Source organism: Bubalus bubalis, chromosome 18 (genome assembly GCF_019923935.1).
Source record: "Bubalus bubalis isolate 160015118507 breed Murrah chromosome 18, NDDB_SH_1, whole genome shotgun sequence".
NCBI lineage: Eukaryota > Metazoa > Chordata > Mammalia > Artiodactyla > Bovidae > Bubalus > Bubalus bubalis.
In genome coordinates, this window is record NC_059174.1 from 6,189,142 (window position 1) to 6,260,324 (window position 71,183).

The 71,183-nt window shown below is 47.9% G+C and overlaps 1 protein-coding gene and 2 long non-coding RNA genes across 5 annotated transcripts; 1 reads left to right on the forward strand and 2 right to left on the reverse strand.

Annotated features, from left to right (window-relative positions):
• The first annotated feature begins 16,654 nt into the window (after window positions 1–16,654).
• On the forward strand, window positions 16,655–18,881 carry LOC123330218. The gene is made up of 3 exons (XR_006545949.1): window positions 16,655–16,787; window positions 18,185–18,334; window positions 18,745–18,881. It is a non-coding gene; the product is annotated as an uncharacterized LOC123330218 (long non-coding RNA).
• Window positions 18,882–21,775: 2,894 nt separating this feature from the next.
• MAF (MAF bZIP transcription factor) lies at window positions 21,776–34,975 on the reverse strand. 2 transcript variants are annotated; one of them, XM_025269789.2, is made up of 2 exons: window positions 33,837–34,975; window positions 21,776–21,836 (listed from the first exon to the last, which is right to left on the reverse strand). In XM_025269789.2, the coding sequence occupies exons 1-2, from the start codon at window positions 34,964–34,966 to the stop codon at window positions 21,803–21,805; spliced, it is 1,164 nt and encodes a 387-aa protein (XP_025125574.1). In that variant the 5' UTR covers window positions 34,967–34,975; the 3' UTR covers window positions 21,776–21,802. The 2 variants fall into 2 exon arrangements, with proteins under 2 accessions (XP_025125574.1, XP_025125573.1); XM_025269788.3 differs by having other exon boundaries at window positions 21,776–29,619.
• A 13,938-nt stretch (window positions 34,976–48,913) lies between these two features.
• On the reverse strand, window positions 48,914–60,328 carry LOC102404730. 2 transcript variants are annotated; one of them, XR_328889.4, is made up of 4 exons: window positions 60,050–60,326; window positions 54,479–54,702; window positions 50,055–50,234; window positions 48,914–49,878 (listed from the first exon to the last, which is right to left on the reverse strand). It is a non-coding gene; the product is annotated as an uncharacterized LOC102404730 (long non-coding RNA). The 2 variants fall into 2 exon arrangements; XR_006546013.2 differs by having other exon boundaries at window positions 50,055–54,702; window positions 60,050–60,328.
• Window positions 60,329–71,183: the final 10,855 nt, after the last annotated feature.

A 71,183-nucleotide genomic window follows, 5' to 3' on the forward strand; every position in this document is an offset into this window, starting at 1 on the left:
TAAAAGGACAAGTTGAAGAGAGAGAGGAAACCCCATCCCACTCATGGAGTAGCTGTGGCTCAGAGAACTCCCCATCCTTGTCCTGCTGGATCCAGCCCCTCCCCTGGTCCAGGAAATAGATACCTCCCTTCTTCAGAACCCCTCACCTACCCACCCCCACCAAAACCAAAACCAAAAACAAAAACACCTTTCAGGGTCCTCTTTTAAATTCATATGTATTTATCTGTCAGGAAGTTCTTGCATTTGTCCCTTCTCCTGTCCCTCCATCTATTCAGCAAGTATTTGTATTATGTGCAGGAACTGTGCTAAAGTGTCTATACTATACACACAGCCAGGGCTTACACTCTGGTGGATCCGAGCTGAAGACCGTGTCTATGAGGGCCTCGGATTTTCCAGATACCAGGCAAAGTTGAACCTCACGCTGGTAGTTCATGGTTCATCGGATAACTCCAATAACTCGCAAACTCTAGAGCTCAGTGTACCACCATCCCATGAAGTAGCCACTGGCTTTGTATGGCTACTGAGCACTTGAAAAGTGGCTGGTGTGGCTGAGAAACTGAATTTTTCATAGTCTCCGGTTTTGCCTACTTTTAAATTTATAAACTAAAGCAATGTAGTTTTCTATGAAGCACATCTTGACTGTTTGGGTCAGACTGTTTTACAGCAAACACTGAATATTTGGCAACTAAACTGAGATCCACATCAAATTTTGGAGACTTGGCACACACTCCTGAAATGATTGTAAAATACCTCATTACTAAATTTTTATACTGATCCTGTGTTGCCATCACACTACTTTGAGGGATTGGGTTTTAAATAATATTAGAATTCACTTCACCTGTTTCTTTTTACTTTTTTGAAAGGTGGTTGCCACAAAAGGGAATAACTGAAATGTGGCTCATTCTATTTCTATGGGACAGCGATGGTCTGGGTGTCTTAATTAGAAAAATAAATAAATAAAGCCAGCAGAAGAAATCAGATCAGATCAGATCAGTCACTCAGTTGTGTCCAACTCTTTGCGACCCCATGAATCGCAGCACGCCAGGCCTCCCTGTCCATCACCAACTCCCGGAGTTCACTCAGACTCATGTCCATCGAGTCGGTGATGCCATCCAGCCATCTCATCCTCTGTTGTCCCCTTCTCCTCCTGCCCCCAATCCCTCCCAGCATCAGAGTCTTTTCCAATGAGTCAACTCTTCGCATGAGGTGGCCAAAGTACTGGAGTTTCAGCTTTAGCATCATTCCTTCCAAAGAAATCCCAGGCCTGATCTCCTTCAGAACGGACTGGTTGGATCTCCCTGCAGTCCAAGGGACTCTCAAGAGTCTTCTCCAACACCGCAGTTCAAAAGCATCAATTCTTCGGCGCTCAGCCTTCTTCACAGTCCAACTCTCACATCCATACATGACCACAATACAACACGTGAAATGGGCCTGATGTTTCAGCTTGGATGATCTCAGGGGCTGTCCTCTCTGATTTCATACCTGCTCCTGATTCCGGGGCTGTCCCCCCTGGCACTTCTGGTTGGGAAGAAGGAAATCTTCTGCTCCCTATAAGATTTTCACTTTCAAAACTTGTCATCCAGGGTCCTCAGACTAGAATCACTAGTGATCATTTTGGGGCGCTGGGAAAAGCAGCCTCAACTGTTAGCTTGGGTTTGAAGCTTCTTTGCCATCTAGTTCACAATTCCACGGATTTCAAAGGCAGAAAGGGTGCACCTGAGGGGCGCGGGGAGAATGCATCTCAAATAGAGCAAGTCGCGCTTTCAGCAGGTCCTGTCCCCACAGCCACTGCCCCCTCCTCTGGGACTACCACGAGGAGGCTTTCACTGCGTAATTACATGTACAGTCCTGCCGGGCAGACTCTCTCCAGTTTCTTTACATTTTGTTGGAGAGAAAGTAGGAGGAGTCTTTCCTGGTCTTAGGACGCATGCTGGCCTTACTAGAACGCCCTTTTTCTTGCATGTTACCTAGAACATTACCTTGCGTGTTCTGGTTGCAGGGGAGGAGGCAGGAGGGATTTCGGGGAGGGAAGGAGGAATCAGTCCACAGCTGAATAAGGGCCACGGTGTCGCAGGGGAGCCCTGTGAGCCCATCGTGATGGCGCCTTTGAAAATAATACATCTGTGAGTCTGATAACTTCTCTGCTGGAGTGAGATTTCAACTCGTCAGCGTTCTAAGGAACTGGGAGGACTGGGAGGGGGTGGAGGTGCCTGGGCTGATCAGGAAAGGCGGCCAGATGAGAAATCAGGCGCCACGCTGCTGCCCAGCCCAGCAAGTGGAAGCTCGGCCGAGGAGGGGGCCGATGACTTCACAGCGACGGGACCGTGGTAACTTCTTGCCAACCAGACATGAGTGGAGGGTCGATGCCAGCCTGGCACCCCACCTGCACTGCGTCCTGGCCACTTAAGCCTCTGAGCATGCCACAGTGAGCTTCCCTCAGCCCAGTTTCCATAGGAGGGAACCAAGGTCAAAGAGTGATGTGTGTGGTCCTCCTGTGGAGTTAAGGGTGCTGAGAAGCCTGTTGTCCTGCAAGTCCTGGGCCTGGGAATCTCATTAGTAAAGAGTCCGCCCTCAGTGAAGAAGATGCGGGTTAGATCTCTGGGTAGGAAAGATGCCCTGGAGGAAGGCATGGCAACCCACTCCAGTATTCTTGCCTGGAGAATTCCATGGACAGAGGAGCCTGGCAGGCTACAGGCAATGGGGTGGCAAAGAGTAGGACTGAAGCAATGGAGCACTGTTTTATATATATGCAAATGTATATATTCTGTTCAATTACTGGCAGCTGAGAAATGGACCTATATAAACCACGGCTTTCCATTTTTTTTAAATAAATAAGTAAAAGGAAATGGCCAATGACATTAACAAGCTAGTTTGTTTCTTTTTCTTGTGCTTCCTGACCTGGCACAGGGCAAACTGGCTGAGGGTTATCTGAGGTCAGAGCTTTGGGAGGCAAGGGTCGTCCCACCCCCTGCAGGTGTGGGGGTGAACCAGCCTCCCAACAGTGGCGGGGGGTTGTGGGGGGAGATGAAAAGCAGCCATTGCATTGATGAGGAAAGCAGATTGGCCCGAGTCACACAGCTAGCTAGAGAAGACTCTTGAGAGTCCCCTGGACACCAAGGAGGTCAAACCAGTCCATCCTAAAGGAAATCAACCCTGAATATTCATTGGAAGTCCTGATGCTGAAGCTGAAGCTCCAATACTTTGGCCACCTGATGCGAAGAACTGACTCACTGAAAAAGACACTGATTCTGGGAAAGATTGAAGGCAGGAGGAGAAGGGGACGACAGAGGATGAGATGGTTGGATGGCATCATCAACTCGATGGACATGAGCTTGAGCAGACTCCAGGAGATGGTGAAGGACAGGGAGGCCTGGTGTGCTGCCGTCCATGGGGTTGCAAAGAGTCAGACACGACTGAGTGACTGAACAACGACACAGCTAATAGAGGACAAGGCAAAGCTGGACAGCTGTCTGACTCCATCAGGAGCTCTTCTGGCCTCCCGAACAACCCCAGCTCCTGTCCTACAGAGCTCCCTGTGAACCAGCAACCTCACTCCCAGGAAAATGAAGCTGAGAACGTGGCCATCCAGCAGGAGACCAGAGAAATTTACAGACAGCACCATTTTACACGGATGATAAGATCTCACAGCTTTGAAACAAGAGCTTCACGGATGTTGCCTCCCTCCCCACCACCATCTCCATGAAGAGCTTGATATTCAGCATTCCCCAAAAAATAAATCCCCTCGACAGGTCAACAGGCATTCCCATGTCTGGGGAGGTGTGAGCAAAGTGCCTTCTCACGCACGGAAGTGGTATCAGGTAGCTGCCAGCCAGTATCTCTCTGAGCTTCCCACTTCTTTCTCTAAGGCTCTAAAGGTGAATTTTCTCCTGCATGTGAAGAGCTGGAAGTTGAGCTTAATGTAAAAACCTTTATTTTCCAAAGAGGCAGGTTGGCCTTCCTGTATCGACAGACTCTGGAGCTTAGATTTATTACAGAATGGTAATCAGGCAAAAGAATAAATACACTGCATCTTTAATTCATTAATCACCTCGGAAGGCAAAATGAACTACAGTAAAGAAGACAATCTGTTTTCAGTGCTGGAGGTGGAGAGGGGAGGGGGGTGAGGGAGTCGGTTTCTCAATAAAATCCAGTTACTAAAATCCATTTTGTGTGCAGATTAGAGAAAGGACACTTTACCTCTGAGGCTGGGAGGAGGACGCCCTCTGCAAAGGACTGGGGGTCTGTGGATGACCCCTGCTGGACCCCGGTGTCTTCTGCCAGTTCCTGTTGTGACTTACATCAAGAGCCAAAGGCTGGTCAAGAAACCAGGCCTGGGTTCCAATTCCTGCTCCATCTGGAAGAAGTCCCCAAATGGAGGGGGTGGGGGAACCCTAAATCACTTACTGCCTTGAGACTGCTCTACCAATGGGATGTGGGTCCTAGAGGTGTTTTGTTTTCCAAACATTTCATGTCACCAAATTCTTATTAAAGGGAGATGTGAGGCCAGCAAAGTTTTGGGGAAGTGAAAACGAAACCTCCATGTTTCTGATTGGCTGCATGCAGCCGGGCACTCTGGAAGCGCCATCTGGCACGAGAGGCTCAGATCGGGCCTGGTGTGCTAGGAGGCTGTGCTATTCCCACTGTTGCTCCTGAGTTCTTCTGACCTGGAAACTAGAAACTAGCTGACTTCTCACCTAGAGAACAGACCGGCAAAGGAGGCGTTCGTCAGCATCTTAGATTCAACAAGGAAAAGAATTGAGGTCTGGGTAAAGATAGAATGGGAAGCCATAATAACAGACCATGTTCACTGACTTCTAGGGACTCTGCATAGATTATCTCTAATCTTCACAACCACCCTTCAGGGCTTTGAACCTATTACTGTGCCCATTTTACAGATGAGAGAACAGGTTCATGGAGGTCAAGTCCTTGAGTCAAGCTTGCATCACCAAGTGGCTCAGCTGGGAGCTGAAAACTGCTACCATGTATTCGGCGCTTGCTGCCTAGTTTGCTTTACCTGTAGGATCTCATTTATTCTTACCAACAGCCTAGAAAAACAAGTATGACTGTCCCTATTTCATGTATGAAGTCAGAAGGGTTTCCCAGCCTCAGTATGACTGACGTTGGGCCTGGATAATGCCAAGCCCTGTCAGCAGCACCTTGCCCCCCACCCACCAGATGCCAGCAGCCCCCTATGTCATAACAAGCATAAGGTTGTGTCCAGAGGCTGCCAAATGTGCCTGGGGGTTGCCAAAGCAACCCTGATTTAAAGGCATGACGAGGGCATGCAAGGGGGACTACAGAGCTGGGAAGGGGACCCCAGTCTACCTGACCCCTCTACTAGACTGTTGTCCAAATGCTGTGCCAGTTGCCCTATGGCCAAGGTTCTCAAAGGCAGACACGCTGGAGCAACACCTGCTTAGAAATGTGCATTTCTCAGGCCCAACCCTAGACTGCCTGAATCAGAAATTCCAGGGATGGGGCTACTGGCAATTAGAGTTTTAACAAGTCCTTCAGGTAATCTGGTGCCCACTAAAGTCTGAGACTCAGCGCCTTATGGCCATGTATCTTGGCCTTGGCTGTGGCTACACACACCTGGGTGGCTGGGGCAGGGGTTCTTTAATTGATTTGAGTTGGGGGCTTCCCTGGTGGTTCAGATGGTAAAGAATCTGCCTGCAATGCAGGAGACCCACCCCAGGTTTGATCCCTGGGTCAGGAAGATCCCCTGGAGACGGGAATGGCAATTCACTCCCGTATTCTTGCCTGGAGCATTCCATGGGCAGACGAGCCTGGTGGGCTACATAGTCCATGGGTTCACAAGAGCTGGACACAACTGAGCAACTAACACTTTCACTTTTCACTTTGGGGTTTAGGCACTGGGATTTTGACAATGTTCCAGATTATTCTCATGGGGAACTGAGGTTGAGGACCACTGACCTTGAGGGAGCTGCCTGTGGTTCTTGGGGAGCCACCAGTCAAAGTCTAAGTGTTAAAATCAAGAGCAGCTGAGGTTGGTCCCCTGACCCATCCACCCAAACTTGGACAAAAGTGGCAAGAACTGGGTAGCGGTTCCCTGTTCTCAGCCTCGAGCCACAGCTCCACAGAGCCCAGCTCCTCTCACTGTTCCCTTTTTGGATTCCCTCTCTCATCGATTCACCCAAATCTCGAAACATTTTGAAAGCTATTTAGTTGGACTCTGCACCCGCTCAAGAGGTGAAGGAGGCCACTGAAATTGGCAGGCGAATGCTTTGCGTTAAGTCAGACGTATCTGCAAGGCAACAGAATCATCACCGCAGGAGGAAATGGAATTCAACTTCCCCTTTAACAACATCTAAGCCTCCTCTGAGGTCTTATCGCCTCCCTCCAGCCACTGCCTTCCTACGGGTGCCCTGCTATTCACCTACCACTCCTCTGCCCTGGGCAAGCCCATCACCTCCACCATCCTCTGCAAAATCCACAGCCACTCCCTCATTAACCTGGCTGTATCCTCTCCCATCCTGTCCCGTGGCCTGGAACTGCCTGTCACTTCTTCCTGCACGCCTACAACCTCTCCATCCTTTATGATCCTTATGTCATGCCTCCCGCTCAGGGTGAGCTCCCCTTCGCCACTGCTTCCGTTACCATCAGAGCAGCAACGTGAGTGATGCATTTGATAGATTCTATCCTGCTCTGCTCAATGTCCTTTTTTTTTTTTCCATCTGAGCATCTCAGGCAGTGATGTGCTGCTCAATGTTTAACATCTTCAGCAGAGGATGGAGGCCAGAGACAGAGGCTAGGTTTTAGTAGCTCTTGTTCTGCAGGTATTCCCACCGTGGCCGATTTCATGCTGCCACCCACGTGAAGTCACTGAATGTGGAATTGAAAGGGACGTGTACAACTGGCCCCTGGGAGACCTGACCAACGACAGTCAATCCAGCAAATGTCCACTGGGAGTAGGCTGTGCCCAATGCCCTGTGCCACACGCCGAGTGTAAGGGGTACAAGGCAAGGGTCCTGGATCTGAGTTGAGTGTGGAGCTTAAAGGGAAAAAGGTGCCTTTCAGAGGGACCTGTCACAGGCAGAGGAAATGGTACAAGGAAAATAAAAAGGAGGAGGCAGTCAACTGTGGCCAACTAGACCACGGGACTGCCCTGAATCCCGGGAAGAGGGATGCTTAATGTTTCTGAGCCAAAGGAGACACATTTATCACTGGTCGCTTTTGCTGCTGCCTGAGAGGTGGCACCACACTCAGCAGCTGCCGTGACTTGTTGATTTAACCCATGTAAGAGGAGATGGTTCTCTCGTGATCACCTGGAAGGGAAGAGACTATCCCAAAGTCACAAAGCTGGAAGGGTCTGATGCCAATGTCTGCAACACCCTGACAAACCCCTGAGCTGAGTGTTTCCAGCGAAGGAACTCGGTCCTCTGTTATATCAAAGACTGCTGAGTTGTCATTCCCTTAGAGAAGGACTCCCAATAGGTATTCAAACTGGACTGCAGACACCTAGGAGCCCTACGGGGTAGAGAGAGAAGGGCACAGAACTTGGGGGCCCAGAGTCACCCCCCCACAAGCTACTCACTTCTGTTTTACCCAGTGATCCCACATAACCATTCATCTTACAAACACTTCCTCTGCTGAAACAAAACAAAACGAGTTTGAGAACCTCTGGTTTGTGCCAAATCCTGAAATGTATGGGGGTGGTAGCTGAAGCCTGGATGCTTCCAGTGGGCAATTCTCCTACCCCATATATATATATATATTTTTTTTTTTTTTTTTAATTTGTTAGAGCCAGCGTATCAAGGGGATAAAATAACTTTGGGGACATTTTCAGAAATTGCACCCAAGTCCAAGTACCTTTCCTGAAAAAGAAGAACTCTTAAGACAAAATGTCAATTGCACCAGGAAGCCCTGCTCCTGGATGGGTGGGCTGGGATCTCCCTCCTGTCCTCGCCTGGGTTTCTGCAGGATTTCCCGGCTCAGCATAGGAAACTTGCCTCAACACCCAGTCAGATTCAGGTTCACCTTGGAAACGCCTGTCCCCTTGTTGGAAATGCTTTTCAACCACACTGGACAAAATCTATTTCACAATTTCTCTGCAGGCAGCTTGGCCTCTGCAACAAGTTCAAAGAACTAGGGCTGCAAAATCTACCCCTTTTCTCACCACCTGGCACCCAACTCACTCTTCGTCTTCCTCTTCCTAAGAGAAGGCTGCAGTGACGTTGCTGTATTTTAACATATCAGTCCCCAATTAAAAACTGAAAGAAGAAATATGTTTTTCTGTCAATGGCTTAAAAGGACTGTACCTCTAAACTGCTACTAAAACTCCCTTAGTCTTTTTTTTTCCCCCGCCCCACATTTGTAGCATTTTGGAGCAATCTGCTGGAGTCAAAGAAAGCAGTGAAATTTCCACAACTGACTTCAAAGCCCCTGAATCCTGTATCCATGGAGGGGAGCCTGGTAGCCAAACCAGAGGGGACCTTTATCAAAGAGGTGGGTGTAAGAACTTACCAGGCATTTCTGCCCTGCTTCTGTGATTGATGTTAATGACAGACACGTGAGCAAATTCCCCACACAGTTCTCCAAAAAATGCCCCTCCCTCTCTTCTCACGAACACTTTCAGCTGTGACGGTACAGATGATACAGAAAAGGGCTGGAATGGAGGGTCCACTGCCAGTGCTCCATTAACCCCTTAACACACAGGAGTCTTTCATCCCGTGGGGAGTGTGGAGTGAGATGGACTCATGAAGAGGAGGAAGGGCTACACCTGGATGGTCTTACTTTTGTAAAAATAAGCACTGGGCAGAAGTGGCTTCAGAAAAAGGAAACACATCAGCTGTCAGCCAGCCTAGTTAATTTCTGTCTTGTGCTTTTCTGTCTTCTGATTCCATGCCCTCTTTGGCCTGGCCTTGCAATTTCGTCTCCATGGGACCCCTGTTTACCCATCTTGGTCCACCACGTCCAGGACAACCCTTCCTCCCAACTCACACAGAGACACACACAGTTCATTCCAGCTATGGCCACACTGCTGTACTGAACTCAGATCTGGTCTGTGATACTAAATATTATAAAAATTACCCCCCCAAGATGTCCAGGGTCTTTCTTGGTGGTTCAGTCCATAAAGAATCTACCTGCACTGCAGAAGACAGGGATTTGATCCCTGGGATGGGATGATCCCCTGAAGCAGGAAATGGCAACCCACTCCAGTATTCTTGCCTAGTAAATCCCATGGACAGAGGACCCTGGTGGGCCACAGTCCATAGGGTTGCAAGAATTGGACATGATTTAGCAACTAAACCACAACCACCACCACCAAGATATTGTCCTATTTACAGGCTCACAATACTGTGTAAGATTGCCCACTGCCCCACATTCCAGTCCAAAGGGATTCTTATTATTTGGTGATGAGAGAGATGAACAAAGTTTCCTAAGATTATTGGTCATTTGTATTTATTTTTTCTAAAAGCTGCCATTTAGCTATCAGGCGGTTTACCCTCTTTCTTTTGAATTTACTAGAGCTCTTCACATTAGGGAAACTGGGTCTGTGACGGTTATGATTTTCCCCATTTCGTTGTTTGTCCTTTGATTTTGTCCATGGTGACTTTCCCATGTGTTGGTTTTAAATGCTTATGTAGTCAAATGTATCAATCTGGGTTTTGCGCCAGGCTAAGGAAGATCTTCCCTATCCTAAGTTATAAAACAAAACAAAACACCAGTTTCTCTTTGCTACCTTTGTAGCTTTTGCCTTATGGTGTTCACAAAATCACCAACCTCCACCTTTTCACAAATTCCATAGTTTTGGGAAAGGTTTTATCAAACAGGACCAGCATTTATTGTTTTTAACTATCTACATTCAATAAATCTTGAGAGCAAGAACTATGCCCTTATCCGTTCCTGAATCCTTCAACACCAAAGAGCAGGTACAAAATGCAGTGTTCGTTGATTTAAATCTTAAAATAAAGCATAACAACTTTGACGCCCAACCAGTCGGAGCAAAAAGGTCTATTTTCCAATAGCTCTCCAAAAGAGGACATTAAGAAATTGGGCTGAAGCAGACTATATTTAACAAGCTGCCCGGGAAAGGAAACTCAGCCCACGAAACTGTCAAGGAAATGTCAGGATATGGGTCTGTGGAAAAGCCAGGAGAGGATTAAGAGAACAACCTCTCATTTTGGCAGATCGCTAAGATGCCGCCTTCATCGTGTAAGGAACTTTTCCTAGGCTCTTGTTCTCTGTTTGTTTGGGCACCTGATTCAGGTCCACCCTGCCACTTTCCCAGGAGGATGTGAGACAGAGATGCGGTGTGCTGCTCGCTGGGACAGAGCTGGGCTGGACACAAAAATAAATGAGGCATGAACTCCAGGCTCACAGAGTTGAGAGCCCAAGAGAAGACGAGAAATTTACAAGGTAATTGTCTGACAAGGTAGACGGAAGAGTGCCCCTGGAGCGGGCCGTTTTTTGCATGGTTTAATGCTGTGCTTTAGGGGAGAATCAATGTGCCTGATGGCGCGTGATCACACATCTTGGTTAATTCCAGCCAGCAGCATCGTCCTCGGTCCTATGTCTTCTACCACCTTCCCCAACCGCCTGCTAACTAAGTGCCTGCTGGTAATGATGACCAATAATACAAACGTCTCATCAGTAACTGCAGAAGTGTGTGCCAATAATTCAGACGGCATCTGTCTTTGGAACCTGACAACCAAATACACTCTCTTCTTTTCCATGCAGAATTTGTGAAAAACACCATCACACGTTTGAAATGAGCTACTGTGCCAGCTCAAAACCCTCAGGATCTCTCTCGGTTTATGCTCTGGATCCCTGACCAACTGGTGCTTTAGCTGATTGTGTAGACTCGCAGAAGGCCTCTGATCTGAACTCAACTGACCCGTTTCCCAAAAGACAGGAATTAAGCACAGCAGGGCACATGAGGGCAATGAGGCCTGCCCAGGTCACAAGGCTGTTTGTTTAGTGGCTGGGGCAGGTGTAAAATCGAGGCTTCTGGACATCAACTTGGGTTTCCTTTCCCCGTGTGCCTTATCTGACTGCCCTGGCCCTTATTTTAAAAAAAAAGAAAAGAAAAACAGAGTTGATGTTAATAGAGGGCTGGGAAGGCCAGAGGAAGCAGAAAAGACACAAAGCAATTGTTCCTCTCTTTTAATTTTAAACTGGACCTTCAAAACACTGACTTGTAAGAAATACAATAAAACAAGGGAAATTCACCAGCGGCTTCTTCACTTTCTGGGTCTCCATAACTGTGTCCCTGGACACTTCTACCAGGAGTTCTCAATCCTGATTGTGCATTAGAATCACTGGGAATTAATTAAAAAAAAATACTGATGCCTGAGCCCCACCAGCCCCTGGAGATTCTGGTTTAACTGGTCTGGTGCAAGGCATCAACATTTTCTAAAGCCCCATAGGTGCATCCAAGGTTGAAACCTAGTCTCTAGGTTCAGAGACCTATTCATGCCCTAATTCTACTCATTCCTATCTCTCTAAATGATGCACAAGACTCTTGGGTATCCATACTGGGACATGCCCATCTCCCAATCCTTGCAGAATCCCATTCTCAGAAAATGTGATTAGGCAAGCAGCTGGACATAAAGACCCACCCCTAGACAGTGCTGATTGGACAAAAGCTAGACACCTCACCAGGGGGAACCAATCAGCTATCTCTTCTGGGAACAGGCCAGCAGAGGGGCTGACCACCTCTGCCCTGGGATGTTTAGGGCAGAGAGTGGGAAACAGGAGTACTCCAAAGCAAGAAAGTATGCCTGCCTTCTGCAGGGAGAATGAAGCAGGTGTGCAGAGAAAAGGGAGGGAAGAGGGACAGAGAGAATGAGACCTCTTCCATCCTGTGTTTCATGCCCTTAATATACACCTGTATCCTTACAATAAAGGAACAGAAACCTAAAGGCAGAGCTTTTTATGTCTGAGAGTCTAAGAAACTAATGGGCTCCTTCCAGGACCTCAAAGTCCCTTAGAAGGCTCATCCAACCACAAAGGGCCAGGTCGCATTCGACAGTGATCCCGGGATTTTAACCAGAGCAGAGGATCCCACGCTGGTGTCCTGATAGCCCACAGGGAGCCCGTGAAGGCAGTCATGGCACCCATGAGCCACTGCGATCATTGGAATGACCTATAGGATAACCCGTGTGGTAAGGTTTTCCTTGCTTTTGATTGCATATACATCAATGGAATTATACCACTTCTCCTGCTGATCAGAAGCCCGAGAGCTTTCACAGAGGGCTCTGATTAATAAAACAAACACACAGAATTACAAATGAATCCTTGAGAACATGGACTTCACAGGAGGAAATTAGTAAAGAGGTCCTTCGGTACTAAATAAAACAATGAAGTCAAGACTTCTTTATCTAGTCAACCATTTTTCAAAACCACCCTAGTGTTATTTCCACGAGATGGCTGATTAGAAACCAGGCTCCATGTTCATATAAATTCGGAAGATGCTGTGTATCATCCATGTTGGTCCTTCGCTATGGAGGATCACAGTACGTATGAGCACTTAAAGGCCCTGAGATGGACGGAAGCAAAATTAAATGTTTAATTTGGTCTTACCCATAATTTCCGTAAACGTTTGCCCACAGACCTTCCCAAGCACACCTTCAAAAAAATACTTCAGGAGTGGTGGTATGTTTTCAGGGGGAGAGCAGATAAATGGCTGTTCTAGATTCTTCTCCATTCTCCAGTGGTGGCAGCACTTATTTTAAAGCAGAGGGAAGGCGTCCAGTATCGTAACCACAAAGTGCTTCGCAAACAAATCAGACCCTGCACGGCGTCAAGGTCAAAGTTTTGCTCCATAGAACACTGACGGGGGCCAAGTACGGCAGGATGTTTACTCTGCCAGGTGCTTACATACATTATCATATTTAATCCTCTGCAGAAGCCTTTGAGGGGGCATCCCTATTTTACAGATGCAGAAGTTGTGTATCCTTTTTCACGTGACCGTAGTCACAGATTTTGCTGACGACTTTTTATTAAATGGGGCTTTCAATGGCGTGATTTAACGCTGATTTATCTTCACTATCCAGCAATTTCCTGAGTGTCAACTGTGTACCTGACACTTTGCACATTACAGGGCATTAAGGAAATGCACCATCTATTATTTTTTAAATGCTCTTGAAATGACAATCTTTATCTTTGAGTAGGAAAAGGCTGCTCTGTGACCTACCACCATCAAAACCACAGGATCATTCGTTTTTTGGAGCTAGAGGGGTCCTTAGGGTCAAGATCATGTGAAGTGCTAGCCCCATCTTCTAGATCCTTCTCAGATTATAACGCATTTTCTTCTAGGCATCACTCAACCCCAGTCAGAAGAGGATGGCTAAGGAGGAGAGGGCAAATGAGCCTACATTACCCGTGCTGAGGTTAAACACTGAGCTGTTTTACTAGGAAAGAGAGAATAAGGTGGGTGAGGAGAGGTGGCATGGTGTCCAGCTAGAAATCCCTGCATGCTTGTGGTGTGAGGTCAAATCGTATCTGAATTGCTCCTAGGCCTGAGTTTCTACATCTCTATAAAGGGGATTAAAGTAACCCTCCCTCTGGCTGCTCTGAGGATCAGCAATGGCACAGGTCCTGGCTACCAGAGACACTCAATCAATGTGAAGCTCTGGATGACCATCAAAGGACAGATCACTGAGAGGATGATGGATGGAGGGGCATCATGGTCTCCAACTCCACGAAGTTTTCTCTAATGCCTGACCAACAGGTGACCACCCCGAAGGGACCAGAGGAAATGGTGACTATTAGCTCTGCAGTCACTGTTTTAAAATCTGACTCTCATGGTTTCTATACCTGCAGAGTTAGAGGGAAAAAATAAAAGTCATCAGCTTGAAACCTAGTTCATTTCTGAAATCCCTGAGACGTGGAATTGGAAAACAAGCCCTGTATGCATTTGGTAAGATACATGCATGTTTCAGCAACCAATATGGAAGTCTACTGCCTCTTCTTCTACATTGTTCCCTTCCTTTTGGCGATCCTCCCAAAAGCCGAACTCCAGATAACTTCTAACGCAGCCTCCCCAACGTCCTGGTTACATGAGCTGGCATTCTGGGTTCAAGTGTATGTCTCTGGTACCTTTGTAAAACTATTTTCCAGTTTCAGAAAATAAGACCCTGCTAATGAGCAAATCACAAGCAGAAGATCTGCTTTGAAAAACTAGTATTTCAATTAATGAGATGATCTGGCACTGATTTAAAATGATTACCTGTTTTGCCAATACGCATGAATGTCCTTCTTTCATTAAACATACTGTACCTCTGTTATACGTTGTGTTCTTTGTGTTTGAAATTTACAGAACATGTTCTTTTACTATTGTATTTTATTTTACTGGAACATTTTAGGGTTTGTTTCTTTGGGTTTGTGCCAGGGAACCTCCCATTTGCCCCAGTAACTGACCCACACCAACCTCTTCTCTGTAGTCATGAACCCCAAGTCTCAAGGCCTTGGACGCTGATAGCTCTATCCACATCTCTGAGCAATTTCATCTCCATTTTCATACACTGTATTATTTTTCAAATGTAAAGATTTTATTGTGTAGTGTCCTGTTTCTAGGTAGAATTCTATACCCCTTTTCATTTTTCATAGTAACAGTTTAATACTTAAGAGTTGGGAAGACATACAAGAAAGTCTGTAACGAGAAAACTTCAGGACACCCCCATATAAATAATTCTCATCTTCAATGCGACAGATATGAAACAGGGTTTCATGCACAACGCCTTTCAAAAAACTACACTTTTCAGATTCAAACCCAATAGTCCTGAGAAATAAAGGGCTAACTTTTGCTTGATATTAACCACAAATTACTTTTTCCTTTAAAAAATTAATTAAAAACATGAGATGGAATAAATATTTCAGGCAACCAGCAGCGAAATGGGAAAATACCATGTGTTTGGAGTTTTAGTGCCCTCTGAGTACAGAAATTTATTTGCAGCAAGCAGAAAATAGACAGCAAGCATAAAAATACAGCACAGTCCCCCTAGTAAAATTATTTATCAAGCTAACAAGGGAGGGACCCTTCTAGTAACAACAAGCCAACAAGGAAAAGACATGGCTTTATATTTTACCTTTGGGTTAGCAACCCAGTAAAAATGCCAACTGACAAGCACTTCACATAAACATTTCTTTCTAAATGAGCTTCCTTGTTAGAAGAAAGGAAAAAAAAAAATGTCTTTTTAGCTAAGGCACAGTATAGCTTACAGAGAACTCAAGCATATATACACTAACTCTTTAGGGCCAAAATAATATAACTGAAAGAAGAAGTTCATGTGAATGACAAACGGACTTAACAAATTTAAAGTTCATTGAAGAAAATGTGCTTATATTCTTATCACGGTATCCTCATAAGGATATCGACAGACGTCCACAGTTTTGTAAGATGATTTTTCCGGGCCATCTTAACAGTCTCCAAGAAAAGAATATATACATATATACTCATATATAAGATATATATGTACTGACATTGCCTCTACTGTACAAGCCTCATTGCTATATTTTTTTCCAAATATTTATTTTATGAGCAAAACCCCAAAGTCAGACTTCACAGTTTAACAATACCAAACTTTGATTATAAATTACAGATCACTTTACTGCAGCTTGCAATGGCCAAACCAAAAAAGGGGGGAGAAAAGAGAAGAAGAATAAAAGTGGGATGGGGGATCCTCGAGTTGAAACCAGACAGTGACTTGATCCCAAATAAATTTTAAAGAAATAGTAAAAAGATGCATTCTCAGATTAACTGCGCCCTCAATAGCTTGGAAAGTAACACCTGATGGATTTACAGTGAAATCACACACTTGAAACCCATCTTCCCTAAAGTGACACATCTGGTCATTAACCATGGCTCCCCCCCCCCCCAATTGTATCAGGAGACGATGCAGAATGTGAAGAACACTGTAAAACGTTGAGTAAAGATAGACAGAAACGTCTTGGTGGATCAGAATTCCTCCTCCCGCACCTCCCGCCACCGCACCCCCATCAGTGCCTTTAAAAATACAAATTTCTCAGCAACAGGGATGGAAAGGTTTTCGTTCCTAATATGATCTGGCTCGAATAAAATAGGATGAAAATTTAAAAAATAAAACGAAATCCTTCCTTACTTTTTTTTTTTCCCCTGTGGGGAGCCGGGTGACCGTCGCAGTGCTTGCTGCTGCTAAAAGCTCCAACCTCTGGAGCACTAGGGAACCCCTCGCTCTGGAGCAGGAACCCGATTGCGAGGCCCAAACTCTGCAACTCAAGACCTCCCAGCAGAGTTTGGGAGCGGGGCTGGTTCTCCGCCCACACACGTGTAGGGCGGGTTTAACCACATGTACGGGTCACGTGCCATTTGGTTACACCAACCCTGGGGCGTTTTCCACCGGGCTGGTCAGGTAGGGGAAACAAATTGGAGCGCCAACAGCGGTAACATCTTAATTAACCAGGGTCCCCATGGAGACCAGAGTGTTTCGAACGCATCCCATTTTTTACCAAGAATTTTATCCCCAACAACTCAGCTGGGGAAGACTCTGAAAGCAGCACATTTTGGGTCCACAGGCTTCACTGGACCAACAGAGCGCCGAGCACGTGGGAAACACGTGGGAAGGCCTTGCCTCCCTGGAAAGAAAGTGATGCCCAGGGGCCTCGCGTGCGCAGGTGTGATGGATCTCCAGCCGTTGCTGGGAGGTCTCCTCCCGGGCCGCCCAGCAGCCCCGAGGCTTCCAGAAAGCCTGTCCCATCCCAAACCACTGCTCCTTCCCTGGAAGGGAGAGCTCTGGTCCAGATCTCCAAACAAAGCACGTGTGCTTTCCTTCTACGACTCAGTGGTGAGGAACTGCTTCGCTTTGGGACTTTAAACGGAGAAAAAGAGAAGGAGAAAAAAGGGGGCGGGGAAAGTCTGGGGAAAATGAATAACGGAATAGTCTTTGGGCATCAGGACAGAACCGCCAGTAGGCACTACCCACTGAAGCGAAGGAACGAGACAGTGCTTCTCAACTGGGGTCCAGAAGATCAAAATCGGTGAAGGGGATTTCTGTTCCCTCTTGGCGACCCTCACCGCTGGGTGGAGAGCAAGGCCAGGCCTGCGTGCCCAGCAGAGTCCTCTGGCCTTCTGAAAAGCAGTGCAGGATTTCCAGCACTGTCAGACGTGTCTATGCACCCCAAGATGCTTTGAAAGGACTTTGAAGTGGGGGGGGGTGGGGGGGTTGGGGGGGTTGGGGGGGCTGGGGTGAAATAAGAAAGAAAAAATGTAAAAGGAAACAGGAAATTCTATTCCCTATTCAAGTCAGCCCAGTAAGAGACCCCGACTGTCAGCTTCCCCCCTGCCATTTCTTGTGCATCAGGAATGAACCTCATTTTAAAATATAAACAAGCCAGAGGCACACCATGGGGGGAGGCTCAAACCCTTTAATTAACCACCATCCATTAAAAAAAAAAAAAAAAGGTCTCCACTTGGATTAAGTTTGGGGTAGGGGTTCAACCCTGGTGTCAGAATCCCTTTAAATAATTGCTAACACTCTCCCCACCCCCCGCCCCAATGACTGAGGTCTCTGCTTGGCTGCTGGCAGGAGCCAGAGAAGAAGAAAAGAAACTTTGTCTGTAGCACCCAATTTAAAGGAGGCAGTGACCTTAGGGTCAATTTCAGATCAATCCGATTCTCACCTCCACTGCCTACCTGCTAGCAAATGAAGTTACTGTGCTTTTCTATAGACTGAAAGGGCTAAAAGGAAATTGTCATTTGCTGCAAGTGATGACCCCTTATTAGAGGATGGATGCTTGCTGAAAGGAACATGGAAAACAACTCCCTTCCTCTTTTTTGTCACTCTCACCTCACCAGCGATTAAGGTGTAAGATGCACCCCTGGCTTGATAATTAGGTGTTAATATCTCCCAGCAGCTTATACTGGAGGCCAGGGCTGTGTTGTCTCCAGTGACAATAACTGTAATTCCCACAGCTGGTCTGACTTGCCCACTCAACACCTGACACTCCTTCCCCCTCCCTTCCCCAGTATTAATTCCCATCTGAAATTATATAAATGCTAATGGCTTTATTACGTTTCCCGTAGATGCTGGAAAGAGAGGCACTCTGAATTTTGCCATTGGCTTACCCTTGTCCCAGCATTTTCCAAATACTGCAAAAAAGAAAAAAAAAAAAAAGGAAAATAAAAAATAAAAGCAAAACCAACCCTTCTGCATAGCTCATTTATTGCTGATAATTTCATTAGGTGCCAGGAAAAGCAAAAAATGCAGACACTAAACAACAGCTTTACAGTGATTTTTGGATCGAGGAAATGAAAGACTCAGCAAGCTGGAGGCGAAGAGAGTTTCAACATTGGCATCTGTGAACGGCAGCAATAAATCTGAGATTCTGGCAGGTGACTGAATGTGTGCTTTTAGAAGGAAAGCTCTTGACAGAAGCATCGTTTTGTTTTAAATAACGAGTGCTATACTCCTGTGCAAAAACCCTTCTCCCTCCCACCACGCCTGCCCCCACCAAATGCATAATGTCTCTTTCTTTAAGATAACCCCTTCAATAGCATCCTAAGGACCACTGAAAATAATGGGACTTCATTAAGCTGGTTGCCCTGTACTTGTTCTGCCATAATTGATCGATTAAACCTGCTCACAAGTAGGGCCAGTGTCCACAGAAGGACGTTAGGCAGCCTTGTGTGGGAAGGAGGGTGGGGGGGGTGGCTATCTAAACAAACAACAACAATTTGATAAGGTAAGCCCCAGTACTAAACAGTTGAAACAGAATTATTTTCCCTTCCTTTCTCACACACAGTGATGTCATTTGCTGAAGACACACTCCTGGAATCTCTGAGGGGTTGGTCCACTCTCCAGATCTGCATGCCAGACTGCACCTACTCTTTGCTGTCCTCCGCAGCGGGGCACTTACTCTGAAAGCGGAGTCCTGAGAGGCCCTGAGAGGTCTGCAGTGAAGCCAGAGTCCAGGCCAGCCACTGTTCTCACGCGGGCTTTTCAAACACAGGTGCTGAGAAGTGAAAACTTAGGTTCTGTGTTTTTCATACAGCCTTTGCCTGAGAACACCTGATTCACCATTTCTCTTAAAAGATGTTGATGGACTCTGCGAGGGAAATAACGGTTACAGCATCTGTAATTCTATGTCTGAATTAAACAGCTGTGCTCAGGAACCCACATGGACACTGGGCATCAGGCATCCATGCTTGCATTTTATTTCTGGGTGATCACGGGCAGCGATGTGGGAGGACACGTTATACAAAATAGAAACGAGATTCCGGAGTCTTTTACTGTGTTTTTGTTTATATCCCAGCTGGTAACAGAGTAAAGCCTCCCTTACGTTGGTTTGAATTCACATTGGTATAGTTAGGATAAAACATTTTCCACCCAGCTAACTGTAAGATTAGGAAGAAAGAAAAACTGATGGGTACTTAGAACCTGGGGCAGAGCTGTTTATACGAATTCCATCAGGAATCTCCCACGAGTGACGGAAAAGCTACAAACAGGCCTCTCCCCTGTGTGTGTCCCACCTGCCCTGCCCCAGGGCAGCTCTGTTAAGGCTCGGATGCATCCGGGTGGGTCTGAGAGAATGTCAGGAACATCTGTAAGGGTAGAGCAGACACATCAGCTGGCTCAGGTCCACCACCACCTCCTGAAATTAGCGTTTCAGCACACAAGACGAAAGAGCGTGTATTAAAGTCCTGTCTGCTTTCAGTTTTGGTGCAAGCTATGAGTAGCTGTTAATCTCCTTTTGACAATTCACCCTAAGGAACAGCCTCCAAGGTGAATTCCAAAGCCACCCTTGGCCTTAGGGTCACGCAACACCATCACCTGTTTCCATGGCAATGATGCTAACGTGACACCTGACCCGGGGTGCTACCATGGAAAAAACTGACATCAGACAGCACTGTGGGAGCACTGTTGTCTTGGCGCATTAGAAGTCCTTCCTTAGAAGGCACGACCTCGACAAATGACGCACTTGGGCAGACTTGCGTGTGTTAAGCTGAAGCATGCACTAGTGGGAAATGTTCAGATCAAGAGGTGCTACAGAAATGGAGCATTTCATCTGATGGTGACAGCCCTTAGGATCGCTATTTTCTAATAGTACCAAGAACCATAATATAATCTAGACTATGTTTATGAGAATAAATAAAAGGTAATTAAATGCCTCCCCAAATGGCTTCTAATCTAATTCTCAGACTTTCGTCTAGAAAATGGCCAGAAATAAGTCACGAAGTTGTACATAATAGAAATCAACAGGAGAGTAGAAAACTACGGTTGCCCATTTCTGGCTTCCGGGACTGAAATCTCTTAACCAAAGTGACTTTCTAAAAATAAACTAACTCTCCCAAGAGTATCAAATATTAAACTTTTCATATATCCACTTATAATATCTAATATCACAGAGTAACTTTGAGGAATTGTTCTCCTACCCAATGTCCCCATCTGGCCAAATGCCTTTCTCTTCCTGGTTCTCACCTGTCAATCATGTGCACAGCTGAAATTTGATTTCTCTCCCACCAGTAACCTTATATGAAGTATTACCGGGGGGGTCAAGACCCGTGTGAACCTTGCCTTAAAAGTTCATTAACTCTTTGCTCAAAATGGATGGTTTCAGTGTAACAAAACCTGCCCGGTGGGTCTAGATCATCCTATTTAATAGATAGCTTTCAAACTTCAATTATAAAGACAGGGAGAGAAGAAAGGGATAAAGTTTTGATATAGCATGCACACACGAGAACACACAAATTAATCCCAATGGTATACACTGAGTTAAAAATCTTCATATGAGAACTATTAAAGAAAATGTTAATTTTGTTTAAGGCTAGGAAAGAAATCATGTTAAACAGTCACAGTCCAGTTACTCAAAGGCTTTCCCAATAACAGTATGTAAAAGTAAGTAATCAGATACCATGTTTGAAGAGTGGGGGGAAAATGTGGGTCTGTTTTCTGACATTCTCAATTCACTGGATTCTTAAAGTGTCTCCTTGGCAAAGAGTAGCAATATGACAATGTGACTTAAACCAAAAGCTGTATTTCATGCAAATTTCTCAGCAAGCAAATTTCATTAAAAAAACAAACAAACAAACTTCATTCCATTAGCCAATAAGAGGTAACAGGAATACATAAAATGATAAGGCTAAATACTTATTGGTGTAAGAGCGTTGGTCTGGTTCTCCAAACGAGTAGGATTCATAATTAAATTCACCCTGGGAACCTTGTAATTGCAAACCCATTTAAATAGCTTAATTTCAATTTTTTTTTTGTCAGTGAAAATCAGATTTCTGACCCCGATATCCTCCTTCAGCCTAGTGGGGAGTGGCTCCAAACTCATATTTGGACGCAGAGGAGGGACACAGTGTGTTTTGAAATTACACTAACTTTTCCAAATGTGAGCATGCAGTGAGTTATAGGAGACGGTAAATTTGGAATGGTTATGTGAAGCCGGCCAATGGCCACGGATTCTAACGGCACCGATTGGCCCAGATTGTCTGACATTCAGGCAGAAAGACCGAGCAGCTCTTTGGGAGTCGAGAGACTCATGCTGGTTCAGGCTGAAGGTCTGAGATCCGCTCAGACTGGCTGAGAGCTCTGTACCCCACGCCTCCGTGAGGACAAGAGCGCAGAAAGGCATGCATGCTGGTCTCGCAGTCGCCAGCCTTCTCCTCAGCATCTGGCATCACCACCGATGTACGCGTGAAACCAGACACTACAGCTACGAAAGCAGGAGGCTTTCACACCTGGAGAATGATCCGCATTCCTCACTCGCTCGCTCGCTCCCTCATGGAAAATGCGTTAAAACAAGCACATGCAAATCAGAAATCAAGATGTACCTCTTTGACTTCGGGCAACAGGATTTTTCACATCACTGATGTAGAGGATTCCCTTGGGTACCTGATTCAGTAAATATATTAAAATAAACAAAGGGTCATTAATAACCAGGAAGAGGGCTTTATAAGGACAGCATGTTCAAGGCCACCTAACTAGCTAGGAGAAGGGCAGAATGAGAGCCAAAGAAGAGGAATTTAGGTCCACTTGCTTTGGCAGCCTGGTCTCAGCCCTGCCAGAGGAAGGGTTCGCATGGAAGAGAACGGCATGGTGTGCTGCGTCAGCGCCCCCTCCACCCTGCCTCTGAGCCTGCGAAGGTGGAGACAGTGATGTCCACTGGCCTGGCAGCCGGCATCAGCCCTGAAGCTGCCCTCAGCTCAGAGAACCAGGTGATCCCGGGTTCACAATGGATGAGGACTGAAAGGTCTCTGATGGGTGTCCCCCAGGTGTTCAGACCGAGCATCCCTTGGTCCCTTGGGGAACCAAACTGGCCCACTTCTCCCTGGCTTCGTTACCTAGACCGATTCTCTTCCATCTTCCCCCCTCCTCTTCCACAGACAGGGTCTATTCTGCTAGTACTGCTGACCTTAACTGTGGACATTCTCTTAACAAATACAACTGTTTAGAGATCACTCTTTTATTTATTAACTTCCACTCTGTTTAAATTAGTAGCAGGGAATGCTTAGAACGGTAATATGAAAATGAGGTTGCTTTTAAAAAAAAAAGTCTTTTTTGCTTCACAGTGAATAACAAAGCACAGTAATTCAAAGTAGTTCAGCTTTCTATGGTTCAAAAACCCCTTATTGCTATTAGCTGTACTGATGTAAGTGGCAAAATAATTATCATTTACTGTACGGAGTCCAATATTTTCCAGACAGCAGTTTAATAACAAAGCAGACCTGTCATTTCTCTGTATAGTTAGCCATACTCTACAAGTGCAGACTGTCAAAATATATTTAAAATCTAATTTAAAAAATTCAACATGGTTACAACAAATCTGTGTACAATAACTGTGATAAACCAGTAAGTCGATCTAATTTTTTTTTCCAGTGTGGAGATTCAGTTATTCTTCTTTAATCTGCCCCACTTTTATTTGAATTACTTTACAATTGGTGTGAAAAAAAATACACGATACATACACCTGCTGAAATATCTCGGCTGCTGTAACTGACATCGACTCTTTTACTTAAGTTTTCATTTAGTGTAACTCTCTAATTTTTCCAATGTCCTTTATCTAAACAGTCTGACTATGCATTAAAACACAGATGAATAAATTTGGACTCATATCTGTCAGAGCTGTCCCAAATACATTTACGGGCTTTCATCCACATTTCATGTTAGAAGTGATTTTTTTAAACATTAAGGCACAAACTACTCTTTTTCATGTCAGAGTATATACTAATCTTTTGCCAAATATATTATTTCTATGCCAAAAAAAAAAAAAAAGAAAAGATACAAGAAACATACTGATGTTATAAAACATGGAAGTGTTATCCATGATATCAATTGTTCTCCATTTCAAGTTCAAGTGGCTAATCTCAAAAAACAAACAGAAAACAAAACAAAACTTTCCATATAAGTTTACTTTAAAAAAAAAAAACAACCTTTAGGAACAACAGATTCCATTCGAAACACAAGTGAATAGAGTATAAAAGCTTCAGAGATTGTGGAGGGAATATTTTTAATTCCTTTGGGGCACTGCAAACATATGTTAAGCTTCTGCAAGGAATATTTTACATGACATCATAGACTCGTGAAGCATTCTTCAATTTTAGAACAATATTACAAAGCAATAATTGAACGGAGACTTTGCAAAAATGCCCCTTTGCCTTCCTGACCAGCTCATTGATAGCCTCTGTTATTTTTGGAGAAAAAGAATCGGGCCTCATTAAATGTGATATTTGGCATCTTGCCTGAAATCTCATAAAGTAGATGTCCTTTTTAGATCATTGGTGTCATTTTCCTCACGATGACCTCTATTCGCTGGCCACCTGGGGAACCCATCCTGTTATCAAGGCATTTACTTTCCAAAGCAGGGGAGAGAGAGTCAGTTCGCACACATGAATAGGGTCCAAAAGCCAATACCGTGTTCTGTCCTCATCACCTTCACCCAGCCTAGTCACCAGGGAAGAATGGAGGGGGCAAGGGGACCTCGCCTGGGAGTAGAGAGGAGACTCTCGAGCTGGACTGTGCCGTGAAGTCCAGGCCAGCCATCTGCTAGCACAGAGCCTCCACGAGCGGGATCTATTTACCTAACAATTAAATGGTACTTTTTAAATAGCATAGGAATGTGCAGTGATACTCCAAGGAAGATTTGAAAAGGTCTCGTGAGCAGTACATCGGACAGGGCGCCCTGAGAACACACAGGTGGTCAGCACGCACCTCCTCGCTGCCCTGAGTCGTGCCAAGTCAGGCCAAGGTTTTATGAGAAGATCATCTTCGGCCATTCAGGCCAGGTTTGGCTCCCGCCTACCAATATGTGGAGTAGACCGAGGAACTCCTGTCGTGTGCTCATTAGTATGTCCTGATGTGGAAACTGCAGATTCATCTTTTAATAGCTTCCCCCTCTACAATGTATTAAAGAGCTTCACAAGGAGATAGATAGATAGATAAATGGCAGATGAAAGAATATGTTGGGTTCACTGCCTGAAAACAGACTCAACCATCATCTTTTAACCGATTTCATCCGAGAATCATTACTGCAGGCTTCCCCCATCCTAGCAAAAAGGACTTTAGTGGAATGTGGCAATGTAAAAGCGGCTCAGATGCTGAGACCCTTGCATTCCTTTCATCAAATATATCTGCACATTTATGAATCCTTCCCTAAGAGGAGAAGAAGGGGAAAAGGGGACGTTTATTTAAGAAGGTGCAGAGATGCTTAATTATGTTACACTGAAGGATCTAAAAAACTGAAGGTCCCTATAAGGGGGAAAAAAAAAAATCCCGCATGGAAGGGCTGTTTCCTGAAATGAGTGATTTTAAACTTTGTCCTTTGCAGACAGTTCCTGAGTGTCTGAGATTCAGCAGCCACTGTGTTAAACCCAGGAATGCAAGCAAGCCCCTGTAGCTGGAGCTATGGGTGAGATCCTAACGAAGTTTGCTTGAGTGGCTTTCCCCTACAATAAGCATCAAACGGTATCAAGGCAAATCCCAACTGTAGTATGGAGATTTCTAGAATGACTTAAAGCAGGTTATCTGGATTTCCTTCCCTTTCTCTTTTGCCTCTTCACCCTGTCTGTAACCAGAGAAGGGGAAACATAAAATAAAGCTAGATCTGGAAAATGGGCCAGAAAATTAAGAGAGTAAAAACCAAATGACCTGGACCTGAAGATCTTACTTCCAGAAGGTTCCTGGGGTGGCTGGAGTGTGGTGTGAGGGTCCCTAGTGAAGGAGGAGCGTTTTAGGACTGAATCCTGCTTCCTCCCTCCATGCACCCACCCCTGAGCTCAGCAGATCAGGTCGTTTGCACGTCCCCAAGGCCTCCACTGCGGCTCGGGTGGTCCTCCTGGAACACGTGAACCAAATCCCAGTACACGTCCAAGAAGCGGGCTGGGCCCCGGCCGCACTGGGAGTGACCGCCAGTGGTGCCCCAGGCGCAGGTGTGGGCTTGGCCATTTCACAGGGGCTTTGCGGGCAGAGTCCTCAGCCTTCGCTTCCCGCCCTGGGGCACCGCCGGGGCCTGGGGCACGCAGGGACTGCATGTGACCTCAGGCGGCAGCCGGACCCCACCCCCACGAGCCCTGTCCTTCTGCACCTGCCGCGATGGCCAGGGGACCCTGAGGGTGGAGAGCATTCCTGGCTGGGCAGGGCTGCCCAGAGCGAAGGGGCCCCAGAAGCTGCAGCCATGCTTAGACACCCCAGAGCCACCTCCCAGCTCTTCTCCTCACCCCAGCCTCTGTCTACACGGGGACTGGCACAGGAGCGGGTTGATGGGCCCCGAGCCCCAGCTTAGGTGACTGCTTTCCGGTCCAGTGCAGTGACTTCTGAGTCTCTCTGATGGCCCTGGTGACTAGGCATGAAATACAGACAGGACCCTGGGATGGGCCAGGGGCCAGGCGCTCAGAGGCTGAGGCCCTGGAGCTAAGGACGTGGCAGTTGTCTTCAGGGATCCTGGGGACTCAGAGTCTGCCACCAGCCTGTCAGTCATCCTGCAAATAAATCCGGTCTGGTGGGAAGCAGTGGCCCCGGGAATGACCTAGAGTTGACCCCTGGCGATTAGGGGTCAGAAGCCAAGGTTGGTCTCTGTTAGTGACACCACCACCCCCCACCCCAGCCCAGCCCCTGTACACCAGCTAGCTGCCCTCTGCTCCGCTTTGCTTCCTGGAAAAATCCCCCAAAGGAGACCAGAAATCCACTTCTCCAGGCTTCCGGAAGCGGACAAAGGCATGGAGAACGAGGAAAAATTTGAGGGGGGCAAAAGGGAACGCGGCTCTGCTGGCCAGGGTTTTCAGCTCAGGGCGCCCTTCATGGCCTCTTTTTCAGCATTCTCTTGGGACAGGGACAGGGGTGGGTGTTGTGCCTCCTCTCCCCCTTCTACAAAGGTTTCGTGGCCTCGCCTATTTCCTACCCGAAAGAACCAACCGCAAGGAAAAACCATTCTTTGGAATCTCAGCTTGGAAACACTCAAGGCTGGTGATCAGAATATTTAGAATAGATTCAGAATCCAAATCCCCTGTGTGTAACTCACACCCAGGCAGGCCTGGGCTGGGTGGGGGCCAAGGGGGTGTGGGGGTGAGCACAGAAGTATTTCCTCTCCTCTCCCCCCTCCCAAACCTCCACAGACCACCCCTCCCTCATCCTCCCTTCTTGAATTAATGCCCCTTTCTAATCGTAACTAAAGGTCCAAGAATCTGTGGAGAAGGGAGGAATGTGATTTTGCAATCCAAAGTCCTAATTATAGGGGGAAAAAAATAGTTATTTGACAAAAAGAAAGGGAAGGAAAAGGAACTGTGTGTTGAACGGGGAAGAGGTGCTTGGTAGATGGTTATGATTTGGGTTGAGAACTGTGCATTCCAATCAGAGCCTCTCTGTGGAAAATGCATTTTGTGAATTTCTTAAAACTGTCCAACTCTGATGCACTTTCATAGAAAGATCCAATTTCTGTGTGCCGCTGATGTGTTCTTCCTATCTTAGCCTTGTTGTATTGGGCAAACTTAGGGAAAACACACAAAGGGCTTTCAAAATTAAACAATGAAACTGTCACGATGCCATCAGACCTACTGTGGTGACCATAGAAATATGGGCACAGCACATCCGACTGGTCCCAAATGCCCCCACAGCAAAGTCACGGGCTGATATATTCATAAATGGCCGAAAGTTAAGACATTCGCAATTTCCTCTGAGCTCTTAATTGGGGTTTGAGCTCTAAAATTGTTTTCAAAACAGAAACACATGTGAACATACAGGGAGGAAATGGACAGCGGAACCTGGCCTGCACCTGCGTGCAAATGTGCCTTCGAAGGCTGCGTCTCAGCTCTCTCTGGCTTCCCTCATTTCTCACCTCCCACAGATGCTATGGGGACGGGTGGGGAGCTGCGGGTTTTGCTACGCCTTCGTGCTGAGCAATTTGATTTGCTTTGTTTTTTGTTGTGCCCCTCTTGAAAGGGTAAAGATGCTCCCACATTGTGGCCGGACTGTACTCCTTTATGCCCTGACAGTCATGAGACAGCCTGGGAGACTGAAACGCTCTCACCCTGTCCCTTACCCCCGCTGGAGAGAAAAAACAAACAAAAAAAAAAACAAAAAAATGCCCAGACAGAGCTGGGTTTGTTCACGAGCCCCGGGTGGAGCCAGGCTTGGAGAGGATTCCCCTTTTCTGGGGCTGTGTGATGTCTAGATTTTGAAGATTTATATCAAAAGTGAGAAAAGCAGTGTTATTGAAAGGTGGGTGAAGGCTCCAGCTGTTTTTTAAACGCATGCAAAAATGGACAAACAAGCACATCCGCGTTCAGTGGTCTGAAGGGCTGGATCACCTCCCTGATGGCTCCTGTCTGCCTAGTGTTGGACTCGGGACATCTTTTAAATTTGGGATGGGCCCGTGGTGAGAAACAAACTTTAGGTGTCTCATTTTCCTATTGACAGCAAGGAAGGCACCGACTCCAAATTATTCATGCAGCCTCCTGCAGAATCATCAGAAGTGGTGAAAAGTGTAGCCTCTCATGGAGATGTCTCTTCCCTAAAAACGAAGGCATTTATTTCTTCAAAGAAAAGGGACAAAATTTAAGAGCAAATCAAATGAAAGTAAATCTCAGTGGGGAGCCTGGCAGATGAGCAGTCTAAAGTGGGTGAATCAGATTTCCTAGCTTCTCTGATCGCACGTTTATATAAGAAGTAAGGTCTCCGAGCCTGGCTGTGTGTTTTACTGGCATGGAAATTAGTCGGCTAAAGCTTGTCACTCATGGACCTCAGTCTTCCAACCTATCTTGGTTAGTCTTTAACTACCAACAGGCAAAATGTGGCAAGCAAACTTTTAAATATATTGATTGGCCTAGAATGGCGGGTGGAGTGCGTTTCATCAAGTCAAGGGTGAACACGGAAGTAAGCTGACCTAAACCAAAACATAAAGACAACGGCAAAAAACCTTCCAACTTCGGGACTTGCGAACCTTTGAACGTGTCAGAAGCCACTTGGGTCATTTCAGACAAGGACATGCAGGGAATGCGGCTCCTGGGACAGCTGTACCCCGTGTTTGCAAGGCTGGTTACCATTTGCCCCTGTCCACAACGTTTACCCTGAAAGCTGGTGGTTTGGCAAGGGGAGGTCCTATTTAAGAGCGGAAGTATCTCGAATTGACGGGTGTCAATAAAAACTACTGGAGTGAAGGTATAAGGAAGAAAAGATCAGAACCTTAGAATTGCACATTCGGTAATAAATACGGTATTTCCCATTGGAACGGCCTCTGTTGAAAGCCCAGGTGGTTATGGCAGGAAGGCAAATAAATGATTATCTAGACATCATTTCCTCACTGAGAACAGGAAGTAGAACCTCTGCCTCTCTGATGTCAGTCTATTAATGTGTCAGATACATTGTAAAAAATTATTACATGATCCTGGGGAAAAAAAGGAAACATGGGAAGTGATTTTGTGGCTGCCTGAGAGCAGAGAAGGGGGAGGAAAGAAAAGCCCATGGAAGGGGTGTACTGAACTAACTAGTTTCACTTACGGCTCTGCCTGATGAATGACCACGTTTGACATCACTGATAATTACAATACTATCCAGGGCCCGAGAGGAAACCAGGGTGCTCGGCTCTGCTAAAGCTTCTGCCCGTGGCATCTGCTTAGGGACGGGAATCAAAAATTTTTTTTTTCCTTAGTAAAATTATCTGCCAGAGAAACAAGGAAGCGTGAAAAAGTACTGTTTAGAGTGTGCATGTCTACCATAGGCTTTTAAAATGCTGGCTGTTACCTTCTGGGACACTTCCCTTTATACCATTGTATATAGCTTGTAAATTTCAGTGGATTTTTTTTTTTTTTCAACAATATAACAGGTTGAAAATAAGCGAGTCTATTTGGGTTGGCCATTGTAAAGTCAGAAGCACCAGCATGTTTCCTGTGGGTCTGTACCTAAGACCCTCAGACAGAAGGCACAGTTAATTAGCCTGGAGGTTATACATGTAATACCTTTCGTCTCTAACACAATCATTTATTCTCTTTTTAAAAAAGGAAATTAAACAGAAGTCAAGGGTTGGCTGTTTTTCATGACCGCAGACAGTGATAATAATAATGATAATAATAAATAGAAGTCTCATGTAAATTTCATTTTGTGAATACACGGGTAAAGCACATGATCTTGGGGCTTCCAAAATGTGGTACGTCCCACAGATGGCTCCGACTTGTGAGTGGGCTCAGTTCTGCATTTGGAATGAAAGGAATTTTAACACTATTTAGACAAAGCCTCAAATGCAGTGTGAAGGGAAAGCTAGATTTCCTTACATGATTTAAACAACAACAAGAATTAGAGACCTATTTGTAGTAAAGGCGCTCCGGCAGGATTTAGGATTTTTTGGTTTAAAAAAAAAAAAAAAGCATGTATTTGTGTTTACCATACATTACATTTCAAAGCTTTTTAGTAATTTTTTCCCCTAAATATGGTTACTTCTTCTAACGCCTTTTATTAGGAGTTAAACTTCTCTTAAAGGCAGCCACCAAAATCGCATTTTTTTTTTTTGGCCAACGCCACTCTGTGTTTTTCATATTTGGACCCAAAACCTGCTTATTATATTGAACTGCCTTGTAGGGTCCTATCAAAACACCTAATTGTTGGACCACTGTATTTTTCTCTGAAGTGGCATTTCCCATGAGATAACTATAATAACTCCATCCTGGTCACTCTTATCTGGAAAATGTGTTTGCCTAAAATCTTGCATCAGATGCTGAGCTCTCTAAGTGATACATCCATTTCTGCTTCTACAGTGGGAGACTGCAAATCTCCTTGCTGGGATCAGACCAAAAAAAAAAAAAAAAAATCTCTGAAGCAGAGAAGAACAGCTAAGTTCAAGCACAGGGAAGAAGGTTTACTAAGACTTCTGTTAAAGCAAAATGAAGTGTGGATTCAGGGTCCCTATCCAAGCTAACAGTGAGAGAAAGGTCAAAATGCCCTGTTAGCCTCTGTCTTCGTTTTCTGTGAAAGAGGGAAGGAAGGCTGATACACGGCCAGAACTCATCAGCGCCAAGCACAACCTGCTTTCCTCAAAATCAGGCCTTCGTTCAGAGTTGCAATATTATCTTTGTTTCTTTTTTTTTTTAAAGGACAGAAAAGAAAATAAAACAGAAGTCACTGTGTTGGCCTCTATCTTCAAAACAGTGTTGGCTTTGTCTAACATCCTATTAGCGATCTAGGGGAAGTTGATGAAGAATGCAAACTGCATGAATTTGTAACATTAGTTGCATGAATTTGTGTCATTTTAAAAATACGTCAGTGCTGTTAGTGAAAGTGGCTCCAGACTTTCCAACTGATCTTTTCAGGGAGCCCCCACTCGCAACCCGTGTTGGGATGAAATACCAATAAATCAAACCACAGCCTTTATTTCAATCAGGCATTATTTTTTTGCTCCTATTCCAGGAGCTAAGGTGCTTTGCAATCATTACCAGCTCATCTACGTGGAGATGCCCTCAGCTAAATTTGCATGGGGAAATATGATTTAATAACACAGTTTAAACCCAGATATATACTTGGACTTCTGTGAGAGGAGGATTTTTCTTTTTCCTATTTAAGACAAATGACCTTCAAAGTTAAAAACACAAACCAACAACTTTGATGTGTTCAAAGTGTTGATGTGAAATCTTGTCAGGCCTTGCTAACAAGAAAATCATGGTGTGTGAGGGAAGAAGAAAAATAATCAGTTTCAGCCAAAAGGCAAGAACTGTTTATCTTGACCACCGAATGCATATGTGCCCAAGCCACCTCTGCCAGTGCCCTCTTTCTGGGCTCATTTCTCTCCAGATGGGCATGCTGCTGGGGGATTAGACACTCAGGGCGAGGCTGAAAAGGCCCTGCTCTCCGGTTGGCATTTTTGTTTGTTTCCAGCAAGGCAATGGTGTCTCAACTTATTTAAAAACTGAAAACTTTGACAGGGAGGGGGATTTTCAGAGATCGCATTTACATTACATATTACTAATTATTAGAAGGACTGCACTAACAGAACAGCCTGTGTTTCACTCTGAATTACTGCCTCGCTACTTCTTCATTACTCCTTCCTTTAGAGCAAAGGATGCCTTTCAAACTTCTAATGCAGTGTTGGGCCCAGTTAAACTGCACACTAAGAAACTGAGTACAGAATCAAAAAAAAAAATGCAGTTTATTATTGTAATTATTCTTTCTCTTGATATAACCAGAATTGAAAATGAAAGAAAAGCACATAAGAACATCACGCGTGGTTAGTTAGTAACTCAAGATATAAAACAATTTTGCACAGCAAAATATGTAAAAGAAAAGTAACTGACAAGATTTTTTTATATTTATTGTGGTAAGATTTACTTTTCATTTGTTTTTAAAGACAGGATGTCAGTCCCTGAAAATAACATTTACTGATTATTGCCTTTAAAACTGTGGATTTTTTTTTTTAAGTTACAGAAAATCCAGTTCTGCACCACAATACAACTGTAAAAAAATCTGCATCATCTTAAAACTGTGCAGTAATGCCATTTTTATAACTGCATAAATTTTATTAGCGTTCTAAACAGTTTTGCAAATTTTTTTTGTATTATATGCTTGCAGGTTATATCTAGTGCAATTCAGTCCCAAATACTTTAATTTGAAAAAAAAACAAAAACATACATTTTGAATGTAAAATACCCCTACAGATATAAACAGGGGTGCTTCCCCTTTTAATACTTTGGTTTTCAATACAGTCAGTGGTATAGCAAAGACTACACATACCCAACTTATATTTAAGTTGCAAGCACATGCTGTATAAGCTACTTTTTTTTTAAACAGTCCCCTTGCAAACTCTACCCCCCTTAACATCACAACAGTAAACAATTTAGTGCATCAATCTTTTAAAAAATCTACAGCTAAACAGACCTAACTCTTTCAAATGTATCTATAACATTCCTTTATCTGTAGCATACATTTTAACTGGGCTAACAGATTATAAAAACTAGAATTAAATTATATACTAGAAACCCATAGCATTCCACATTTGACAATGACCAAAAGCCAAAAAAATAAAAACAAAACAAAAATAATGGGGCAGATTTCTTTCTCTTAAAAATAAATTTTAGACTGCTTTCGGCAACAGCACAATTTTAGTCCACCCAATGGGGTGGTCATTCTCATTTAAAAGGAATACTTTAAGAGTTCTTTACTGTTGGCCTTGTTAAAATTTTTAACCCATTCCGGCATCTTTGACAAGGAGCCCCTTCAGTGCATTTACAATGGGAGGCTGAAGTTCTGAGTAACTCAAAGCAGTTTTGGAGCACATGCAAACTTTCATGGGAAGAAGACTCTAGGGTTGCACTTTTTTTTTGTTCTGAACTCAAAAAAGTCATGAGGCAGTAAAACAAAAGTATGAATGCCAATGCCATGTCTTCGAACGTCCATTTCCAAGCCAAAAGGAAAAAAAAAAAAAAAGAAAAAATAATTATACCATACATGTCCAGCATGCAGGCTTTTTTTTTTTATTAATATAATGTCTCTTTTCCATAAAGTCTTTGAAACAGTTATAGTTCATTGTTGCTAAGACAAAGTAGCAAGCATAATAATGCATGAGATGAGAATGAGTTGTTGTTTTTTTTTTAATGGCAGACTAAACTCTCAGATTTGGCATCATAAGGACCAAAACTCACGAGTCACACCCAGAAGGTTGATGCAGGCTTGATTGTGGCAGGTTCATGAGGATTTTTTTCCCTCTATTTTAGCATAACAATGCTCAAAAAACCCCGATGGAACTCAGCACGCTGCAAGTCTATAACATTTCACATTTTTTTTTCCTTTGCAAGCTCAATCTCATATGAAGAACTCAGGAGGAGAAAAAAACTTAGCCTTTTTTTTTTTCTTTTATCTCAAAGGAGATGGGTGGCAAGGGGGTGAAAGTGGAGGATGGGGGGGGGGGGTGAGTTAAGGGCAACACAGCAAGCTCCAAAAACTCAAAGTTCTTAAAAAAAAAAATCCAAACAAAATAAAACACACACACAGAAAATGAACACCAGCTCATGAACTGAAGAAGAAAAAAAATATGTGAATGATGCAGGCTTCAAAGGTGAGCATGAGGAACTCTGTTGAGATCTTTGAACATAAGTGAAAGGGGTGGGGGGGGGGATGTTAAAAAAAAAAAAAAACAAGCCAGCAAGTTATGGAGAATTTCAGATTGGCAATCCATGAGCCAGACCACCAGCCCCTCCCCGACTCAAAAACAGCCGCCACCACCACCATCATCTCGGAGCAGTGTGTGTGTGTGTGTGTGTGTGTGTGTGTGCGGGGGCAACTGGGGGGGGCGGGGGCAAGCTCGGGAGGGGAGGGGGCGAGGTGGTGGCGAGCAAGGCTCTTGGAACTGCAAGCCCACACCCGAGTCGGACCCCCACGGAGCGCTTATCAAGGTGGCGAGCTGGGGTCGCGTGTCAGACTCACATGAAAAACTCGGGAGAGGACGGGTTGTCGCTGCTCGAGCCGTTTTCTCGGAAGCCGCTGCTCACTAGCTTCTCGTACTTCTCCTTGTACGCGTCCCTCTCGCGCACCAGCCTGGAGATCTCCTGCTTGAGGTGGTCGACCTGCTGCAGCAGCTGGTTCTTCTCGGACTCCAGGACGTGCCTCTGCTGCACCCTCTTGAAGCGGCAGGACTGGGCATAGCCGCGGTTTTTCAGGGTCCGCCTTTTCTGCTTCAGCCGAATCACCTCCTCCTTGCTGACCCCGCGCAGCTGCCGGTTCAGCTCGCGCACCGACATGGTCACCAGCTGCTCGTCGGAGAAGCGGTCGTCGAAGTGCAGGCCGCCGGCCGCGGCGTGATGAGGGTGCAGGGCGCCCCCCGCCCCCGCTGCGCCCCCGCCGCCGCCTCCTCCTCCGCCGCCGCCGCCCCCGGCGCTGGCCGGGCCGCCCGAGCCGCCGCCCGAGCCGCCCGCGCCCCCGGCCGAGGCGGACGCGCTGCCCGCGGCGCCCGGTGCGCCGGCCGTCGGGTGGTGGTGGTGGCCGGCGGCGTGGTGGTGGTGGTGGTGGTGGTGGTAATGCGGGGCCGCGCCGCTCTGCGCGGCGGCCGCGGCGATCACGGCGGACACCACGGCGGCGGCGGGGCCCATCTCCTCGCCGCTGCCGCCCAGGGAGGCACCGGCGCCGGCCCCGGCCGCCGAGGCCAGCTGCTGCGCCCCGCGCGCGTAGCCATCGAAGCCGCCCTGGAGCTGGTGGCTGTTGCTGATGAGCGCCTCGACCGCGTCCTCGGGGCTGAAGCCCAGCGCCTCGGGGTTCAGCTGCTGCGGGTAGCCGGTCATCCAGTAGTAGTCTTCCAGGTGCGCCTTCTGCTCGCTGCCTGAGCCCGGGCTGGGCGCCGAGAAGCTGGGCGAAGGGGGCACCGAGCTGCACGGCGTGCTCATGGGGGTGGAGGACAGTGAGCCCCCGGCGATGAGACGGCCGCACTGGCTGATGATGCGGTCGGTCTCCACCGGCTCCTTTTTCACTTCAAACTTCATCAGATCGAAGTCATTAACATATTCCATGGCCAGGGGACTGGTGGGCAGGTCGGAGTTGCTCATTGCCAGTTCCGATGCCATTCTCCTGCCGCCGCCGCCGCCGCCGCCGCCGCTCCGCCAGATGGGCTGCAGGAGAGGGGCCAGCGGGCTGTGCTGGGTGGCCAGCGGGTGAGCCAGCTTGCCGGGCTGGGGCGCTTCTAGCTCGCGCGGCGGTGGCTGGCCCGAAACCTCCGAGCGCGCACACACACACACACACACACCCCCGCCGCCCTGCCCGCGCCCCCCGCGCCCGCCCTCCCTCCCCCCCTCCCCGGCTCACGCCAATGTGCTCGCTCGCTCGCCCCGGCCCCTCCTCGCCTGCTCGCCTCCTAGCGCGCCGAGTCGGCGGCTTCAGGCTCGGGAAGGTCCTCCGCGGGCTGCGGTGGTGGTGGCGGCGGCGGCGGCGGCGAAGCCGGAGGAACCCGGCTGGGTGCGCGGCGTCCCCCGCTCGCCGCTCCGCTGCGCGCTTTGCATAAGGAGGGCTCGGCTCGGCTTGCTGGCCCCGGCTGCAGGCGGGGCGCGCGCGGCGGCCGTTCGGGGCTGCAGGCGCGGCGGGAGGCTGTCCGGGCGGCGCAGGCCTTGGCACCGGGGAGTTAACACTTCATGCTTCTCGCCTCCTCTTCTGCCTGGCTCTTTTTTATTTAAAAAAAAAATTTTTTTTTTTTCTCTCCTCTCGCTCAACCTCGCGCTCTTCCTCCCTCCGTGCAAAGTGCAAGACAGAGGTGCAGCCGGGCTGGAGGAAAGGGAGGGGGGGGAGTTGAGTTCTTTCTTGCCTTTTTTTTTTTTTCTTTTAAAGCGAAATAGCGAAGTCCTGGGGAAAAAGCGAGGCGCAGAGCAAAAGGGGGGAGACCGAGCAGACGAGCAGCCGGAGCTATACAGCTCGAAGATGAAAAAAAAAAGATTTTAAAGCCTCTGATCCAGCAAGAAGAGTTTAAAGCTATTGCTGAGTTTTATAGCACTCGTGACGTCAGGCCCAAATGGGAAATTGACTGGTACTCCGGACCAATGGGAGGCGGCGGGAGCGCCCGCGATTAGCATAGGAGTCGAGAAACAAGGAAACTTTTCCGAGCTGTCAATCACGGCCCAATCAGCTGACTGTCAGCTGGGACGGGCAGTCTTAACCCTTCCCACGCCGCAGCCTCCGAGCGAGGTTGCAAAGACCGGAGCAAAGTTTGGTGCAAGAGGGGACGGAGTTTTCCCGAGGGGCTGCGGGAATCCAGGTGGACAGCGAGGACGGTTTGCTTTACTTCGGAGCTAGAGAGGCCTGCCTTCCGGAGCCCCAGCTCGCCTGCCACTCGCTCGGCCAGGCCACGGTTGGCCTGCTCCCCCCCAACTCCTTCCTGACCGCCCCCCCCCCCACCCCCCACCCCCTGCCCCGCCACTCCCGCAAGGATCATGAATTCGCCGGGTAGCTTTTTCTCTTTGCTCCACCTTAGGGCACCCAGGTTTCCGCCCGGGGGGAACCTTCCTTCCCCGGAGCCTGCCAGTGCCCGGAGGGCAAACTTGACCCCAACTCTTTGTCCCTCTCCCCGGTGCCCGCGCGCACCCGCGCGCGTAGGGGCGTAGGGGTCCCCACTGCGCGCTTGACCTCGCCCGGCCGCGCGCCTGCCAGGGCGGCTCCAAGTCCGCGGAGAGAGAGAGCCCGTTTTATCAGCCTCTTTTAAAGGACTTGAAATGAGTTGCTCAGGGGCCATTCCGCGCGGGGGCTGGCTGCCCGCTGGCGTCTCCCGTCCTTGGCTGGGGGGTGCGAACGCGAATTAACTACGGGAAAGCTCGGTGTCAGGTCAGCCCGGCTCCTCACCCTCGGGCCTCTGACTCTGGCCCGAGTCTGGCCTTTGAGACTCACTTCTCTCTCTCATACACACACACACACACACAGACGCACATACTCATCCACCCCCTTATGAAATCTGACTCCTGTTTATCAGGGTCCTGCGCGCCCTTTGCACTTTTACATTTCACTTAATTATTTCCGACTTGATCGTGGGGAGGAACGGAGGCGAAAAAAGAACCAATACCCCAGCCCTCACCAGCTCCCCTCGAAGGGTTAAGTTTTAAACCGCGGTTTCTAGGACGGGTCCGGAAACCCAGAGTTGGGGGTAGGGAGGACGGGAGTAGGGGCTGCTTCTCCCCCTGGGGGTGGGGGGGGGGGGGGGGGAGTTGCAGATGCTAATAACTGTTCGGTTTTCTCCATCGATTCTTCTAAAGCTTTGCAAAAAAAAAAAAAAGAAAAGAAAAGAAAAAGGAAGGGGGAAAAAAAAAAAAAGAAAGAAGGAACCAGTAACTCTGTTTCTAAGATTTTAAAGCGATAGGCCAGATGGAGAAGCCGAGATTTATTTGAGGGAAAGCGAAGAGGGCGCGGAGCCGACCCAGCGTTTGGAAGACCAGCCTGCCTGCCTGGATGTTGGATTGTTGATTCCTCCAATTAATGAAATGCACTTGGTGTTAATCATATTTATCTTATTTTATGGGAGGGGGAAACGCTAGGAGGGTGCATAAAAAAAAAAATCTGAAAAGCCTGCAAAACGGTCGAAGAGTGAAAACTATTGTTGGACCGAGTTGGTTCTTACCTCAACAGCGCCACCTTTCGGCAAAGGTCAGTTGAAATTGATCCGTGTCCAGTTTTGTTGATGAAATGAAAAGAAGCTGGTTTCCCTAGGTGGGAGGAGGAAAGAGGGGCGGAAAGTTAGTTTGGCTGCAAGTGGGAGAACCCGACTTTGTCAGGAAAGAGGCTGAAGGCAGTGCTGGCAGGTGCGGGAAACATTTTTTTTTCCCCACCGTCCCCTTTGACTGTGGAGAAAGAGGCCAGGGGACCCGGGAGACTTATGCAAGAGGCTCCCGTGTAACAAACAGGGCCCCAAACCCTTTTAAAAAAGTGCCAGGATGCATTTTCAACGGGCTTTATGGCAATATCAATAGAATTAAAGTTACTTGTAATTCAGTGATAAATGAGATGTCTCTAGTAAGTAAGATTAAGTGCAGTGCCATAAAGTTGTTTATCTGAAAAGTAATTCTCAGAAAACCTGACTTCTGACACTTAGTCATATATTAAGCCAGCTTCTTGAACATTGCACTTCAGAATGCTCTCACCCACCCGACTGCATACTTTACTATTTATAATGAGACCTTAGGTGTCACTCATTGGCTTCATACACCAGATTAGACTTGTGTTCATTTCCCTCATGCTGGCAGCCTTGGGTTTCAGCAAACCCGGGAATCCCTAAGGAGAGACTCGCCAAAAGGCTTGTAGGCAAGTCGTTACCCTAAAAGGCCAGCACTGTTGGTATTTTCCAGAAAAGCACTTTTTCTTTTCATCATTACTGCAGAGATGATGTTTATAAGAGTAGCTTGGGTTTTATGGGAGTACTTTGTTGGGATGGAATGAGATATGTCCATAACCAGTTTGGGGAAGAAAGAGTGAAGATTATGTCAATATTTATGCAGCCTCACAGAATCTCTTTGCTTTCCTCTTTCAAACAGTATTTCCCCTAGTAATGAAGTTAAGGGATTACAGCTTATGTATTCAGAGGGAAAATTTACTGCTTAAATTACAGAAACATATTATGTCATTAGCATTGTCTATAGCAATACTTTTCTAAGTCTTTTTAAAGTTATTAGCCACAAATGCCTGAAGTTTATATTTTAATGTAAAATATGAATTTCAGTATACTTAGGAAGAATTAATTCATTTTTTAATTAGAATTTTTGCTTTAACCCTTTTGCATCAGATTTTTGGTAAAAGCTGTGAGATATGATCCCTGCCGCTCATGAAAGTATTTTTGGTCAGGAACACTGAAACTGCTACATTTATAAATAAACAACATTTATAAACAAAGTTCACTAATGACGAAGATCATGAGATACAGACTCATGGCCGTTCACCTAATTGTTGCAATTATGTATCATTTCTAGAAATTAAATTCCCCTGTTTGGGCAGCTAAATGTATTATTATCTGCACATTTTATTTTTGTACACTGCTATCAAGCCAGGGTATTTTTCTTTCTCTCATTGCAGTCTTTTATAGTCTCCCATTTTCTCTTGGGAAAAAAAAAAAGATACAAATTATTTTTTAGAAGTGGAGCAGTGGTGCTCCCAGGCTTATAACTTAATTCTCATTTTTGTCCTTTTTCCTTTATTATTTGGTGATTCACAGGGGTGTCTAAACATTTACAGTCCTCTGTTAGCAGCGTTTCTCTTGTAACAATTGAGCTCTCTCATTTTAATTAGTACTATTCAGGTTTTTGAATCTCTACAATTACAGCAGGCCACATTTCTTTAGATTTCTTTGCTAACATTGTTTGTTTCACTTCTCTCCTAGCCAATAAAATCCAAATACAATATGAACTGTGTTTTCTTACTGCTTAATACCCCCATGCTATATATACTCTGGTAATCTCTGTAGAACAATACAGAGTAATTTAGAAACCACGCGTTTGTCATTATTGACCAATTCAAACCAGTAGCATTCAACTTTCTGAAAGCAGTGAATCTTTATAGAGGAATTTGGCGGGAGGGAGGAGGGCATGGGTCGAATCACATAGGCGATTGTGAAACCCTAACATCAAAAACAGTGTTGGTTTCATGTCTGTACATACATAACAACCTTATGCAAAAAAAAAAAAAAAAAAAAAATCAAACCCTGTTTACATCCAAATTATAATGATTCAAAGTGAAAAATAATACAGTCTTCCTGATTGTGAGTTAGCACCGTTCAGGTGTATCATGTTGCAATGAGACATATATAATCTAAAAAGAACACGATGCATCAAGGGTAGTGTCTGAACTCTCTGCTTATCCAGGAGCTGATTTTACGGTGCAGAACTAACCAGTGTCCACTGAATTTCACTCTGAAACCAACTAAATCGATTTGAGGAAAGAGTTGTTCAGAGGAACTGAATGATAAGGCATGGAGTGTTCTTAGCTGGAGTGTTAGAGAAATCCTTTTAACAGTCTTTAGTGAGCAGGGCAAGTAAATCACAAATCACTGTTAGCAGATTCATGGTAGAAAATTAATCGAATCAGACGAGATAATCTGATAAGGGTAAAATTGCTGAGGAAACAGTCTTGCCTCATATTGGAGAATGTAAGACAACAGTCTGATTACTAGGAGTCGTTATGAATAGGTGAATTATGTGCTAAATAATCATCAGAGTAAATCAGCATTTATTAATTCTTTTCTCTTTAAGCAATTCACAGTTGTAAGTTAAAGCCGCTCTCTCTTTGAAGACACATCTTTTATAATTTTTATTAGAGGTAATTTATTATTTGCATTACCTGTATTTACTTCATAATTGAACATTTTGCATTCAAATTTATGTAATGCATTATGCTTGAGAATATATTTCTGCCTGATTAGCATAAATAGTCACTTACCTCATGAATTACTAACAAAGTTTATCTTAAAATATAGGTTTTTTTATTAAGTGGAACACAAACATATGTACAATAAATTCTGATTTTCCGGTGCAGTTAGAGAATGGCTCACATTTGGTTTCAGGGAAGCCAGGCTTTAAGGGGAGGGGAGTAATCATGAGGAGAGAGCAAAAAATAGACAAATCAGATTTGGAGGTTTCTCTGGGGGGGTACCATTTTGATGGGGGGTTGTGGCTGGTGGGGGGCAGGGGGGAAAGGGTAGAAGAAGGGTCTGGGGTCTTCATACACTGTTTAGATTGTTTACTGGAAAGTGGATTCTGAAAACAAAAAACCCCCTGCAACTCGTCATCTGTGCCTTTGTGAAAGACCATGGTTGCAAGCGTATCTCATTGCCAGCATTTGGGGTTTGTTTATGTTGTTTGTTTTGTTTGTTTGTATCAGGCTCCCAGAGGGCTCTACCTTAGAACACAGTACACGCCATTTGGGCAGGTTCTTGTTTGTTTTGCACCAGAGATATGAGAGAGCCAGATGTTTTCTCGAGTGAGAATTCCTAGGACGGCCTCCCCAGATTTACTCCAGCTCCTGTCCTTTCCTCACCCAACCAAGACACCCAGTGAGGCCTGGTGGACGGGAGCGGATTACTAAACAGCTCTGTGCATACACCAGCATCTGATCGGGATTAATCAACAGCTCTGTACATACACCAGCATTTGAGCGAAAGGACTTCTTTGGCGTTTAGGCACCAGAGAGAGATTCAAAATTAGAGGCCTCTTTCCTATTCTTGCCATTCCAAATCAACAGATTCCCATGCTTGTCTCTTTTTTTCTTTTTTCCTTCTTTCCTTTTTTCCAGAACATAGATATCTCCCTTAGCTTTTTCTTTTCCTTTATCTAGGAACCACTTGCAATTTAACATTCCATCGTTATACCCTTTTTGATCCTATTCACAGAGCTACACCACAGAGGGAATTTGTCCCAAAAGCATTCAGCCCTTCGAAGGTTTATCATGCTGAAGTCAGAACTGATTTTTTACAAAAAGCAGGAATATAGAAACGGACATGATACTGGGACAGTGTTGGTTCAGGCTATGTCTTCCGTGCAGGAGACGTCAGGGGACAGACTCCGTAGAGTTTCGGTCACTTTCCTTCCTCCTCCTGGGTCTGGGGTGATTCTTAGGTCCTGATCCAGTGGCGTTTAGCAGCCATGTGCCCTGGGAGCTGGAACCTTGAGTCCTAGAAAACACAAAACCAGGCTTAAATGCGTGCATGTTGACCGAAGGACTCTGCTGAGGCAGAGGGTTTCTGAATCTGTTTGTGAGTTTGTTTGGCTGGACTGGAGAGGAGAGATCCCTCGTGGCCGGTGTAATATCTCTGTTCTTGGTTGCATCGAGGCTTTTGCTGAGCTTTTGCACATGTTGTTCTGTGCACTGAAAACACCAAACCTGCTCAGGAACACCCTCACGGCCTTATCCATTGTGAAGGTGTTCCTGGGCCGAACAGGGATTCTCTGTTCTGAAGAACAGAGAATTGGGCGGGACAACCCCTCCCACCCCTAATAAAAATGAAAGTCACATTTATAGATCCTTTTGCCAGTATTCTTATTTAGTTGTTTTATAAACTATGATCCATGTTGTTGGTTAAATAGAAACGTTTGAACCACACCGAAAGGGGAGGACATCAAACAAAGGAACCACTATTCCTCATCTCCACCCTGGCCCCCTAATTATGGTCTCAGGCGTTACCATCTGTGATAATTGGGGTGCGGGTGTATACTCTCTGCAGAGTGGAACTGTAGCAGGCACACCGTTTTTCACCCTAACAATCTCAGAAAGCAGCTTGGGGCACACCCCTGTTCTTTGCGGAGAACCTCAGACTAGGGAGCGTGTAGAAGTCTGACCTTAACTCTCCCTCCAACGTACAATCAATGGGACTCTGCTTCGCAGCACTGGCCTGCAAATGGTCAGCACGCAGGGCTGGTTTCGGCACAGCAGCCCGTGAGACCGTCAGGGGCCCAGGAGGACATCTGCATTTCTTCTAAAGTCAGAGTTAAAATCATCAAGCATGGATTACATCTGTCATTATAGCAACACAGCTATAAAATGTAATCAAGTTTCCTTACGGAAGAAGGAGTCCGTGGCAACTGAAGTGAGTAGCACCCACACAAGTCTGCGTGGGGCCCTGATAGCATGTACTTGATTACCTCCAGTGACCGGGTGCTCACTGCTCCCTGTTTCACCTTCCACCCAGTCCGTCTGTCTTCCCACAGTCCTGAGACTTGTCAGGAAAAGCTTTTTGTCTGTCGAGTATAGAGTCATACCCCTTTCTTCTGTACATAAGTCTAGATTTTATACACTTGAAAGGATGTAATGAGCCCTTACACCCCTCGGGGTGTCCCAGGAGTAGAAGACAGCCACTCTGACACTTTTTCCCTGCCATGCATTCCTTTTCACTTCTGGACATGGCCTTCAGCACTTTCACAAATGCCTGAATTTCAAGTGCCCCTGCCTCACGGCTGCCGCCCGGCTCTTAGGGTTCAGATTCCAGAGCTGAACCCAGATCCCCAGGTGTGAGCGTCTTACCTCAGCAGGCACCGCCCTCCACCTCCGGGAGCCGCAGTCTGTCTGCGCTCGTGCACCAAGTAACTTCCCCGGTCTCCCCAGCAGACACAGGACGCCGGTGACTTGCCAAGGCTGGCCCCAGGCCCCTTTTCCCCGTGCTCCCCCGTCCTCTGTTTGCGGGCTTGTGTTTTTGAACCCGAGCATGGAAACATACAATGATTTCCAGTAGGATCCATCTGTCTCCTGTCGAGCTGGGTGCCTGCCTGTCTAAATCTCTCTTTGGATCTAGAATGTGCCATCAACTAGGTTTAGCTTGCGTTCCACCTCTGTGGCAGCTGCCAATGAAACGGGCGTGCTTTTTCTGTGACTTTACCTCTCGGAAACAGGACCCTCCCCTGCAAAACGGGTGCTGGTCAGGGTCAGAGATTGTGCCTGTGAAGAGTCTGCTACTGCGGGAGGACACAGGGCAGCTCCCTAAGTGGCTGGAGCCCTTCCGCCCTTCCAGCTCTCCCTGAGTCGTTGATGACAGTACCGCAGGGGACCAAGCCTCGACAGTCCCGCTCAGCCCCTCGTCACTACACAAAATGACTCGCTGGGTTACTCGAGTCCCCTGGTGGACATTCTAAATTAAATGGACCTAAAACATCAGCAAATCAGCAGGGAAATGCAAGTCAAAACCGTGAGATATTACCCCCCACACCTGTTAGGATAGCTATTATCAAAAAGACAAAAGCTAACAAGAGCTGGCAAGGATGTGGCAAAGAAAGGAACCCTTGTGCACTCTTGGCAGGAACGTCAATTGGTGCAGCCGCTGTGGAAAACAGTATGGAGGCGGCTCAGAAAATTAAAAACAGAACTACCATATGGTCCAGCAACTCCCCTCATGGGTATGTATCCAAGGGAAATGAAGTCAGTATCTCAAAGAGCTATCTGGAGTCCCATGTTTATCACAGCATTACTTATAACAGCCAGGATATGGAAACAGCCTAAGCATCCATCCGTAGGTGAAGGGATAAAGAGAATCTGATACATGATGTACAAGGGAATATTATGCAGCCTTAAAAAAGAAAGCGATCCTGCCATTTGTGACAATGGGGATGAACCTGGAGGACACTGTGCTAAGTGAAATAAGCCAGACACAGAAAGACAAATACCACATGATCGCATTTATATGTGGAATCTGAAAAGGTCACACTCACAGAATCGAGATTAGAACGGTGGTGACGGGGGAGTCAAGGGTGGAGGAAAATGGGGAAAAGCTGAGCCAAGGGTAGAAAGTGTCGTTATGCAGGATGTGTTCATTTTACAGCATACTGGACATGTCTCATGGATGGTACCTATTGAGCAGCACACTGGAGGGCTGCTTTACAGCATGTTGGCTGTAGAGACCAATACTGCATTGTACACTGTGTGTTGTAATTTGCCAAGAGAGTAGATCTTAAGTGCTCTTAACACACACACACACACACACACACACACACACACACACACGGAAGATAGCAACTGTGAGGTAATGGATGTATTAACTAGCAGGGTTGTGGTGGTTATTTCACAATGTATATGCATACCAAAATATGACATCGTATACCTGAAACGTGCAATTTATATTTGTCAATTTTGATCCAATAAAGTGGAAACAATGGAACTGGACTATTTGGTAATTGGGGATGTCGTACACCTACCCTTCTAATCAATTCTAAAAGAACTTTACTTTTATTGTCTAGACAGAGCTCTCTGTCGAGGATGGCAGGTAACTTAGATAACTGTTTAAAGTTTCACCTGCTCTGACCTCTGTAAACCTCTGCCCTGTCAAAGTACACAGTAGTTGTCCGAAGCTGGGACCTCAGAGACTGATAAAAAATAGATGTAACCTAGAAAACCTAAGCAGAAGAGCTCTGTGTGTGTATAAAAGACTCTTTGCGGTCTGTTCCTTCCCCCTGGCTGCTTCTCTCATTTCCACCGCCACCTTCCCTGCCATTTCCCAATGCCAGTTTTGAGGCCGCGAGGCTCTGAGGCGCTTTCTTGAAGAGTTCAGAGTTGCCAGGGTCCACCTTTGAGCTGCCACTGGTTCCCCCTGGTCTCTCTTGAAAGGACCTCAATGTGCAGACTTTTGCAGACTCTGCCCTTTGTGGCTCCCTTCGCTTCTCCTCGCAGAGAAAGCTGGGCATGAAAGCAGGAGGGAGCCGGTGAGCATTTATGACCGGCTGTCCGGGGTCTGTGTCCTGCTTGAGAGCCTGGGGCCAGCTGTCACAGCGGACCAGGCCAGGGTCGTCATCGGGGCCTGGAGGAAGGATGGGGACTCTTAGGTGAGTGTCGCCGTGGGCTCCAGGCTCCACGAAGAGCTGCTGATCTGGGCTGATCATGTAGGTGCTGGCAGGTCGGGGAAGCGGGGGTCGGCGTGGAGACAGGGTACTGATTCACCCTCTGACCTCAGCAAAGCTTCGCTGTCTTCGCCAGCCCATTTCTCTAGCTGAAAATGGTTTGGACTGCATGAAGAGGTTAAAAAAAAAACAAAACCTGGATTGCACAGAGGTAACATTCTCAGCCCTTTGACGCTGAATACAGGGTAGGTAAGCACAGACCAGACACCATATAGACAGGGCTGATGTGCCGGGGTATTGCAAAGCACTAGTGGGTTGTGATGACAAAGTCAGAATATCTTTGGGGTCAAAACGACAAAGCCAGCGCAGTGGGGGCAGAATGGGAGGGCCAAAGCCTCTCGCGTCTCCAGGCCAGAGCACGCTGGGCTTATAGGTCAACGCTATTCACAGCCTTTGGGGGGCAGAGAAAGGAGGGTGAACCGTGGGTTTCTGGGGGCTGAGCCAGGAGGTGCTGCCCTTTGGTGCCAGGCCACCACAAGGCCTGAATCCTGCTCCGTCCCAGGTGTGAGGCCTGGGCAAGTTGGTGGACCCAGTCTCTGGGCCAGAGTCTCCTCCCGGGTCAAAGGTGGGAGGGTTTTCGTCACCAAAGTGAGCATGTGTACCCAGGGCTTGCACACGTCAGCCGGCTGCTGATAAGTGTTCAAAAGAACGGACCTGTTACTATGAGCCGAGGGCTGTGCCAACGTCCTGAGTGCACCGTTTCCATCCACGGCGCCTCGTGCACACGGGGCTCTCGGGAAGTGTCCTCCCTTCTGTCTTCTCTGCTTCCGCCTTCAGGTTGTAGTCACCCCAGGACCCGGCAGAGTTCCTCTCTTTCCCTTTCTCGTGAGTCTCTGCATGCTTTTGCCGACCGGAGCGCCCCCTTCCCTGCATGCCCTCTGTCCTGTCCCCTGGCTCATCCTGATTCCTTTCCAGGTCCGGGGTGGGCTCGCTGTCCCACCCCCGTGCCCACTGCCTCTGAGTCCTCCTGGTGCCACCTCAGTTCCTCACCCGCCCTGGCAGCACGGTGAAGCCGGGAGCACACCTCTCACCTCTCTATCATCTCCACCTGTTGCAACGCTCAGCACACAGTAGGTGCTCAAAAAATGTTTATCAAATGAAAGTGGAATCCTAGGTGGTGCTAGTGGTGAAGAAGCCGCCTGCCAATGCAGGAGACAAGAGATGGGGCTTCGGACTCTGGGTCGGGAAGATCGCCTGGAGGAGGGCATGGCAACCCACTCCAGTATTCTTGCCTGGAGAATGCCATGGACAGAGGAGCCTGGTGGGCTACAGTCCATGGGGTCGCACAGAGTCAGACATGACTGAGCACGATCATATATAAATATATATATACACACAGGCACTCTGGCTCCTTGCGTCATTTTCTGAAGTGCTAAGGCACACGGAATGTCCTGCCAAGTGTCCCAGAAAACGTGCCTGTGAGGGGGTGGCTGGCTGCTGTGTTGCAAGGAGGCAGCTCCTACGCTCCCCTCTCACGCGTCTCACGGGCCCCTCCTCAGTTACCAGGAAGCTTATCTCATGCACTGATGCGCCCGTGTCCTCCTGAGCCAGACCGGGCTGGAGACGCGCGGGCCCTGGAAGCGAGGTGGATGCCGGCAGAGCCTGCCGGGACGGGACTCTGGACGAGCGCTGAAACGCCCGGGTGCACTGAGGTGTGTCGTCTGGATTCCAGTGCTGGCCGCCGCCACGGGCCTCCTTCCAGCCTTGAGTCACGGCTGCCTCCCCCGGGGCCTCGAGGCACACGGACACTCTTTTGTAATCTTCGAGTGTAAGAAAGCCAGCCTGTCCCCGTTTCCACATGCCCACACGCTGCACTCCATCCCCCAGCACGGCTCCTGTGTGAGGCTGTGCCAAGCTCCGAGGATGGGGGCTGACGTCGGACAGGTGTTTAGTAAAGCTGAGGCCTCAGTGCAATCGCTGCTGCTCCCAGAAGCCCTCCCTACTCTGCCTTTTACTCACCCTATTTATACACGCACGGGTGTATCCTGACCTCTCTTCCAAGGCCTCTGGGGCTTTGGGAGTGCACGGTGTGGTGGCTGCTGCTACTTCTCTGTGTCATCTCTGAGTTCTTGGCGTGCTCTCTGAGTCTTGGTCTTTGGCATTCAATGGGGCCTCAACTGCTGGCCCCCTCTGAGTTCTAGTGGAGAAAGTTTGACTGAAACTGACATAAGCAAAAAGCAAACTTATGGGCCCATGGGCCCAAACGGTGCAGGGACAGGGCTGGCTGCAGGCTGGGGCAGGAGCCCCACGATGCCCCTGGGTCCTGCTTCCTCCCGCCTGTCCTTCCTGGATTCCCGGCCAGGTCTCCAGGGGGCTCCAGCTCCCACAGGTCCCATGGGTGTTGGTCTGAAGTCCCAGTTGGGCAAATCAAAGCCATGGCTGGGGTCAAATCATTTGACTAGTTATCCACCCACCCTGCTCCAATCTTTATAGCTCCTGCTGCTGCTCTAAGTTGCTTCAGTCATGTCCGACTCCGTGCAACCCCATAGACGGCAGCCCACCAGGCTCCCCCATCCCTGGGATTCTCCAGGCAAGAACACTGGAGTGGGTTGCCATTTCCTTCTCCAATACATGAAAGTGAAAAGTGAAAGTGAAGTCGCTCAGTCGTGTCCGACCCTTAGCGACCCCATGAACTGCAACCTACCAGGCTCCTCCGTCCATGGGATTTTCCAGGCAAGAGTACTGGAGTGGGTTGCCATTTCCTTCTCCAATGCATGAAAGTGAAAAGTGAAAGTGACATCGCTCAGTCGTGTCCGACTCTTAGCGACCTCATGGACTGCAGCCTACCAGGCTCCTCCATACATGGGATTCTCCAGGCAAAAGCACTGGAGTGGGTTGCCATTGCCCTCTCCATCTTTATAGCAAAGGGATGACATATGTTGATTGACTCTTCTCTGGTGGCTCACACAGTAAAGAACCTGCCTCCAGTGTGGGAGTCTGGCTTCGATCCCTGGGTCGGGAAGATCCCCTGGAGGAGAGAACGGCAACCCACTCCAGTATTCTTGCCTGGAGAATCCCACGGACCGAGGAGAGGGGCGCGCTACATGCAGAGAGTTGAACACGACTGAGCAACTAACACTTCCACGTTAGGCTCAGAAACAGGAGGGCAGGGACATGGGAAATCGCTGAGAGTGAGGGAGGTGCCGTGCTCCACGGCGTGGGGCCCGTCACCAAACGACGATGCGACTGACCGCTGGAACGTGGGAGTTACTCACCCAGGGCTTGCCCTTGGCTTTAACGCCCTGGCTTTTCACAGTAGCCCACGGAGACACGTGCTGCTCTTTCTGTTTAGCTCAGAAGGAAGCTAAGGCGCGGAAACATTATGGAGAGTCTCCAAGGTCTCTCAGCTGGTGAGTGGTCATTTGAGATATACAAAGAATCAAAAGAAGAAATTTCGAAGAAAGACCAAATAAGCTGAAATTTCTACAGCCCTCTGGCTTCCACTGCTGGTGGGTGTTTATAGATGTCAGGCTGACCCTGTGTCCCTAAGACTGTCTTACTGGACCCTTCCAGTGGATAAGACCCCAGGAGATCTGTTTACTGGCAGGTAGAAAAGGAGTTAAGAGTCAACAGCAAATGATACCGAGCTTTTGTGTTCAACACTTAATCTTTCTCTCTTCTTTAAAAAAAAAAAAATCCTTTCTCATTTTTTAAATTTCTGTTGCTATCCCTGCATTGGGTGTTTGCTAAGCTACGCACTCTAATATTTTTGCCTGGAGAATTCCATGGAGAGGAGCCTGGTAGGCTATAGTCCATGGGGCTGCAAAGAGTTGGACATGACTGAGCAGCTAACACATGTACACACACACCCACCCACCCACACACACACACGATATGCTGTGGTCTGTTCGTGGGTTGTTTTGGAGTTCTAAAATGCACAGGCCGATCTGAAGAGTGAAGATTTTGTTTTAAGGATGAAGTATATCCCTTTTCCTGGCCTTCTCAGAGGATAGGTTTTTTCAGGCAAATAGCTTAGCTTGGGCTTCCTCACTTCATCCCTGCCTCTCATCTGGTAGCCTAGTAAGCAGTATGTGAGGCATTTCATCCAAGCATCAGAGCGATCATGAAAATACTCCTGAGATTAAGCTCACATCTGCAGCCTAAACTGCAAACATCTCACCTCCCTCCACCGTCCTGGTGTCATCTGATCTCGGTTCCCTCAAGGTGACTAAGAGTCTAGTCATTAATATAACACCCACCCGCTTTATTGGGGCTTACCGTCAAAAAGGTCTGTTTCCAGAAGCCGCCTGCTCTGAGGGCAGCTGCAGGGCCGGCCCTACTTGGCCATTGCACAAGTCCATGCATTGTCTTTGTACCAGAATCACTTTCCCAACCTGAGTGCCAACGGCAGATTGCGGTCCTTGTTCTACGTGGCGGGGAGGAAAGGCTTGGTTTTAAGTTACATGATGGGGGAATTAGACTTCCAGAAGCTAGCACTCGATTGTCCACACGCCCACCTTTCCAATGACGCTGGGACCATGGGGTAGAAACGTGATGACAGTGAGTCTGACGATGGTGCCAAATTACTGCTATCACGAAACAGAGGAGAGAGAAATGAGCCCCACGGAGAAGCAGTCATTCACATCCGGAATATGGGCAACTGCTTAGGACGAGTGCTCCAGTTTCTTCAACAGCCAAATGACCTGTAAGAGGTGGGGAGAAAGGGAGGCTGTTACAGATTCAAGCAGACATTCTTTTAGGGCTAAAAGAGGTGGCTCAAACCCAGAGAGGCAGCAATGACAGGCGGGGGAGTCGGCCGGGGGGAGGGGGTCAGGGGTCACTGTCTACACTGACCGACTTTCCCAGGTCCTGCATTTACCTGTGCTGAGGTCCCCTTCTGAGGGAGACCTTCTTTGGCTGCTTCTCCCTAATCCAAGCGAGATGGTGTATTTCCACTCAGTGCTCCGATACTGGCATGAGGTCTGTAACTGTGTGTGGAAATTATCCGTATCTGTTTGACTTTTTAAAAAATTCAAGGCAACCGCAGATTCACATGCAACTGGAAGAAATTGAATACAATCTTATTACATGCATAGGTTTATGGGTTTCAAGATGCAGACCATTTTCATCACCAGGATCCTGCCCCTCCTCGAGTCTTTTGTAATTGCCCTGTGACTCTCTGTTTTCCCTCATGATTCTGAGAGCATCTTGACCCAGGGGGTCTTATGTTTCACCTCTGTTTCCTGGTTCAAGCAAACTCCTCCAACCAGCACCCGACTTCCAGTGCTCCTATGGGAAAGCTTGTGGAATAGACTCAAATTGGACCACAGTGAGAGAGTAGGAAAGTCAGCATACTTTACAGAAAGGCTTTGGCCAAGAGGGACAGAACTGTCTCCGGGCACAAAGAGCTAGTGAGACACAGTCTGCGGGCTCTTTTCCTCTAGAGGACGGTGATGATCTCAGTGGCAACCCCGGCAATCGCCTTGCCTTAAACTATCGTCTTCTCGGTTGATTCAAACAGAAACCTGCACTAAGGGAAGGACAGGTCTCTCTGCAAAATGAACACGTGCACACCTGACTTGTTTTTTTAGTTCTAACTCTGTTCCTTTTGTGTCATCTTTCCACGAATATGGGGGCTCTGAGGTTAAAGCACTTGAAAATGAGGGACTCATGGTGATTTAGGCCATGGGGACACCTCTCCTGCTGGGGACAGCTGAGCCAGGAATGGGGAGGTCGTCAGCAAGAGTGTTGGGGTTTTTCTTTGGACTTCCTTGTGAGCCTTGGAAGAAGGCCCACTTTCCTTCACGGCCTCCAGCCCACTTTAGGTTTTCATCCTACCAACAGCAGGATTTTCAGAAACCATCTTGAGGAGCGGGGACCCTGAAATTACCCCCAAGGACTTGCTCATATGCCTCAGTGTGGCATGAAGACGCTGATGATGCATTTGAATCCCTAGGTCTTGATGAAGGAAGGAATACCCCAGTATGTAAGGGGACCCTGAGTTTCCCTAAGTCTTGAAAGGGAGTGACCAGTTGACCCTGACTGAAATCATTAAGTGTCAGATCTTTACTCAGTGAAAGCTTGTCCCGTGTCGGGCTTTGTGTTACTTGGGTAGTGTGCTCAGCCGCTCAGTCACGTCCAACCCTTTGAGACCCCATGGACTGTGGCCCGCTACGTTTCATTCCATCTGCCTGTTCATTCATCTGTCTGTCTGTCCATCCTCCCGTTTTTATGCACAAGCTGCAACTCTCTTTCAGTAGCTCCAGGGGACACGCAAAAGGCCACTGAAGCAGTAGCTTTTTGAGCTTCTTTGCAGTATCTTCCAGGCACAAGCACACCATTGCCTCTTAGATACAATAAGAACGTCAGCCCCTCTGAATATACATAAAACAGCTTATTGGTGACCAAAAGAACTCCTGTTACTTTCCTCCTGTTCTAAGAAAACACCCTGAGGAATCCGACAGAAAAGTAACGCTCTTACTTGGATAGGTGCCTCGCCACTGCCAGCCCTGAGTGTATTTTGCGTTTTGGTTTTCCAGAATTGCAAATCTCACCGAGTATTATTTATTCATTTTCCCCCTCACTGGTATCTATTCACCTCTCTGGGGGAATCTACTTCCTGTGGAGTTCCCTGTGATTACCCCACTCCACTTGAGGAAGAAGAGAATTTCTCCCGAACAGCCTCACCCAGCCTTCCTGAAGCTGTCATGATGGAGCACGCCTCACAGACAGAAGTGTACCTCGACTGGCTCATTGTCACTGGCGTCCCGCCGTTCCGTGAGAACCGACGGTTTGGGATGGAATGGGATGGTCTCCTGAAGGTTTATAGCTGTGTCTTCTGAGCCCAGTTTAGGGTTCTCTGGCACCACCGGATAAATGCGCCCATTGTTCTGCACCTCGTGGATCTTTTCCAGCCGTTAGAACTGAAATCCAACTCTCTGGTCACCTAATTTCTCCAAATACAGTGACACAGTCTCATTGCAAGCACCCTTATTGGCAAATCCTTGTCTATAGAGGTCTGGCACCAATTCTGACGTTATGCAACAGGAATTGGGAAGAGAACACACACACTAAACCAATGGAAGGAGAAAAGACACAGGGGAAAAAAAATAATAAAGCCAGGGCTTGACACCGTGCTCACGTTGTCGTGCGGGCACGGAGAATGGAGACATTCGGTGGGAGTGAGAAAGAACGGCAGGGCTGGGTCAGCGCTGGGCTGTTCTGAAGTTAAGGCCACGGACCCTTACAGAACTTACAGGGTTGGGGGGGTCACTACAGAGGACATCCTCGGGGCGGGGCTTTTCCATTGTTCTAAGGGAGTAGGTACTGACACCTTGTCTTAACTCATCTTTCTGCATGAGATGTTCAGGGATCGTTCCTCTCTGTAAAATGTCAGAGCTATATCAGAGGATCACAGGCCTGCATCTTAGAAGTCTATAACCCTGTATGTGGAGCCCATCAAAGCTGCTTCTGTTTCAGAGCGGGTGGGAGGACCCCCACACGGCACTTGACGCGTGGCCGCTGAAAATTGGTTCCTTTCTTATTTCCAACTTGGGAGGCACTGGGAGGAGTCAGTGTATCTGCTGGAGGTACCACTCCCGTTGTAGAAACACTTCATTTCAATCGGTCATCCACAAACCTGGGCCCCATCATGACAGCTAAGAACCCTCTGGCCCAGAGCTTTCGGTTTCCCATTTGCAGAGTAAGCCCTGCCTGAGCCACAGCGGGGCGGTGGGGCTGGGAGAAGACCGTGACCTTCCTGAGCCCTGGTCTGTACTCTTTGCAAGAGACAAACGACACCCTCCTCTTCCTTGTCCCCGCTGAGATGGTGACTTAGCTGAGACGGGAGCTCCCCTCTTCTCTGGGAGGCTCCCTTCCAGGTGAGATCTGTGATGAGTCTGACGCTCGTGTTTAGTGTTATTACTGATCATCGGCTTTCTGAGCGAATTCATAGAAACGTGTGACTCGGCTTGTTTTTGCTTCTGAGAACGGAAGGTTGAGCGCCTGTTCCTTGGAGGAAGTTCTGTGGCTGAGAGAGAAAGAAAATCGTGTACCAGAGAGACCTCTTCCCCAGCTGCTGTTTGGCTGCACAGCACTAATGAGCCAGGTTCCAGTTGGCCTGGAGTCTGGGAGTTAACGGGAAAAGTCACTCCGTGGAGGTGAGATGGTCCACAGGTTTCCCTGGTCAGCCTCCTGGGGACTTCTGCACCACATGGGCTCAGCCTGCTGGTAATGAGGTGATGGTTACCAGCCTGTTGGTTTTTTCAGAGGCAATTGTTGGGCAGCTCCATCTGGGCGCCTGAGCTGGCAACCAGGAAGTTGGAGGGGCAGACCACAGCCCCGCTTCTGCCCCTGCCTGTGCCCAGGAGGAAGAAATGGGTCACGGCCCCACTGTTGGTCAACCACGATGGGCCACCTGCCAGGGTGGGGCGGGCAACAGGGCCTGGGAACAGAGGGCATGCGTGAGGCCGCAGCCTGGGCACTGCAGCCTCCCCGGGTGCTGGGTCACCCAGCGGGGAGAGGGGGAGCCTAGCGGGGCCCTGCAAGCATCCTGCTTAGACCAGTGTGAGGTGCGCAGCCTCCCACACGGGCAGCTGGCATGACTGTGGGTGAAGGCAGGCACGCAGGGCACCAGGAGGAGGTGGAGGCTTGGGAAGCAACAGCCGCCTCCTCTCTGCCTCCCCTGATGGGAAGTCAGGGCAGGGCGGAGGAGGAGGGGGGATCTGGTTGAGGGCAGGGAGCCACCAAATCACTTGGCCTTTGAAAGATGGGACTTGAGGGCTAACCGAAGCCTTGAGAAATCCCAGGAGAGCACCCCAGGTCCTTGGACTCCAGTGCAGACTTCAGATGATGTTTAAATGGAAGAAAAGAAAATAATGATCCAAGTCCCTTATTTCTCTTCCCCATACCCCCAGCACATGGTTTATAGGGGCCCCTATTAAAGGCCTGCCTGGTGGCTCAGCAGGAAAGAATCCATCTGCCATGCAGGAGACTCAGGTTCGATCCCTGGGTCTGGAAGATCCCCTGGAGGAGAGCGTGGCAACCCACTCCAGTATTCTTGCCTCAAGAACCCCATGGACAGAGGAACCTGGTGGGCTATGGTCCATGGGGTTGCAAGGAGTCAGACATGACTGAGCGACTAAAACAGCAGCAATAACGATCAAGGCCAGCAGCATCTTAATCATGTGCTCGCCCGGGTCATTCACGTGCAGCATGAACCCACCCGAGCATCAACGGACGCTTCTCGATCACCCTCTGAATACGTCTGTTACAGTTCATCACTGACTATTTATCTCCATATACCTGTGAGCTCTTGGAGGGCGGGGAGGAGGGAATCTCATCTTTATCCCCTTTAGCTCCAAAGGAACATGGCTTATCACGTGAATGAAAAGTCGGTCGCTTTGGAAATGAGCAATCGCTGTGGATGTTAAGCCAGTCTTACTGGGGTGCTCTCTGGGGCCAGAGGGCATCTCCTTGTCTCAGGGTCCAATGAGGAAAGCCATGTTCTGCCCCAGTCTTGAACAGGCCTGGAAGGACAAAAGTGCATTCATTATCTGTCAGCATAATTCAAACCAGATTAAAACGCACCCTTCCTCCCCAAATGACACGAGAACTCGATGCCTAATGTTAATGAATTATGTGTTCCTGGTGTTGTTTTTTTTTAATTCTATCTTCATTTCTCATCAGCACAAAAGAATGTTCTTTCTCTTTCTGACTTTACCAGAAATGACACTTAACTTGAGCACGAAAAGCTAAGATAAGTTTCTAAGTAAAGGAAGAACCATCATTCTCTCGCTGTACGTTGACGGCGAGCTGGGGAAAGCCATCTGCAATCAGAATGTACCACATCCTTCCCATGAAAAACCCGCAGCGTTTGTGATGCTCTGTTGTCCCGAGCCTGTTCCCCCAGCATCCCTGGGGTCAAAGGTCAAGTTCTTCCAGCAACCAAGAATGAAGAGATCACCAAGAAGACGGTTTCCTGATTCATCTAAAAACAGCAAAGGCCCTTCCTCAAAGTGTCCCCCCACCCCAGCTCACACTCCAGTAAGAAGAAAGAGGGAGATGTGGGGGAGAACTGTCAGGAAGGTCCTGGCTATGAACACACGTGAGGAAGAGGCCAGAGCAGCAGCATCAAGTGGGAGACCAGGTGACAGCCTCTGTTGCTGGCTTTCCTGCCCCACACATGTCATCAGGAGCCAAGGTCTGTGGATCCCACCCTGGGTCCACCCCCACCCATCATTGTGCACTGGCCACATTAAAAAAAAAAAAAAGCAGCTCTATTGAGATAAAATTCAGATACCATACATTTAAAGTGTAGTGCACAATTCAGGTGTTTTTTTTTTTTAATATATATGCACAAAGTTGCACAACCCTTCACCCCTAATTCCAGAGCATTTTCATTACCTCCCCCTAAACCAGTCATCCATCACTTTCCAATTCTCCTTCTTCCCAGTGATCACCAATCCACTTTCTGCCTCTATAGATTTGCCAGTTCTGGACATTTCATATAAACAGAGTCATACAAAAGGGAGTTCCCTGCATCTGACTTCTTTTACTCAGCTTAATGCTTTCAAATTTCATCTGAGTTGTAGCACGCGTGTGTGTCCTTCATTCCTTTTCATGGCCGAGTAATATTCCATCGGACACCATGCTCTGCTGAGCCATCCATTAGTTGATGGGCGTCTGGGTTGTTTCCACCCTCGGTCATTGTGAATAAAATTGCTATGAACAGCTGCTGTGTACCAGGTGTTGGGTGGACACATGTTTTCATTTCTCTCTGGCCAGTACCTGGAGTGGAATTACTGGGTCATACGAGGACATGATGTCTGCGGAATGCCCCACTGTTCTCTGTCCTCTGCATCTTCTTTCTCTGGGGCTGTGCTGTGGCCTCGCAAGTGGTCTCTTTGGTCCCAGGGTCATCCCCTCCCTCTGGTCAGGTCTCCTGACCCCAGCAGTCGGGAGCAGAGTCTCTTGCCCAACAGACACCTTTAGAGCCTGTACAGGAAGCCAGAGGGATGGAGTCCTGTCGCTGAAGCGTCAGCTGGGGCATGGCTCTCACTGCGGCAGCAGCTCATTACACTCGGGAAGAAGCACAGCTTTGGCCCCAAAGGTTCAGAGGTGTCTTCCCTGATCCTCCTCCCTGCCCCCACTGATTATTCTCCAGTCACTATGGCCTTCCTTGGTCACCAGCTCTTTCCTGCCTTGTGCCTCCACAGATACCATTTATTTATTTTTAAAATTTATTTTTAGTTAGGGGATAATTGCTTTAAAATATTGTGCTGGCTTCTGCCATACCACGTGAATCAGCTATAAGTATACATACATCCCCTCCTCTTTGAACCTCCCTCCCACTGCCCCCATCCCACCCCTCTAGGTTGTCACGGAGGGCTGGCCGAGATGAGCTCCCTGTGCATAGAGCAACTTCCCACAGCTATTTTACATATGGTAATATGCTACTCTCTCAATTCATCCCACCCTCCCCTTCCCCCTGCTATGTCCAAAAATCTGTTCTATGTCTGCGTCTCTATTCCTGCCCTGCAGATATGTTCATCAGTACCATTTTTCTAGATTCCGTATTTATGTGTTAATAGATGATACTTGTTTTTCTCTCTCTGACTTACTTCACTCTCACACCATTTATTTTGCTTTCTCTGCTTAGATTAGAACATGCCATTCTTCACAAAGCCAGCCAGATGAATGAGTAAATAAATTGAATTCAGTATATTTAATATATTAACTTGCTCAAGGCCACACAGCTGGTTGATGTCAGACTCTCCACTGGATTCTTGTATCAAAGGCTTTCTCTTGTTTGTTTGTTTTAAACCTCTTCTCCTTCTAGGTGATCATCTAATATATCAACCTGTATTACAGACCTTTCTATTAACCTCTGGATCAAGCCTTCTTGACCTCCGCACTGTGGATATTTGGGGTTGGATAATTCTTGGTGGAGGAGTTTCTGGATTCCTAGCTTCCATGCGCTAGATGCCAGTGGCAACCCCTGCCCCCCAAACCTCCCAGCTGTAACAACCCAAAATACCTCTGGCCATTGCCAAAGCACTGCAGGCTACAAAATCGTCCAGTAGAGAACCACTGCCCTATAGCTGTTGTCTTCTTCAATGAATGTTGGAGCTGAGACTAGTCAAGGGCCTTTTCCAACCCCTACTTACCAGATAGAATTCTACTCAATTCCCCTCCTTTTTTAAAAAAAAATTAAATACTTATTTAGGGATTTTTAGCTGCGGCATATGGGATCTAGCTCCCTGATCAGGGATCAAACTCGGGTCTCCTTCATTGGGAGCATGGAATCTCAGCCACAGGACCACTAGGGAAGTCCCAATTCCCCTTTAATAAGGCAAGAAATGAGACCTTCTATGAATTTTAGAAGAAATGTGAACAAGGTTGAAAATCGAGCGAGTCTGCAATTGAGCCACAGTAAATGAGGATCTTTGATATGCCAGATTTCTCATTCTTCCAGAATTTTGGTTCATAAACACCAGCATGGTGGGATCCTAACCCTCCTGGATCTGGCAGGCAGGGTGATCTTGGCCCTTGAGCCATTTCCTCACAGTACTTTTCTGGGCAGTCTGGATCATCCTTTTCAGAGATCAGAACTTCAGAGTCACAGGAAGGGACAAGAGATGAACAACAGAAGGAGACACCTTGACAAAGGGGTCCATTTCAAGTGCTCATGTTCATGTTCAACAGCCTGTGCCTCCCTGCATCCTCAGTCTGAGGACTGAGTCTGAGAAGCTGAAATGAACACGACTGCTCCAAGCCGGTGACTTTGCAAACAAGGATGCTCCCCGCTCCTGCAGTGCTGTTCAAACTTGGATGGAACTAGGGGCTCCATTAGTAACCCCCGGGAAAATATGAGTCTTTTAGCTGGCGATGACCAAATAACAAGATTCATCTTTTTCCCCCGGTAGAATCAATAAATTTGCATGATGCATATTAAATGTTTAATTAAAAACCCAATGCAAAAGCATTTTCAGGAAGTTATAAAAGGCCTTTGGAGGAGGTCGGAAGCCAGGGGTTCTTGGAAGTTTATCAAGCGTGCTGCTTCCCATCAGACACCAGGTTTCATCTTTGTTTTGTTTCTCTCTGGAAACAAAGAGAGATGTTGTTTCGCTGAGGACTGCTAACCCGACAAAGGGCTGAGACTTTAAGGGTCGAACCACCAAACTCCCTCCAGCCAGAGTCCATCTCCTTGCCTCGCCTGCAGGGGGAAGGGAGTTGGGCGCCGAGAGCCCAGAGCTCATGTTGGAGAAACATTAAGATCCCAAGAGCAATTTGAAGCTGAAGGGGAAAGTGCTTAGAGACAGAATTCCACTCCTTTGGCTGTAATTGCCAGTAAGACTTCCTGGGGCCTTGGAGCCGAGCAGAGAAGCCAGGCTCAGATGACGCACCCCAGGTACTCTGTCACTGCAGGATGAAACCTTATTTAGTAGCTGTATTAATTGAATCCTCACTTGGAGTGGATGGATGGAATTCATATCAGGATGGCCCCTCACTGCTGGAGATGTCCCTTGCTGCTTGTCTCTGCCCTCCAAAATAGGAACTCACTTCATCGCTGATTTTTTTCACCATTTACTCATTCACTTCTGCATTCGTTCACATGCTCGCTTCTTCCATTAAAGCCGATTTGGAACCTTCTGTATGTGTCCTAAAGTCAACCCTGATTTCCTAAACGCTAGGCACCGTTCTAAGCGATTTACATGCACCATGGTCTCTAACCTCCAGAAGTCTTTTGAAAGCAGAGGGTTTTCTCCAGCCGGAAGCAGGAGGTGAATTTGGAAAGATGCAATGCCCAAGAAGGATTTGACCTCCTGTCATTGACCTGAAGATATCAGTGGGGCAGGGGAGGGGGGTGTGAGAAGGAAGGTGGATGCTCCCCAGCCGCATCGTGGTTCCCCCCTGACAGTCAGACCTCATTCCCACCGCTACAGAGAAATTCATTCTGCCAACAAGCTGAGCAAGCTTGAAAGCAGATTCTTCCCCAGGGCCTCCAGTGAAGCACTTGGCACCCTGACTCTGGGCTTGGACGAGCCCCTGCAAGGGCTGAGCCCACTTGGGCTCCAGACCAGCGGAACCGTGGGGTCACTGCTGGGCGCCGTCTCCAGCTGCGAAGCCTGCCGTCTTCATTGTGCAGCGCTCATGGTTACCATGGTTGATGGACTCGTTTCAGTCTCACGATGGGCCGCCAAGCTGAATATCGTTGTCTCTTGCTTATAGGTGAAGACACTGGTGTTCAGAGGAGTTAAGCCCACACAGATTGTGGTCAGGGCGGGAGGGAGAGATTCAAACCACATGGTCTGCTGACTCCATTTCCGAGGTTTCTCAACCTGTCCATTCAACGGGCCTCACAGAGGTCCATGGTGGGTGGATGAGTGGTCATCCTCTCTGTGTGACCCTCTGGCATTGGCAGTGAGGGACCCAAGGGGTTGGAAGGATGAAGGATGGATGTCCCATATAGCCCCTTGGTGTGAGCAGAAGCAGCCTGGTGGGCTGGAGCCGGATGGCACAGAGGTGGGGGCCGCAGGGAAGAGGGGAGCAGGTGGGAACAGAGATGCCAGCAAAGGAGAGAAAATGGAGACTGCAGTGAGGCCGGGGTGCAGCAGCCTCTCCCATGGTCAACAGCATGCACCACAAAGGCCCAGAGTGACAGCAGGCTCTGTGACGGGGCACACCCCAGTCCTGGGGAGGGGAACCAGCCCCGCACGCCGACCTCTGATGGCTGTCATTCAAGGCTGTTGCGGTCCCTGCCGGCCACAGCCGCTTGGCTGGCTTCCACACTGCTCTATCCTGGGGGTCAGAAGTCACACATCAAAGTGCTTTGTCCTGGCCCGCGTGCTCCGTGGCTCACCTGATGCTTACCTTCCGGGAGCGGGCCAGCTGTGTTCTGGAGAAAGATGAAGCCGAAGCACAAGGAGCAGGGTTCTAAGGCTTGACGTCTTGAGCATCTTTAGAAATCATAGTCATCCTTTCCTTTTCTGATTATGACAGTGTTTTCTGCTCCTTACAGAAACGTTGGAAAGTACAAAAAAGGAGAAAGAATAAAGGGAAGAGAACCACTTAGAAGCAGCGGTTGCTAATAGGGTTTTCCTCCAAATTATTTTTTTGAGTAATGAACATACAAAATGTATACACAAGTAAGCAGGAGTAAGATGAAAGGGCAGGATTGGCCTGGTCACTGAGTATGCTTTGAGACTATATCTCAATCGGCCGCTTAACACTTAATCATGTGATCATGAAAGAATTTATTTCCTTTATCGAGGATATTTAAAATACTTTCTAATTTTTTCTGTAATATACTCACAGCTTTGATTTCCACCCTTGTCCATAATTTCTGAATATCTGATCATCTCCATAAGAGAGAGAGAGAAAACGGGTTACCAGGCTGTGATGGTTAATTTCGTGTGTCAGCTTGAGTGACCCCAGCTTACCCAGAGGAAACATTATTTCGGGGGGTGTGAGAATGTTTCTGGAGGAGCTTATTAGCATTTGAATGTGTGGACCCAGTAAAGTAGATGCCCTTCCCAGTGTGGGTGGGCACGGGGGGGATCTGTTGAGGGGCTGAGTAGAACAAAAGGCAGAGGAAGGTGGAATTCACCGCCCGCACACCCAACCTGCTCCTCTTCTGAGCTGGTTTATCTCTCCTCGCCTCTCCCTTTGGACTGGGATCTACACAGTTGGTTCCCGGGGTGCTCAGACTGAATGATGCCTCTCGTTTTCCTGGGTCTCCAGCTTGCAGATTTTTGGAGAGACAGATAGGTATCCAATAAGATATACATACCTACTCTATGGGGTCTCTTTCTCTGAAGAACTCTGACTAATATCTAGGCTAACAGGTATACATATTTTGGGGTGTTGATATGACAAAGTATTTTCTACAAAACGTGCATCTGTCTTCCCATGCAGAAATGTAATGTGTCGCTAACATAATGTGTGACATCATTTTTAAACATCAACATCCATTTGAATGACAGCATGTCCTGGTTCAAGAGGGAGGGGGCATATGTATACCTATGGCTGATTCATGTTGATGTTTGACCGAAAATAAAATTCTGCAAAGCAATTATCCTTTAATTAAAAAATAAAGTAATTAAAAAATAATAAATGCACGCCAAAAGCCTGCCCTGAATCGTTTCCTTTGATGACTCCTCCACATACTTGCTGCACACCAACCTACACCAACCCTGCAGCCCAACCAGGAACAGCCCTCAAGTGTCTCCAAATTAAAAAAAATAAATAAACAAAAGGATTAACTGGGCAACCCTCTCTTTATGCATCTACATTGTTTACAAAGATATCCATGTTCACCTAATTACAGAGGACATAATTTAAATGAAGATCAAATGCCAAATAACCTTTACTTCAAAATACAGGGCATTTTTTGAGAGCTATGCTTAAATCTCTGTCCCTACACTTTTCCAGTTAACTCTTTGTCCATAAGCTCCTACTCCTGGTTCACAGCTCAAGAACAGCAGGATCACTTAGCTGAATCTCTTTGGAGAACAGAAGGAGAGAACGAAGTTGACTGATTGTATACCTTGCATGCAATACTCTGCACCAGGCTCCACTGTGGATGTGCTTTTTTTTTCCCTCAGGTCGAATGAGGTACTCTTTTCTACATTTCTGCGCACAGGGAAATCAAGGTCAAAGTTCAGATGTTTGCCAAGGCCAGAGACCAGGATGGCCCTGAGGAGAGGGAAGACCTGAACAGAAGCCTGTCTGCTCCCAGCCCCATGCTCCACCGGCACCCTGTCCCTTGGCCAGCTGCCCTAGAGACAGGTCCTGAAGCGGGTCACCGCCCACAGAAGCACCAGGCACTCGAGGAAGGTCCTCCCTCCCCTCGGTTCAGAGCCCCCTCCCCTCCTGCCTTTTCAGGTCGGCTCCCAGATGGACCACCTGAACCCAGGCACCCATGGCGGCCTTGGCTGTTGGTGAGGGGGGATTGGGGATGTCTCCAAACAGAGACGTCTACCCAGAGGACCTGAGCCCTGGAATGAGCTGGGGGAACAGGGCATCTCTCGGGTGCTGCTCCTCCTTTCCTGCTCCACTCTTTGCGTCCCCAGAGGGGACTGACTGTGTGAGCCCTGCCGTGCAAAAACTCTCCGGGGAGCGACACCTGCCCCAGAGGTCTCGCCTCCCTTCCAGCTGGGCCTACGCACGACCACGAGTGAGTCACAAGTGAAAGATGGAAGCGTCTCCCCCGGCTGCGGGCCCTGGGTCCCCAAACCACATCTCTGTTTTCATATATGTGTTGGGATGATTCAGCGGAAACTTCTGGTCAAACGGATCACCATAGCAACTTTCAGTAGACATCCAGCATGCAAATGAGACGGTGGAAAAGGCCGCTTTCTCCAAAGCCCCAGACCGTCCTCCTCGGAACCTGCTGGGGATTGAATTCTAGACCCTTTGAAGGTTTCACTCAGAGTCTGCGTCAAGGCTGGTCGGCACCTGGCTAGGTCTGCTGATGTCTTCAGATGCTGAGGTGAGAAAAACAAAGTCCCCGCGGTGGTTTCCATGCTCTGAACTGTTCGTCTCACAGGGAAGACATCTATGGGGGAGCTGGGGGTTCACATTTTCTCTGTGTCATTTATAAGCTTCAGGATCCAGGTCAAACTATGCAAACTCTTTGAGCGTCAGGATTTTCATCTGTAAAATGGGGCTACAGATACTTTATGATGTGTCTGAAATGAGGACTGGAAAACGCTTTGCATGTATTAGTCCCTCAATAAGTGGTAGTTACGGTACCACCCTCTCTGGACCTTATGAAGCTTATTTTCTTTCTTCAGGGCCCATCTTTAATCCAATGCCAGTAACATGAAAACTGCGGTGTTGATCCCTAGGGATGTAAATGTCACATGGCATCTGGTCTCAAGGGGCTCAAGAGCTGCTAAGAAGAGGGTGAAAGGGGGTCACGGGCATTTGGCAGGGTGGTGGGTCAAACAGGCTTGAATTAATCCTGAACGAGCCCTCTCACTTAGAAAACTGCCCTATGCAGATTTCAATGTGAAAAGCCAATGAGGTGTTGGAGAAAGAGAAGTAATTTTATTTTATCAACACATTTTTGACTGTACCAGATAGGGCTATCTTTGGCTACAAGAAACAGAATAATTAATTAATGGGGATTTAGGCTTCTCCTCCGTCCATGGGATTTTCCAGGCAAGAGTACTGGAAAATCCCATGGACGGAGGAGCCTGGTGGGCTGCAGCCCATGGGGTTGCTAAGAGTTGGGCACGACTGAGCGATTTCACTTTCACTTTTCACTTTCATGCATTGGAGAAGGAAATGGCAACCTACTCCAGTGTTCTTGCCTGGAGAATCCCAGGGACAGAGGAGCCTAGTGGGCTGCCATCTATGGGGTCACACAGAGTTGGACACAACTGAAGCGACTTAGCAGCAGCAGCAGCAGCAAGCTTCCCTGATGGCTCATCAGTAAAGAATTTGCCTGCCAATGCAGGAGACTCAAGTTTGATCCCTGGGTCAGGAAGATCCCCTGGAGAAGGAAACAGCAACCCACTCCAGTATTCTGGGAGATCCCATGGACAGGGGAGCCTGAGGGGCTAGAGTCCATGGGATCACAAAAGAGTTGGTCACAACTGAGCTGCTAAACAACAATAAAGAAAGGTTAATGTTCTCTCTCTCTCTCACACACACACACACACACACACAAATGCACAAACAATTCTGGAGGTAGTTGATTGATCTCAGTAGTTCAGTGGCTTACAAGTATCAAGGTCAACACCTCACTGTCTCTGCAATTCTCATCTTTCCCTCCTTGCTATCGCCTCCTCTTCCCAAGGTTTGCTGCTGAAGTTCCAGCCATCATGTTTGCATTCCAAGATGGTAAAAACAAAAGGGAAATTGATGGTACCATTGGAATGTTTATCTTACTTTTGAGAAATGAGTCACAAAGCCATTCCTAGCCCTAAGAATACTTGAATGAGCAAAGTGACTATTTTTTTTTTTTTTTTTTTTGCATAATCAGCTTCTATAGCGGAAACATAAAATTGAAGGAGCGGAGCCAGTCAACCTATACTACCTGATGTATTCCCTTCAGAGTCATTTATGTTAGGACTATCCATTTAAATATGATTTGTACAGAATTTGTGATATAATTCTAGAATTAGGCAAAGTAACTGCCTCTACTTTTAAGAGTTTAGACATGGGTAGGTACTCTTTGCCTTCTTCTCAGAAGTCCCAGAAGACTGTCTTGCCTTCCTTCAAAAATCACAAGCTGAATAGTCGCTGCGGAGCAGGCATCATTTCCCAAGCTCTTGGGTGCACGGATGGCACCAGGGCAAACCCTGCAGAGGGACAGCAAACTACACAAAAGCCACGCTTCCTGACCCAAGAACTCCCCGCCTAGTTGGGAGGCTGCCGCTGCACCAGCCAGATGGGCGCATGTCCACTGGGTTACTGCATGACGGCTTTCAAGGTGCTTTCATACAGCCTCCGCAGCCTTCGAGAGCCTGATGAGAGCTAACACTGGGTAGCCACCTCATCACTTAACCTGATGAAATGTCGCGTCATCCCCCTTGACTGGGGACCCCAGGAGGAAGCATGTTGTAACTAACAGGGTCTGCACTCTGCCCCTTCACGTAGCTCAGCTCTCATTCGGGGGTCCAGAGTTTGTGGGGTGGCTGGGGAAGGCAGTAAGGTCCTGGTGAGGTATGGCAAAGGAGGCCCCGCTCCGGGGGTGGGGGACCTCCGGGCACCTGGGAGAAGCACACCCATGTGACTCTATCTGATCCACAACTCTGTGTCTCTTGGGTCCTGGCAAGAAGGAGTGGACCTGGGGAACCAAGAGGAGTTTTAAGAAAGGGAATGCTGATAAGGCACAGGAACACAGGGTACTGCGGAGCCTTAAGGCCAAGTGTAGCTTCCTGGGGCTTCCAACCCCAGGGGGCCAGGACCACTTCCTGCTGCCTGGAAATGCAAGGGAAGGGCGTGTGATTCCAAGACTCAGAGGAGAAGGGGAAGGAGAGGGAGAAAGAGATGGGGACAGACAAGGAGATACAGGCAGAAAGGAGAAGGGAGGAGTGGAGGGGAGGGAGAGAGCTGATTGACAGGGCAGCCTGACTCTGACTCTAGACCTAACCTTCAGTCAAGGACACAAGTGATCCCGAGGGGAGGGAGACAGGCGCACACACACCCCCCACCCCCCACCCAGTGTTACTCAGAGGCCTGACCCACATGGAACCCAGCGGGCTTGGAGAGCTCGCCCACATGCTCATCTCTGCCTCCTGGAGCCTAGACCCGAGAAGAGAGAAGCAGAGCATGGACCTGGCGGGGATGGAGCAGGGGTGGGAGAGGAGGTGGAGCTCAACAGGGACACAAAACTGAATCGGGAAAGAAGCTGCTGACATCCCTCCCCTGGCCCCTTGTGTGCCCACAGTGATCTCCACCAGCGAATGTTCCTGAAGCTTCTGCCGACCCCTTGAGGATGGGGCTCCTGCGTAGAATATGGCCCCATGGCTGCGGTGAGCTCTGCCTTCATACTCGGCACCTGACTGCCCACCCATCCTCACCATCCGGCCCAGGCACTGAATGTCCTGACGGAAGATCAGAAATAGTCTCAGTCGTGCCTCCTCTTAAACCCCTCCCCCCAGAGTTACCCTCTGCAGACAAACACGCAGAGCCAGTTTTCTCACTGTGCCTTTTTCATTAATTAAGTATATGATCCAGGGACTTGCCTGGTAGTCCAGTGCCTAAGACTCTGTGCTCCCAACACAGAGGGCCCCGGGTTCGATTCCTGCTCGGGGAGCCAGATCCCGCGTGCCGAGACTAAGAGGTCACACACCGCAACTAAAGATTCCGAGTGCCACAACCAAGGCCCTGCACAGCCAAATAAATCCAAATAAATAAATATTAAAAAAGACAATGCATGAAAAAGGAACTTACATGATCTAAACCATAGGAATATATGTCTCCTTAAAGGGATTTGGGTGGAACGAATGGTGTGTCAGAAGGAGATATTTATATGTGTTTCTTTAAATCACTCTATGTCTCAATAATAGTGCATGGAGGAGTGGCATGGTCGGCAGGCGGTTAGTGATATTTAAAACAAAGGGTGAGTGACAAAAGACAGGGAAAAGCGTGCAAACACATCAATTATAAATCAATATGTTATGTGCATATTCATTTAATGATGTATTTGCACTGGGGGGCCAATTGATTCAGTCTCAATAGAGGCTACACCCAGTAGCCACATCTGCAGGTTAATGTGTTTGTTTCAAGATAACAGAATGAAAGTGATGCTGGAAGATTCTGGGCCATTCTCCCAAGCTGCTCCTACCCCGAGGACGAGGTGTAGCTTCCTGGCGCTTGGGAAAAGTGCTTTTGGGAGTGGCCAGGTGTGTTCTGGTGCCTGAACTGGAGGCCCGGCCTCTTGGAGGATCACCAACAATCCCAACATCAAGTTTCAGGTTTGGCAAGAGGCACATAAAAATGTTCCCGAGGTGCAGTGTTCAAGAAAAAACCACCTCAGCCACCCAGGCGTCAAGGGAGATGGGCTCTGCCTCTCTCGGAAGGGTGGGACGTGGGCTGGGATTCTTCGGGAGCGGGTGTTGCCTCTGGCATGAGATGTGGGCCACCAGATAGGATCTCCCGGGACATTAACATGGCGGCAGAGAGCTCGTGGGGTGTTCACTGGGGCCCGACAGAAAGATGGAAACAGATCAAATAATTTTGACGGAGCAGGTTTCAATCCTCCGCCCCTCCCTCCTTGTTAGCACCATTCCGAGAGAGACAGAGAGACAGACAGAGACAGAGAGAAACAGACAAAGGCAGAGATGGAGAGAGTCAGAGACAGAGAGAGAGGGAGACAGAGAGAGACCCCAGTGTGCAAGAACAGTCGTTTGTAGGCCGGGAGACGCCGGCAGGTGGAGAGGACCTCGGAAGCGAGCATGTTTGCTCATCCCGTGGACATGTCTTGAGCATCTTCATCTCAGCACCGAGCCCTGTCCTCCCAGAGGTTTCCAGGCTATGGACAGACAGACAAGCAAGTCTGAGCTTAGGACAGGAATAACACGTGTCCAGTGACATGTAAGCTGGAACGCCCCAGGCCCAGTGCCAAGCCGAATCTCAGTCAGGGCACGGGTCCTGGGTGTCAGCAAGGCAGGTTGCCCACCCACCCCCTGACCCGAGCGTTATTTTCCATTGACAGCAAATCAGTTGTTATCATGGGAACGGCTGAACTTTGCTCATTCACTTCCAGCCTGAGAGTGCTGCCATTCCTAATTACTTGCAGGGGTCATCTTTCATCTCCCAGTTCTCAGAGTCTCTAAAAGGTTGCATGTGGTCATGTATGGAAACACAGATCCCCCAAACCTGGGGGTTTGGGGGGATATTTCGAAGAGAGGGTGAGGCCTGAAAGGAGCTACTTATGCTTTACAACAAAACAGAGACTGAGTGGAAGAAATAGCACACCGAGCAGCCTGGAGGCTGGCATCCTGGCTTCATCCTCCCAGGGTTTCCAAGCCATCTCTTCCCATCCTCCATCCAAGTTTCTGTTGGGATGGGAGGGGACAGCTGGCGGTGGCCCAGAGGGTGTCAACATTAGAGCCCTGGACTGCACATGGCACAGAGTCTGGCCTTGACCGAGGGCTCCAGAAATGTTAGGCCTGTCGCTGCCCCTGCGGTTCATTTATTATTAGAGACACTTGTCTCTTGGAGACGCAGACTGTTGATATTCCTGCTCCACAGTCTAGGAGGAGGCCGCGTGAGGCAGCCAGGATTCACAGAGCCACACCCATTCATGTACCCGGCTGTCACCAAACACCTGCTTTGTGGAAGGTGCGGAGCCCCAGAGGAGAGCCTGCAGTGGGCCTCATCTGATCTTGGGCCTCCTGCCTGCAGAGTAACCCCCGAGGCAGAACAGGCCGGGGTTACTTCTGACATGGACGGGAAAGCCCTCAGAGAACGAACGTGCACAGGGGGATGATATTGGAGACCCAGAGCTCACGCAGAGAATGACCCTTGAAGCCATTCAGCTCCCCCAAAACAGAAGCTCCCTCTGCAAAACTCTCCCAAGTGAATCTCACGCTGAAGCCAGAGCATCACTTTTTTGCTCTTTGCAAACATCTCCATCAGGAGCCTTCATGCTGTTGCCAACGGTATGTTAGGAAATACTGAGGTGCCAGAGTAGAAAAGAGCCAGGCACTGAGTGTCTACTATGTGCCAAGTCCTGGCATTTCAGAGGCATGACCTGCTCTTGTCTTCTTAATTCTGGGTAGTTGGTGGAATTACCTCCCCAAATTATGGATGCAAAAATGGATGCCGACAGAGGTTAATTTTCTTCCTGGACATCCCAGAGCAGATGAGGGCTTTGTGAGAACTTCGCTCTGCTTGGCTTTATCCAGACGTTTCCTTCTCCTCCTGCTTACTGCAAAATTGGGCCAGGACAGTTACCCTGGACTTCAGCCAAAGGACCACTATGAAACCACGGAAGGGAATGGCACCCAAGCTGTCTGCACACACTGACTCCTTTCTGTGGCCTTTCAGCGGAACGTGTGTTGTCCTGGGGAGAATCCCAAGCAGACTCGTGGCCAGAGAGGTCTCAACCTTGGCCCTTGCAGGTCTGGAGTTCACAGAAAGAACAGGCTGCTTGGGATGAGGGAAGGTGATTACAACAGCGAGGTGGAGGAGGCCAGAAAGCAGCGGAGCCAAGGAAATGTTTGCTAGGGCAAAAGGTGTCTGAGGACTCCTTAGAAGGTTCCAGTGGTCTCAGAGCCGTGGGATACATGCCCATTACATCATTACCCTATTTCTGGACACCACAGACCCAGCTCGATAGCCTGAGAAGGAAACCAGCCTGTGTTCAGAGTAAATAGTTAACACTTCTGGGCTGGAAGAGATGATTATTCAAAAGTTGGTCCCCACATACAAATGCAAATGACATCCAAAGACACATGAATGCTAATTTCTCCAACGAAGTCTGTAGACAAATGCTAGTCATTAGAAACATTTCCGCGCATTTATATTAGGCCGTCCTCTAAAAGACTTTTCAGACAAATATGTCATCAAGATATTCAAAACCATGTAATCTTATCCAAAGTTTCATCTATCAACAGTACAGTTTTCATCTCTTGCAGCTGTGTGTCAGAACGCTGGGGGAGATTACTCAGCTGATACGGCCGAGCCGGGAGGGGCCAAAGAGAAGTCTTGGGGGTCCGCAGAGCGCCCCAACAGGAAGAGCTGGGTTTTCAGAGTGGGTTAGGTCTCTTGGTGACAGGTGAGAGATCCAAGGCAGATGAGGGATGACCTCTAACAGGTCAGAGAGGAAGCACTCAGGGGTGTCTCTCTCCACCTTCCTGCCTTCTTCACACACGAGCACTACCAAGATGACAGATTAACTTAGAAGCAGAGCGAACGGGAGCTCAAGATCCTGTCTGCACCACCTTCTTCTGCAAGAGAAAACCTCAGGCCCGAACACCTTTCCCGGGGAGGCACGCGTGAGGGCAGAGGCTTAGGGTGAAGCAACAGGATGGTTCGGCGTTAAGCCATTTCTCTGAGCCTGTGGGCACGTGTGCACTCTTACCATCTCTCCTCTCCGTCCTCTCTCATCCCCACTTGCCTGCCCTTTTCTTTTTGGGAAGGGTATTTGGTAAAAAGAGTGCCCACAGGGGGCTTCATGCCATCCCTAGGCCTGCACGAGTTGCTGTCAGTTGATTGTTTTCTGGGGACCATTTGTGGTTGGGTGACTGTATTTGGTGTGTGGCTGCTGGTGGTTTTTGGCAGTGATGGAAGGACATTTCTCTGTAATTACACATGTATTAAATGAATCCATTAAATAACTTATTTATCTGTTAATCCACTTATTCATCAGCAGGAATATCCATCCATCCATCCATCCATCCATCTGCTACTCATCGATAACAAAGTCTGAAGAACCCCCCATAGGGCACTACCATTAATCCCAGTTCTGTGGTCAGGGAAACAAGGAGTAGAGAGGTTACAAAATCAGACCAAGATTCCCAAGCTAATAGAGGAAATGCTGAGACAGATTCATGTACTGCCTGGTTCATTCCATTCAGTCCTCGGCCAACCATTCCTGACTGCCTGCCTTGTCCCAGATACCAAGTCCAGGTACAACAGGAAGGTAAAGATGTTTCTAATTGGCCCCTGCCCTCGAGGAGCTCACATTCTTAAATGAACACCAAACGCTATGAGCCTGGCATGAGCCGTGTGCCCTGAAATAGTAAGTGGTAAGCTGGTACAAAAATCCATCAGCTGCGGTGCCAGGGGACACTGCTGGGGGGTGACTGAGGTCATGGGTCTCAACCATCCAGCTTCCACGGGGGTCCTGTCTGAAGGATACCTTGGTGCTGTAAATCCCATGCTAACAGCTGCTGCTTGGAAGGAGGCTCAGGAAAGGACAGGCAGGGAAGGCCCAGCCGCTCTGTGGATGGCTTGTGGGGGCTGCACTGGCCTCCAGACAACGCTCGGTGCAGCTGGGGGTAATCTGCGATGGGCGCTGCCTGCTAACTGAGGGCATGGAGGCTCCTATACGGACTCACTAAACTGTGCAGAGTATTCTCAGGGGGAGAAACAGTGTGAGCAAGGACACCCAGGCATGAATGGCGAGGGGCTGGTACAGCAGGGTGTTTACACTGCTGAAGAACAGGTGCCACGCCATGGGGTGACTCTGGAGGAACCAGGGAGACATCTGAACAGTCAGCACAAGAGCTCATGGTGGGGGACCCCCTGGAGGCTCAGGGATTAAGACTTTGCTTTCCAGTGCAGGGAGTCGGGGTTTGGGCCCTGGACGGGGTGCTGAGATCTCACATGACTCACAGCCAAAAAAACAAAACATAAAAAAGAAAAAAATAGAAGCAATACAGCAGCAAGTTAACTTTGAAAATGATTCACATTAAAAAAAAAATGAACTCATGGAGACTGGTCTCATATGCCAGCTGAAGAGTCTGGACCTTAGGGGAGCCACAAAGTGGGCAAGGAAGATACATATCCAGGTTTGCGGTTCAGGAAAGAATACTTGGCA

Bases quoted from the DNA above. Each gene is read 5' to 3' on its own strand.
- MAF (XM_025269788.3), bottom strand. From the start codon at position 34,966: ATGGCATCGGAACTGGCAATGAGCAACTCCGACCTGCCCACCAGTCCC. The intron at 29,620-33,836 runs GTGAGTCTGACA...TTCCAAATGCAG, and splicing joins TCCTCTCCCGAGTTTTTCAT to AACTGAGCCCACTCACAAGT.